This window comes from Panicum hallii, chromosome 3 (assembly GCF_002211085.1).
Source record: "Panicum hallii strain FIL2 chromosome 3, PHallii_v3.1, whole genome shotgun sequence".
Classification (NCBI taxonomy): Eukaryota; Viridiplantae; Streptophyta; class Magnoliopsida; order Poales; family Poaceae; genus Panicum; species Panicum hallii.
The window spans coordinates 16,753,649-16,814,596 of NC_038044.1; the positions used below are offsets into that span (position 1 = coordinate 16,753,649).

At 48.9% G+C, this 60,948-nt stretch overlaps 6 protein-coding genes across 10 annotated transcripts; 3 read left to right on the plus strand and 3 right to left on the minus strand.

The window, feature by feature from the left end:
* Positions 1-30,693: 30,693 nt before the first annotated feature.
* Positions 30,694-33,201, plus strand: LOC112887353. The gene is made up of 6 exons (XM_025953498.1): positions 30,694-30,935; positions 31,167-31,254; positions 31,407-31,567; positions 31,647-31,698; positions 31,778-31,828; positions 32,807-33,201. Exons 1-5 carry the CDS (start codon positions 30,831-30,833, stop codon positions 31,792-31,794), a joined length of 423 nt encoding a protein of 140 aa, XP_025809283.1. The 5' UTR covers positions 30,694-30,830; the 3' UTR covers positions 31,795-31,828; positions 32,807-33,201.
* A 1,192-nt stretch (positions 33,202-34,393) lies between these two features.
* On the minus strand, positions 34,394-37,953 carry LOC112886636 (rop guanine nucleotide exchange factor 7-like). Its single transcript, XM_025952591.1, has 7 exons — positions 37,406-37,953; positions 37,211-37,327; positions 36,895-37,049; positions 36,051-36,125; positions 35,669-35,959; positions 35,195-35,545; positions 34,394-35,076 (listed from the first exon to the last, which is right to left on the minus strand). Exons 1-7 carry the CDS (start codon positions 37,692-37,694, stop codon positions 34,642-34,644), a joined length of 1,713 nt encoding a protein of 570 aa, XP_025808376.1. The 5' UTR covers positions 37,695-37,953; the 3' UTR covers positions 34,394-34,641.
* A 4,149-nt stretch (positions 37,954-42,102) lies between these two features.
* On the minus strand, positions 42,103-45,376 carry LOC112886468 (DNA replication complex GINS protein PSF1-like). 3 transcript variants are annotated; one of them, XM_025952372.1, is made up of 7 exons: positions 44,956-45,376; positions 43,627-43,694; positions 43,398-43,511; positions 43,118-43,280; positions 42,842-42,988; positions 42,708-42,757; positions 42,103-42,390 (listed from the first exon to the last, which is right to left on the minus strand). In XM_025952372.1, exons 1-6 carry the CDS (start codon positions 45,028-45,030, stop codon positions 42,731-42,733), a joined length of 594 nt encoding a protein of 197 aa, XP_025808157.1. In that variant the 5' UTR covers positions 45,031-45,376; the 3' UTR covers positions 42,103-42,390; positions 42,708-42,730. The 3 variants fall into 3 exon arrangements, with proteins under 3 accessions (XP_025808157.1, XP_025808156.1, XP_025808158.1); XM_025952371.1 differs by having other exon boundaries at positions 42,103-42,432; XM_025952373.1 differs by having other exon boundaries at positions 42,103-42,432; positions 43,627-43,711.
* Positions 45,377-46,596: 1,220 nt separating this feature from the next.
* Positions 46,597-49,056, minus strand: LOC112884103 (universal stress protein PHOS32). The gene is made up of 4 exons (XM_025949432.1): positions 48,724-49,056; positions 48,473-48,582; positions 48,222-48,340; positions 46,597-46,907 (listed from the first exon to the last, which is right to left on the minus strand). The coding sequence occupies exons 1-4, from the start codon at positions 48,911-48,913 to the stop codon at positions 46,832-46,834; spliced, it is 495 nt and encodes a 164-aa protein (XP_025805217.1). The 5' UTR covers positions 48,914-49,056; the 3' UTR covers positions 46,597-46,831.
* A 1,888-nt stretch (positions 49,057-50,944) lies between these two features.
* Positions 50,945-54,255, plus strand: LOC112885935 (protein GUCD1). Of its 2 annotated transcripts, none has more exons than XM_025951644.1 (9): positions 50,945-51,597; positions 51,762-51,889; positions 52,258-52,369; positions 52,444-52,518; positions 52,612-52,700; positions 53,048-53,109; positions 53,312-53,384; positions 53,584-53,673; positions 53,796-54,255. In XM_025951644.1, exons 1-9 carry the CDS (start codon positions 51,469-51,471, stop codon positions 53,803-53,805), a joined length of 768 nt encoding a protein of 255 aa, XP_025807429.1. In that variant the 5' UTR covers positions 50,945-51,468; the 3' UTR covers positions 53,806-54,255. The 2 variants fall into 2 exon arrangements, with proteins under 2 accessions (XP_025807429.1, XP_025807428.1); XM_025951643.1 differs by having other exon boundaries at positions 50,956-51,597; positions 53,584-53,659; positions 53,796-54,228.
* Positions 54,256-55,424: 1,169 nt separating this feature from the next.
* LOC112884261 (disease resistance protein RPP13-like) lies at positions 55,425-59,360 on the plus strand. 2 transcript variants are annotated; one of them, XM_025949633.1, is made up of 3 exons: positions 55,425-56,368; positions 57,213-57,867; positions 57,950-58,084. In XM_025949633.1, exons 1-3 carry the CDS (start codon positions 55,494-55,496, stop codon positions 57,962-57,964), a joined length of 1,545 nt encoding a protein of 514 aa, XP_025805418.1. In that variant the 5' UTR covers positions 55,425-55,493; the 3' UTR covers positions 57,965-58,084. The 2 variants fall into 2 exon arrangements, with proteins under 2 accessions (XP_025805418.1, XP_025805417.1); XM_025949632.1 differs by adding an exon at positions 59,042-59,360 and having other exon boundaries at positions 55,432-56,368; positions 57,213-58,936.
* The last annotated feature ends 1,588 nt before the right edge of the window (positions 59,361-60,948 follow it).

The window sequence follows — 60,948 nt, forward strand, 5'->3', positions numbered from 1 at the left end:
CCATACTAAAAACTAAACATCTAAAGTTCTAAACCTACATCTACATTTCAAGTAAACTATACAAAAGGCACAACTCGAAAAATGATATAGAGATGTCTATATTCTAACTAATCTAAACGTCCAATCAAATATCTCATGAAAATTACTAGCTCATGCAAATGCACATGTTGATTGGTATTATACAGCGACCGAATACTAGATGAAATATGTAAAGTTTCCTCGAGCAGTCAAGTTACAATATGTTTTCACTTTCACCGCTAACGTAATCTCTTCGGTGGCGCCTGATTGACAGGCCAGCTTCAGTCTATATTGGAAACGTTTTGTCCGTCTAAAAAAGATTACACGGAGAAGAGAACGGCTCGGTGGCATGTCTCTGGCTCGCTCTCGCTGAGGCGGACTACTCTTTTGCCTTTGCCTGGGGCAAGAAACTGCCGAACGGGATGCTCGTGGCCGGCCTTTTCCTCGCTTTCGTATTCGACAGAAGATGCAGGTCCGGATCATGTCATACTGTCTAATCCAAGCAGCTACTACCAGTCGGCGACGTCCCGCCATCTTGGTTGCCCGGAGCTGCAGCGGCATAGCGCGAAGCGCTCCTCCCCGTAAACTCCGCACGGCACACGTACCAACACCACTGCCGCCCTCTGTGGTCTGGCCTGGGCGCAGGCAGCGAGCAACAAGGGCCTCCCTGTATTTGACATGGTGGCAGTGAGGGACTGACGGGGCAGTAGGAGGGTGCCGTGAAGTACAAGCGCAAAGATCTCCCTCCGCCCTCGTGCTTTTTCACGCCGTGACAGTGCTGATTTGACGCCATTTTCTTTTGTTCCCGAGCCCGCTCCGCTTGTCCCGTTCGTCGAGCGTTCCCAGGGGCGCGATCCGTCGATCCTGCCCCAGGGCTGGACGCCTGGTTGTCGTTGTAGTCCCGTACGGCAGCAGGTCCTCAGTCATCTGCTGGTGCAGTACCGGTAGCTAGGCCTTCACGTAATCACGCACTCCGGCGTGACTACTCATACGTACGCGTACTCCTGCGTCAGCTGATGCAGCCATGGATCGAACTTGACTTCCCCCGTATGCATGCTCCTACAGTCCTTGGTCACCCAATTACTCTTGCCGCTCTCGCATTCAGGTCAGGTAGGCGAGATGACCACGAGTTCGTGCCTTCGTGACAGTACATGGCCACGGCAACGATTCCCGTCCGGCACTGTTTCATCAGCCGCACCAGCATGATCGGAGGAGGCTCTCACTGTGCGGTGACTCGGACCGGGCGTGCGGCGAGGAACAGGGCCGTCTTTGTCGTCGGTTAGGCGCCGGTCCAGCGTGTGGATAGGTGATGGGTGCCACCGTCGTCGAATCTTTCGGCTGGGGTTTTATAGCATCATCCGCTGCGAGCAACCGAGCCCCGAGCATGCGCCAATGCAACAGAACACGGCAGCATCCATCCATCCACACCCTTGATGCAGGAATAAATCACGCGCCGGCCGCTGCTTTCGAGCCATCAACGCGCTGCCTCCTCCGGGCGAGGTGGGCCGGCCAATGCCCCGTCACTTGCCTGGGAGATTTGCCGATAACTACGAGGTCGTGGTGGCTCCGGCCCGCACGCGTGTTTGGTGTCGCGGAATGGGCGCACCGCCCCACGCCGCACCACCCTCCATTCCCCGCCGCCCCGCCCGCCGTCGGGCCGGTTGAGCTCGGCGCCGTCCGTGTGGTAACTCCCCGCCGCCTGCGGAGAGAATGGATGAACGGTTAGGCAGCAGGCAGGCATGCGATAAGATCATCTATAGGTGCTGGGCACTTGCACGTGTAGTAGCGCGGTGCTCATTCGTGCGCGTCTTCGCCACTCAATTCCTATTCCTAGGTAACGACCAACGGTGCGTGTCGTGGTCTTGAGGGGACGGCACCAGGTTTGCGGCGTGCACACGGCTTAAGGTGCGCGGTCATGGCGCTGGCACCTCCGCACCTGCACGCGTACGGCCGCGTCCGGGCGAAAGGCTCCGGTGGCCTTGCGCGCCCACCGCCGCGCCAAAGAGAAACCGCGCGCGCGCCTTGCTCGTGTCACCGGCCGGAAAAGGGGTTCTCGACAGGCCACGCCCAACCAGCTGCGGCGGCGAACACGCTGGGCCAACTTGCCTGACCATCGTGGGCAAACAAAAAGTACGCGACGATCTCCGCAGGCGTGGCTCCGTTTCCGCCGCAGAACGGACCTTAGTTTTTTCGTATGAGGCTCCGTCCGACGTGCACGGATCGGCGGATACCTGAAAGTCTTTGAGGACGCAGCCACCGCGCGCCGTCATCGGCAGATCGGCCGCCCCGCGGCTGCAGCATCTTGAAAATTCCCTATCGTTGCTCTCCTTCTCCGCGGGTCACGTCGCGGGCACTTCCGATGGCACCCGAGCGAGGGCCGAGGACGAGGTCGGCGTCACCGCGGGGGACGGTGGAAGGCAGCAGGCAGCGGACAGGGGGAGGTCTCACTTGGATGGCGGGTGGCGCGCGCCGGCCGGTGGGTGGGGTGGGGGCGGTGACGGGGTAGCGCCCTGCTCGTGTCGTGTCGTGTCGTGTCACCTCGCGCCGGGGTGGATGGGGACCCGGATCGCATCGCCGCCGTTCACACGCGCTGCGGGACAGGATCACGGAGAGGTCAGGTGCGTGCAACAGATGGGCAGCGGCGGTCGCCGGCCGCCGTCGCGATCGGAACGGACGCGATCACGCGGGGGAGGCGGGGCGCGCACGTCGAATGCTTGCGGGCGGACTTGACCGCAAGCAGGACATTTCTTCGTTTTGGTACCCGCTCGGATGGATTGGACTGTTCGAATTCGATGGCTTCTCCGTATTGTCTACTACACAGTCACTTGGGCTTAGTGTCCAACAAAAAAAAATGCCAAGAGAGGCTATAAGACCCATGCGAGATGGCCCAAGAATGGATGAGCAGGCCCTGGGATTTCAAGAGCTGTTGCTTTGAAAGGCCCATGCGATGCCCATTCTGCCCAATACTGACTTCGCTCCTCTCCGTTTTTCCTTTCCCCTTTGTCATTTTCAACGTTAGTTACGCTACTCCTTTTGGCTCCTGTACACTTGTCCGAAGTGGTCAACCTAGTATCCTGTACCCCTCCTACTCTCCTAGGGACCTCTCGCACGCTACAGCGCTTCGTAGCACACGATGCTATAGCCCGAACGCAGTCGTTTCTTTGTCTGCGCGCCACCCACGTCCTTTCCTCTAGGTATTAATTTGCTTTATCTCGTTTTCTTTTCTACTATTTTGTTTCCTATATGTTCCGTAATGGAAAGTGTTATCAATTTTTTTTCAGGTTTTTCCTTTCACCTCCTGTTATGTTTTCTCCGGAGAAGTTCTGTTGACAACTTCTTTATGGAAATTGTACTAAAAAAATACCCACCAGAATGTGATTAGAAGTTGTATGGTGAACTTGTGTGTAAAAGACTGTGGGAGAAGTCTTCCTGATAACATCTTCATATAAGTTATGCTAAAAGATTACCCTCTAAGTTTTTTTAAAAAACTTATGCATTAAAATTTTATGTATCGTAAAAGTTACAAAAAACTATCCATTAATAAGTGATAAGAAAGAGTTATACGTAAAAATTATATGTATCATAAAAGTTATGATGAGAATTTATCTTGTTAAAAGTTACGAGCAAAAATTATGTGTAAAATCATGTATGTAAGTTATAACTAACCAAATATAGAAAGTTCTGGAGAAAAATACTTTAAAGAAAGAAAATTATGTGCTGTCGGAGAGTTGCGCGCCGCGAGCGCTCCTGGCGCGTGCGCGGATTAGCAGCCCCCCAGATTATTCAACCAATGAATGCACTTGTTCTCTTGTTGAGCTATGTACTCGTACTACTACTAAATCCCTTGTTTAGTAGTAAATCAATGGAATCAGTAGTACTACACATCTCTCGCTTCATCTCTAGCTCTTGATTCTATTGATTTACTACTAAGTGGCCGATGGATCGGAGGCCAAAAACAAGAAGCAACCCGCGCGTGTTACAAAATTTTCACCCCGGAAAAGGAGAGGAGGAGAAATCTGAGAGCAAGAAATGAAGAGGAAAAAGGAAATCAAAACCCAAGCTTACGATGGCCGGCGTCGTCTCGTCGTCATCCGTCGAATCCCGTCCGGCTCCGCACAGCGTCGCGCACCCGCGACATGTCCCAGCCCTTGAGCGTCCGATCGGCGCCCTCCACCACCGACGCCCGCGCCTGCCGTCGCGCGGCGGCACAGCACCCACCCGCTGGCGCCCGCCTTGCCGTCGTTGTCCATCTCCATCTCGAACAGCAACGCCGGCTCCGGGTCCGGCACGACGAAGCGGCTCAGCCACGCGGGTACCTCGACAGGCGCCGACGCTCGTCCCAGGACGCGCGTCTTATCCCGCCCTGCACTCCGCGCCGCGGCATTTGTCCGCCAATGCCCGCCAATGCCCGCCCGTCGTCGCCGTGGCCGTCCTACCCTCCGCCTCCGCAGGGCAGGGGCTTCCCAGCTCGGTGGCCGAGTACCAGACTTCGGATGCCGGGATCGAGATGGGCGTTGTCGATCCTTCGCTGCCGCCGCGCCTCCTCCAACCGGGGATGGGGCCGCTGTCGCATCTGCTTCGGTGGAGGAGATGGGGCAGGGGAGGGCAGGGCGGTGGACGGATTATACGGTAATTCTCCGGCTACAGCGTCCGATGCGATTAAAAAAATCGAATGGGAGCGGTCTGCTCGTTTGCTTCCCCCGATGTATCGCAAATTTTTTTATATAGTTTTGCTGCGATAGATATGAGATAACGTTGCAGCAACTATTACGGTAGGACTTAACTTTTTATCGCAAATAACCGATGTTGCGATGGATTTTTTATATAATTTTTTATTATGGCAGGGATAGGATAATGTTGCAACAAGAGTTTAAGTTGTTATAGCGGAAGTTTTCAATTGATTATTGATGTTGCAATAGTTATTTTAATATTGTACGATGGGTCAATTTGTGATGTTGCGCTGATCATTTTCAGTATATTTGAGATGCGATGTAACGTTGCAACAACTATTTTATAATATTGCATAAATTTGAATATTTCAATAATTAATTTGTCACGTTGCACATTTTTAATCTAATCGACTAATTCTATTTGTTTTATTTTTTTGGAATGTTGCAATTATAATTCAAAAATATCGCAATTATATTTTTTAAATATTTCAAAAGGTATTGTCGATGTTACATAACTCTATTTCTGCTACTGTTATTCTCATTAGATGTTACGTGAAACCACTACCGGAAACACGGCCTTTGCTGAGTGTCCAGAGATTTGCCGAGTGTAAAATATCGGGTACTCGGCAAAGAAATTTTTGCCTAGTATCAAGCACTCGGTAAAGGTAGACACTCGACAAACGTGCGCCAGGACGTAACGGCAATTAACGGCGTTAGGCTTTGCTGAGTGCCTAGTCGAAGACACTCGGCAAAGAGGATTTTTGCCGAGAGCCTAGGCAAGACACTCGGTAAAATATACATATTTTTTCTTAATTTTGTCCAAAATTTTTTTTATTGTCATCCTACATTCTCCTCAACAAAATATGTAATTTAGGTTCATTTATCGAAGTGTTTGCTATATTTCGTCAATTTATTTTATTTTATTGAATTTTTTGAATAATTCAAATTTGAACTGCGTGGTCATTCGAATAGTGGAAAAAATGAATGAAAAATTGTTATTCATGTTAATGAGCATGCTTTGAGGTCTTATCGAAGAAAGGATCAGAAATTTCAAACCTACTATTCACGAAACATGGCGACTAAATTGTGTTCAAGTCGTGTTTAAATTGTATAAAAGGCAAATTTGGTCGGAAAATTATGAAACTTATCAAGATGTCATGCTATCATGTGAGGACACTGTGATAAAATTTTATAAGATTTCGTGAAAGTTTGACATCTACGATGCTTAACACCTAATCGGGCTTCACATAGAATCATACACCTCTTTAGAGAACTTTCAATTTGTAAGTATCGTATGTTGTAACTTTCACGAAACCTCATCAGATTTTTATCACAGCTCCCCCATGTGATATCATTACATCTCGACAAGTTTCATGATTTTCGGGCCATATTTGCTTTTTATACATTTTAAAAACAACTGAACAAGAAGTTTGTCGTCATGTTTCGTGGACAAAAGTTTGAAATTTCTGGTTTTTTTCTCGATAAGGTCTCAACGCATGCTTCAATAATGTGAATATCATTTTTTCATTCACTGTTTTCCATTATTCGTGTGACTTGTAGTTCAAATTTCAATAATTATAAGAAATTCAATAAAAGAAAATAAATTGATGAAATATAGCAAACACTTCGAGCAATGAGCACAAATTGCACATAATGTTGCATATAATGTAAGTATCACAACAAAAAAGTTCGGTGCCAAAAAGTGAAAAAATAAAAATTGTTTGCCGAGTGCAAGGACAAGCACTCGGCAAATAGGTCCTTTGCCGAGTGTAGGGCTCAAAGCACTCGGCAAAAAAATTTCAAAAGGAAGGAGTAGCTTGTTCCACAGAGGAATGCGAGATTCCGAAAGCTTTATTTTTTCATGTGGGTAGGGGCAGATGATTTACTTCTGTGTCCGTGATCAACCAGGTCTAACATAATGGCATTTTTGCTAAAATGAGAAATACATGAATTTACGTTTATTTATTACAACAAAGTGTACATAACAAGAATTCATGAAGTGCGGGGCTTCAGTAAGATTCTTGGCGACGTTCACTTGGTCTTCGGATATACCCTGCTCGGGTTCCAGGACCAATTCGCAAGTTCCGTCTTCAAGCGTCGTCGATTCTACATGATATGCAATGATTTGAATTAAGTGATTATTAAGTCAATATCTTTCCTTCACGATAAGATCGCAATCCTACAATTCACATTCAAAACACTAAAAAGCAAAGGAATTGAATTCTAAGAATTCAAATTTATTTACTATACATTAATCTAATTAAGTTAAACAGTGCTATAAAATTATGAAAAATTTACTATGAATTACTCTACATCAGAACAACACATGGTAAAAAAAAATCTAAGCATGATGGCATCAGTAACATGCTTGAATAAATTTACTTCATTTCAAGCTTACTTTGCACAAATTTAAATGAGTTCAAGTTAGAGTGCAGTACTTGTTCGCAATTTTTCAAAAGTTCAAGGGTTTACTGTAAAGTAAGATTTTCTTTCAAACCATATCTCAAATGAAAATATGCCTAAAAGCAAAAGTGTAGAGTGTAAAAAGACCTAAAACTTTGATTTAAGGGTCAACTTCAAAAGAGTGAGGGTTTTGAAACTGTTTCAAAATCTAACAAACTATCCAATTTCAAATAAAATCTATTTAAAATTCATATTCCAATTGAAACCTTAGGGTAAATCTACTTCATACAGCGGTCTAAAAGTAAATACTTTCTTTTCCGAAACTACCCTTCATACACTTTGAAATTACCTTTCATTCAAACATATTTAGGCAAAAGAACCCTAAATTTCCCATAAATAAAAAAACCCCGTTTACCGAGCGCCCGAATTTTGGCCCTCGGCAAAAAACTCTTTGCCCAGTGTCCGTGATCTGGCCCTCGGCAAAGACCTCTTTGCCGAGTGTCCGTGATCTAGCGCTCGGCGAAAACCTCTTTGCCAAGTGTCCTTGATCTGGCGCTCGGCAAAGACCTCTTTGCCGAGTGTCCGTGATCTGGCGCTCGGCAAAAGGTAAGCTATTCCTTGCACAGCCTATACGCATCACACTTGTGCACTTCCTTCATAGCCCTAACACTCGCAAGTTTGCCGCCGCGCCCCTGCCCCCGCCACCCGGCCGCCGCGCCCCTACCTCCGCCTTGCCGCCGCCCCGCCTTGCCGCCGCCCCTACCCCTGCCACCCGGCCACCGCCGCCGCCGCGCCCCTGCCCCCACCGCCGCCCGTGCCCCAGCCACGTCCCAGCCCCCGCCTTGCCGCCGCCCCCTGCCCCGCCGCGTCCGGCCCCCGCCACGCCCCTGCCCCCGCCGCCCGCCAGCCGCCGCCCCTGCCCCAGCGGCACCCCTGCCCCCGCCTTGCCGCCGCGCCCCTGCCCCCGCCGCGCCCGACCGCCCCACCCCTGCCCCCGCCGCCTGCCCGCCGCCGCCCCTACCCCAGCCGCGCCCCTGGCCCTGCCCTGCCCGCCGCGCCCCCGCCGCGCCCCTCCCGCCGCGCGCCGCCCCCACCGCGCCCCGCCGCGGCCTGGCCCCCGCCGCGCCCCCGCCGCCCTGCTGCCGCCGCCGCACAATGGACCCCACATGATCATGATACCTTGCAAGTAAGTAAAGATGAAACTAGTTTGTTCACAAAAAACTGACATAGAAGTATTAGAATTACCCGATGCTTTCTTCCTGTACGAGGAAATAGTTCTAACCAAGTGTAGCCTACAATTATAGCAAACTTTCAATATTATTGAACCACAGTTATAGTTACCTGTAAGTTAAGTTCACAAAACTTAAAGCAGTATCACCGCATCACATTTTGCTCCTTACCGATAATTTCACAAACGCGTCACAAAAAAGACAACAATTTTCAATAAAATGATGCATCATGCTTCAGTACCAATAGATTGCTGAATATCTGATTTGTTTGCTAAGCTTACAGTGGCTATCATCATCTAGGACAATATAAGATTAAAGCACTAGGAAATATAAAATTGGAACATCAATGATAGATCGATAATACCAGAGATGACAAATCTCTACAATTTCTAAAGCAAGCATTGATTCTCTGGTTTGTCAATTGGAGTTTTAATCAGAATTCGGATGATCGTATGTCGAGTTTAGGGTCTGAAACCATTTAGAATTAAGTTTGGCGAGTAAAATAGTAAAAGACTAAAGTTCTCGACCGATACGTACTATGTTATGATAAAATACATACCGTGTATAATATATACATTTTATAAACTAATCAATTCATTTATATGGATTCCCGTAGTAACGCACGGGTATATTTGCTAGTACGTCTTAATTACATTACAGTTTTACCTTGCTACCTATGCTTGGATTTTCTGTAACTGAAAATTCATTTTTGTTCACATATCATTTGATAACTATTTACTATCTTATCAGCAGCATCACCCTCCGCGACGAATCCTCCCATACCACCCCGCTCCTGGAGTGCACCGCCTTGAAGATCACGGCCGTCACCACCACCGGCACATCTGCGGCGCCTCCTCAGAGGCCGCCATCAGCGAGCTTCTCCCGAAGCGCGCCGACACGGGGACCAGAGCGCCCATCACCACCAACATCCCCCGCGCATCAGGATCGGGTACCCCCCATTGCTACATGCATTTGCTGGAATAATCGCATTCTTCCTGTATCTGCATCAGCAAACCAGGCGTATTCATGAGCGAAGTTTCTCTTTGTTTGCTTTAGTGGTAGGGTTGTATCGATTTCTTTTTTCTCACAAAACCCGAGCTGGTCAGCACAGATGAAGTGGCCGAGGTGGTCGAAGCTGTTTAGCTTCTTCGGCGGCTGCCTCCCCTGGAGCAACTGCTCAACTAGCGTAAGCTGCTGTGGCACGGCCACGATAAACAACAACTAGTGGGGCGGGGAGGAATCAGAAAGTCAAGCTACCCATGGTAATTCAGCTCCATTGCCTGATTTAATATCTATGTAATCATTAATGGCGATGTAATGTAATGTTTGTGAACTTTGTGAATTTGTCCGTTGAACTCTTGTAAAACTATTTTGCATTGCTTGTTAACTTCGTCGTTAAACTCTTGTAAAACTTGTGGTCGATCAGCTTGTTTGATGCATCTCTTTACATATATTACCTCCATTTTGAAATTATAAGGTGTATTTCGTTTTGTGAGGACAAGGCTTTGACCAAGAATTACTCTATTAATATTTCATTTATGTGATGCTAAAGTATATTTAAATATGAATCTAATGCATCAGCTTTGTGTCATAAAAATTATGAACTACAATAGGCTAATTGCTGGTCAAAGGCTTGTCCTCGACGAATTATAAATTAAAATTTTAAAAGGAAGGAGTAGCTTGTTCCACAGAGGAATGCGAGATCCCGAAAGCTTTATTTTTTCATATGGGCAGGGGCAGATGATTTACTTCTATCTCTGTGATCAACCAGGTGTAACATAATGGCATTTTTGTTAAAATGAGGAATACATGAATTTGCGTTTATTTATTACAACAAAGTGTACATGACAAGAATTCATGAAGTGCGGGGCTTCAGTAAGATTCTCGGCGACGTTCACTTGGTCTTCGAATATACCCTGCTCGGGTTCCGGGACCAATTCACAAGTTCCATCTTCAAGCGTCGTTGATTCTACATGATATGCAATGATTTGAATTAAGTGATTATTATGTCAATATCTTTCCTTCATGATAAGGTCGAAATCCTACAATTCACAATCAAAACACTAAAAAGCAAAAGAATTGAATGCTAAGAATTCAAATTTATTTACTATACATTAATCTAATTAAGTTAAACAGTGCTATAAAATTATAAAAAATTTACTATGAATTATTCTGCATCAGAACAACACATGGTAAAAAAAATCTAAGCATGATGGCATCAGTAACATGCTTGAATAAATTTACTTCATTTTAAGCTTACTTTGCACAAATTTAAATGAGTTCAAGTTAGAGTGCAGTACTTGTTCGCAATTTTTCAAAAGTTCAAGGGTTCACTGTAAAGTCTTTTACCAAGTGCTCGAATTTTGGCACTCGGCAAAGAACCTTTTGCCGAGCGCCATGTTTTGGCTCTCGGCAAAGATCAAAGACCTCTTTGCCGAGTGTCCGTGATCTGGCACTCGGCAAAAGGTAAGTTATTCCTTACACAGCCTATACGCATCACACTTGTGCACTTCCTTCACAGCCCTAACACTCGCGCCTTTGCCGCCGAGGCCCTGCCCCGCCGCCCGGCCCCCGCCGCCGCCCGCCCGCTATCGCCGCCCGGCCCTCGCGCCACTACCCCAGCCGCGTCCCTGCCCCCGCCCCCCGCCGCCCGGCCGCGCCTCCCCCCGCCGTGCCCCTGCCCTCGCCGCCTCCCGCCGGCCGCCGCGCCCCTGCCCCCGCCTCCCGCCGGCCGCCGCGCCCCTGCCCCCTCCGCTCGCTGCCGCCGCCCCTGCCCCCACCGCGCCCCTACGCCCAACTTGCCTCCGCGCCCCTACCCCCGCCGCCCGGCCGCGCCTCCCCCCGCCGTGCCCCATGCCCCCGCCTTGCCGCCACGCCCTTGCCCCCGCCGCGCCACTGCCCCCGCCTTGCCGCAGCGCCCCTGCCCCCGCCGCGCCCGGCCGCCGCCGCGCCAGGCCCCTGCCGCGCCCCCGGCGTGCCCCTGCCCCCGCCGCCCAGCCGCGCCTGCCCCCGCCGCGCCTGGCCCCTACCGCGCCCCCGCCGCCCCCGGCCGCTGCGCCGGCCAGATCACCTTGAACCTGCACAAATTTAAAGTAACTATTTCTCAGAGGTCTCAGTAATCATCAAGAAATATCCTGATTAATTTTATAGACATATGGACAATATAACCAACTACGATTTACCCGAACTAGCTGATACACCACAGGATTAGAACCGCATTTCTGATTTATGCTGTAGTTAATCCAAGGCCCCCGCCACCTCGGCCGCCGCCGCTGCCTGGGTGTATATGTTTAGAGTATGGAAGACCGTGAGTGGATGTACAGTGGCCGCTTAGGTCAGGGTCAGGTCACCGATAAATGGATCGACAAGACCGATGCTTTCTTGGAACGAGCGTTTGGCGAAGCTGCTAAAGGAGCGAGTAAATTAGTGTGTCCATGCAGCAATTGTGTAAACAGGAAGAGACAAGCAAAGAAGGTAATTGGGGAACATCTTTGGAGGAATGGATTTACGGCAGGCTATACCCGGTGGGTCTACCACGGTGAGGATGGTCGTATGAGAGAGGAGGTGGTGAACCACACGTGGAGGATTATGATGCCGATGCCGGGGTAGAGGACATGCTAAATGACTATCACGAGGCACAGTTCGCTGAAGGACGTACGGAGGAGGAGCCAGAGGCAACCGCAAAGGCGTTCTATGACATATTTGCCGCGGCACAGAAACCCCTTCACGGACAGACAAAGGTCTCTCAACTGGATGCCATTGGACGCAAAATGGTGTTAAAGTCGCAATATAGCTTGAGTCGAGACGCCTTCGATGGCATGTTGACAGTTATTGGCAGCCTGCTTTCGGAGGATCACATTCTGCCAAAGAGCATGTACGAGGTACAGAAACTCCTTCGTGCACTCAAGTATTCGGCGTTTGACAAACATCTCAATTCCTCCCTCGTGACCATGCATTCAGACGAGACCAAAAGAACTTCACGAAAGATGTTGCGGTGACAGACCTTGCACCTCCGATGAAGACTAGTGCCGCGGTCCGTCAGCAGATAGATGGTCTCGTGGTCAATCCAGAAGATGGCTTTGTGGGATATAGCCAGCACCATATGTGGACTCATAAGTCAGGCTTGACTTGGCTCCCCTATTATGATGTTCTCCTCCTTCCACGCAACATTGATGTGATGCACACTAAAAAGAATGCCGCTAAGGCACTTTGGGCAACAATCATGGACATTCCCGGTAAGACAAAGGACAACGTTAAGGCTAGAGTGGATCTGGCAACATTGTGTGATAGACCAAACATATAGATGAAGCCTCCTGGTCGCGGTAAGACATGGAGAAAGCCTAAGGCCGATTTTGTCTTGACCAAGCCCCAAAGGAGGGAAGTACTAGAATGGATCAAGACGTTGATGTTCCCTGATGGGTATGCAGCTAATCTGAGTAGGGGGGTCAACTTATCTACTATGCGAGTCTTAGGGATGAAGAGTCATGACTACCACATATGGATTGAGCGGCTTCTTCCGGCGATAGTTCGAGGGTATGTCCATGAGAATGTGTGGCTAGTGCTTGCAGAGTTGAGCTATTTCTTCCGCCAGCTTTGTACCAAGGAGTTATCTAGGACCGTGGTTGCAGACTTGGAAATAATGGCACCGGTGTTGCTCTGTAAGTTGGAGAAGATCTTTCCACCCGGCTTCTTCAATCCGATGGAGCATATGATTTTGCACCTTCCGTATGAGGCACGAATGGGGGGTCCCGTGCAGGGTCGTTGGTGCTATCCAATCGAGAGATGTCTAAAGGTTCTTCGGAAGAAATGTGGAAATAAATGCAAAATTGAGGCTTCCATTGCAGAGGCATATATTCTGGAAGAGGTGTAAACTTCACAACAACATACTACGGTGACAACCTCCCTAGCGCGCATAATCCACCCCCTCGTTATAATGCTAGCGAAAATGAATCAAACCTTAGCCTTTTTTGAGGGCAACTCGGAAGTGCAAGTGGTTCGACCACCAAGACATTGAGACATCAAGAGTGGCGCCAGATTATGCTATATGTGTTGACCAACCTTGAGAGGTGGGGCCGTACATGGAGCAATTTGTTCATGAATTCTGGTGTCGATCAAGGGATCCTACCCAGCAGGAATGTGATACCCTTCTTAGACAGGGTGCGGGAAATGGATTGCCTGATTTCATTTCTAGGTTCAAACAGCAGGGCCATAGGGTGAGTGCCAAGTTGAGACAGGTTGCCGATGGCTTTGCCTATAGGGTCAGGTCATATTCTGTTTATGACGTGAATGGATATCGTTTTTCTACAACAAGCTACGAGGCAAGTCGACCCAATCGAAAGACCACAAATACTGGAGTTTTTACTCCTGGCCTTGATGGGGTCGAGTATTATGGAAGAATTGAAGAAATATACGAACTCAGTTTTCATGGTTCCAAACCTCTTAATCCTGTCATATTCAAATGTCATTGGTTTGGTCCTGAAGTAACGAGACGGACATATTCTAATCTTGGGCTAGTCGAAATTCGACAGGATTCCGTCTTACCAGGAGACGATGTCTATATTGTGGCCCAACAGGCCATACAAGTTTATTATCTCCCATATGCGTGCCAAACCAAAGAGCATCTTAAGGGTTGGTATGTTGTGCACAAGGTGTTACCTCACGGTAAAGTACCTATCCCAAATGATGAAGATTATAACTTAGACCCCAGCACATATGACGGAGAGTTCTTTCAAGAAGAGGGGTTAGAAGGACGATTTGAGTAGATGTAACCGAAGCGGACGGAATGGAAGTTAAAACGGCTGTTGATGAGGAGGAGGAGGATGAGGAGGATGAGGTGCAGAATGCGAAGGACTTACAAATTCTACAACGATTACATTTAGGCAATTCCAATGACGACATTGATTCTTCAGATAGTGTTGATTATGACATGATTGATAGTGATGATGAGACTTATGATCCAGCTGCTCCCGATTATGAAGATTATTTTTAATCAATGTAATACTAAATTATTATGTAATTATATTTAATTTATGTTGCATCTCTTTCTAAGTACGTCTTGTTTATCTGTACTTATTGCTTTACTCTTCTTAATTGCAGGTGATTGAACAAAGATGGTGGGCAGTGGAATGAGGAGCGTTAGGTCGCTTAACCAGAGGGCTAGGTCCGCTGAAGCTGGGTCGTCTGAGAGGAGGAGGGAGAGGAGGAGGGGGACGATGCAGGTGCCTCTGCAGGAGGCCGCGCAGGAGGAGGCGCAGGTGGCCTCGCAGGACGACACAGAGGAGGAGGCGCATGTGGCGCAGGAGGAGGACGAGGAGGCGCAGGAGGAGCATGAGGCGCAGCAGACGGCCTCCGGTTCGTCTCGCATCTACTCGCAAGGTAAGTAACTTTATATGTTTTTATGGCTTCTTCATGTTATATGTTCAAATTCGAAGTATAAGCTAATAATTTTTCTTAATCACTTGTGCAGGTCTCGCGAGTCTACCTAATCGACCGATACCTAGTGAGAAACGACCGTTGATTCGACCCGATGGGGAAAAGTAAGTAAATTTTTATATTTTCGTTGCCTATGTTCAAATTCAAATTAGAAACTAAAAGTGATGGCTAATCATTTGTGCAGATCCTGGAGGATTGTGGAGAGTGAAGGTGCTGCTCACAGATGCTCCGTCAATGGTATCCTCGGTCTTCTGTGCAAGGATCACTTCCCTGGCCTAGTTGAGTATGCTGGAGTTGTGGGGCCGGCCTATACGTTCGACCAATACGCCACCGCCCCCGATACTGAAGATCGAGATGGCAGGGTATTCAACAATAAGGCGGAGCGGGTGAAGCAGGAGCTATGGGTAAGTGCTACATACATCGCAATCATTGCAAATTTTTGAAATAATGAATGGTATACATCGTGTTTGCATGCAGGATTTCTTCAAATGCCAGGATGAGTTTGAGGCCAAGGTTGATGTGGTGGCTACCAGATGTTGTAAGAAACTAGTCGTGGACATGCACTATGAGCCGCGTCTCCAGGCCATTATAAGTTTCCACGCCACCGTCCTTGGAGAGAAGGTCACCAAAACGGACGCAAGAACCATGTCGTTGACTGAGGAGCAGTATTTGCAGGTAAATATAGAATATTAATGTTTATTCCTTTTCCATTAAGTATTCATTCCTTTTTACATTACGTACGATTAATGTAATCTTCTAATATGCCATCTACTTATTGTCCTGTAGATGATTCCTTATTGGTGCGCTGCGCATGCCGAGTGCTGGCAACAGATGGTGCAAAAGTGGTACTCCAATGAGTGGGAGGAGTCGCACAACGCTTGCCGGGAGCGGCGTTTGATGATGCCTGGTGTACCACACCATCAAGGCAGCCGCAGCCTCAGCGGATACGCAGAAGCATGGGTACACGAATTTATTTATTTAATCCAACACTCAATTATGCATGATTTCTAATTGTCTTGCTGGTTTTCTTGCAGTCATCGTCACATGGTGGCCAGCCTTGCTCCCTCTTCAAGGCATTTGCTATGGCCCACAAGGGAAAGACGACGTCCGATGTCAACTACAACCCGGAGGATGGGCCAGAGGCATACAGCAACGCGACCGCCCACAGTCACCTCAATGAGTACACATCGATGGCAAGGGAGGTCCATGGTCCATATTATGATCCGACCACCGAAGACCTTGACGGTGAAGTCGTCATGAGGGTCGGAGGAGGAAAGAAGCATGGGCGGTACTGGATTGCCGACGGCGAAATCGACGCGTCCTCTACTCCTACTCTATCTCAGATTAGAGCAAGGAGCACCAGCGCGAGCCCAGCCATACGACCTCGGCAGGACACTTCACAATACCGGATACAGGAACTCCAGGTTATTATTTCTGTATATATCGTTTATCGATTATTATAGATCTTTTCTTCGCATTATTGTAACATTGGGGTGAAAATTTTGCAGGACCAGCTAGAAGAAGAGAGGAGGCTACGTATGGACTTGGAGGCGAGGATGAGCGCCGAGCGTGAGGCCTTGGAGGCGAGGATGAGCGCCGAGCATGAGGCCGAGCGGCTGAGGATGAGCGAGATTCTTGCTTACATGCAGAGCCTTGGCGCCGCAACGGGTGTTGCTCCGCCAGCTTCGTTGTTTTCTCCACCTCGACCAACACCTCCACCTCGTGATCCGTTTTCTACTCCTATGAGTATGGATAAGTTTTAGTCATGTATGGATGTTATTTTTCTTGTCTCACATGTAATCTCTTCTACTTTGCACAGAATCAATCGGCGGCCTCAAATGACCCTCATGTATCTCCAAATCAAAGTAATTAGCCAACTTGGTGATGGTTTCCGAAATTAGTCAAATGATCTTTCGCTGTGAACTTGTTGAGAACTTGTAATCAGTGGTTTTGAGAACTGTTTATGAACTTTGTGAATTTATCCGTTGAACTCTTCTAAAACTATTTTTCATTGCTTATTAATTTCATCATTAAACTCTTGTAAAACTTGTGGTCGATTAGATTGTTTGATGCATCTGTGTGGCTATTGTGAACTTGTAAAACTGTGTCAGGCTTTGGGGAGAAAGAAAACCGGCGTTTTTTTAAAAAAAACCTTTGCCGAGTGCCTCTTCTCCAGCACTCGGCAAAGAGCATAATATTCGCCGAGGGTCTCCGCTCCAGCACTCGGCAAAGTGCATAAGATTCGCCGAGAGTCTCTACATTAGCACTCGGCAAAGAGTGCTAGCTTTGCCGAGTGCTGGAACAGGAAACTCGGCAAAGAGAACGCTCTTTGCCGAGTGCTGGAACAGGACACTCGGCAAAGAGCGCTAGCTTTGCCGAGTGCTAGAACAGGACACTCAGCAAAGAGAATAATCTTTGCCGAGTGCTTTCCCCAGGCTCTCGGTAAATGTCCGTCACCGTTTCATCCGCCGTCACTTCTATTTTTTTGCCGAGTGCTGGATAAGGCGCTCGGCAACGTCTTTGCCGAGTGCCCGATAAAAAACTCTCGGCAAAGAGACCTTTGCCGACCCTTTCTTTGCCGTTTCCTCTTTGCCGAGTGTAACACTCGTCAAAGAGTTTGCCAAGAGCTTTTGTTGTTTTGCCCAGTGTCTGGGACACTCGGCAAAGTGGGCTTCTCCCGTAGAGAACATAATATCATGTTGCGGTAGGAATTTTCTATTATAGAATTGGATGATAGAGTTATTCTTATATATGTTTTCGTAATGTTGCAAATAGTGATATTGAATGTTGCAGTAGTTAATTTTCAATATTGCGACGGCGCGTCCAATGAAAAATTTTTCGTTGACGGATTGAGAGGGGAGGGAAGGACTGGAGAAGTATGGTAGAGAAGGGAAGGAAGGAAACAGACTAGGCGCGATTGACCAGAGTCGACGAGCAAAGAAGCGGTGAGAAAAAAATTGATTTTTAGTAGAAATATTCTCTAACTCATGATTTCTACTGGTCTACCTTTCATCCCACCTCACTCGATCCCCTACAGGTGGGTCCAACGTGAGAAGTACGGTAGACCTGATATCGATAAAAAATATTTTTGAAAGTTTTCATTTTCTATAGTATAGATATAGAAAGAGATATACGTGATGGGATCCCGTCATCCATCGTCTGCTACGGTAGGCTCTTGGGCTGGGCAAACTTGAAAAACCAGTTATGATTGATCGAGATCTATCTAATCTGATTTTATTTTATCTGTAGGATTTGCTTGCATTGCTTCGGTTTGAGTCTACTATTATATAAACCGCCCATCAAAATCATATTTTGTACGTTTTGCTCTTTTTCTCCGATCAGAAGAGGAGAGCAGAAGAGATGCACCTTGCTTGCTTGGGCTGCAAACTAAGAATGAGGATTACTAAGCCAAAGTTGAAAATCAACTAGAGAGAAAAGTTAAATGTCTAAGATCTGATCGCGGTGGCAAGTATTTCTTCAAAATATTTGATGAATTCTATGAGGAACATGGTGTTATTCATGAGAGTACGCCTCCCTATTCACCCGAATCAAACGGGATTGCTGAGAGGAAAAACCGCACCGTGGCTAACTTGGTTAATGCCATGTTAGACAATGTTGGTTTATCTAAGGTATGGTGGGGAGGCTCTGTTGACTTCATGTCATGTCCTGAATAGAGTTCCAAATAAGAATAAAGATCAAACACCATATGTCAGACCCGAGTACAGGGACTGTACACATGGTATACTTTTTTTCTAGGATAAGGGTTGGGATATGACCCACGCTATATATCTGTTGTAACTACTCGTAGACTAGTAGAACTACTCCTACAGCAGCGAAACTAGTCAAATACAGTAGGGAACTACCAGAAAAGTACTCGGGTAGGACTCTAAGGCATGTATTCGACTAGGACTTTCATGTAAATCTATCCCTCCAAGGGCGATCATCCAGGGAATCACCCAGAAGATCACCCAATCACCATCAAAGTTAATACAAACCACACAGGATGTAGGGTATTACGCACTCCGCGGTCCGAACCAGTCTAAAATCTTACGTTCATTTGCACCTTTGAGTTTCTAATCTCGGCGACACCCTACCTACAAAACTCACCACCTCGGTGGTATCCCTCGGTGGGCGTGGCAGTAAAATACCGACACCATATGAGATGTGGATGGCATGAAAACCATCACTTTCTTATTTGCGCATATGGGCATGTTTGGCGAAACTCAATATACCTATTCTGAAGAAAACAAAATTGGGACCGAAGACAGTAGATTGTTTCTTTCTGGAGTATGCTCAGCGGAGCATTGCTTATAGATTTTTAGTAGTTAAATCTAAGGTACCTGATATGCATGTTGATACTATTATGGAATTTTGTGATGCAATCTTTTTTAAATATATCTCCAATACAAGATATACATAGCATCTCTAGATTTTCTACTGAGATAACTGCTAAACCTACTGCACCTATTGAGTTTTCTGAACAACCTGTCGATAACAAGGAAATCCATGAGAAGGATGACAGTGAAGCTCCTAGGAGGAGTAAGAGACAGAGGGTTGCAAAATACTATGGTAATGATTTCACTGTGTACCTTGTGGATGACACTCCCACATCTATTGCAGAGGCATACGTATCTCCTGATCCTAATGATCGGAAAGAAGCTGTTCATAATGAGATGTACTCGATTCTATCCGGTGGGACCTAAGAATTAACTGAATGACCATATGGTTGCGAACTAGTTGGTTGTAAGTGGGTGTTCAAGAAGAAGCTTAGGTCTGATGGTACTATTGTGAAGTACAAAGCTCGACTTGTGGTCAAAGATTACACACAAAAGGAAGGAGAAGACTTTTTTGACACTTACTCACCCGTTGCTAGATTGACCACTATTCGAGCACTACTTTCCCTAGCTGCATCATATGGTCTTATCGTACATCAGATGGACGTTAAGACAGCTTTTCTAAATGGAGAGTTGGATCAGAAGATTTGCATGGATCAGCCAAATGGGTTTGTTGCTTAGGGTCAAAAAGTCAAGGTGTGCAAGTTGTTAAAATCCTTGTATGGTTTTAAACAAGCATCTAAACAATGGCATGAGAAGTTCGACAGAATCTTGACTTCTGCGGGCTTTGTCATTAAAGAGGCTGATAGATATGTGTACTATCGGTATGTTGGGGTTAAGGAGTTATATTATGCCTGTACGTGGATGACATACTGATTTTTGGCACAAATATTGAGGTGATTAATGATATCCAATCTTTCTTGTCAAAAAGTTTTGATATAAAAGATCTAGGAGAAGCTGATGTGATCCTCAACATCAAGCTTATTTAGAATGAGAATGGGATTACTTTGTCACAATCCCATTATGTGGAGAAAGTCTTTGAAGTATTTCGGTTACATGGGTAGCAATCCATCTCCAACATCTTATAATCCCAGTGTGATACTCCGCAAGAACAAGAAAATTGCTAAGGATCAATTGAGGTACCCACAGATTATTGGTTCACTCATGTACTTAGCTATCGCAACGAGGCTCGACATATCTTTTGCTGTGAGCAAATTGAGCAAGTTCATATCAAACGCGAGTTCTTATCATTGGCATGCACTTAATAGGGTTATGCGCTACTTGATACGCACTTCGAGTTACGGAATTTACTATTCTGAGCACCCCGTCGTGCTAAAGGATATAGTGATTCGAACTGGATTTCTGATGCATATGAGGTTTATGATACGAGTGGGTATATGTTTACCCTTGGAGGTGGTGCAATATTATGAAGGTCTTGCAAACAAACCATTTTGATAAGGTCGACCATTAAAGCAGAACTTACTGCTTTAGACACAGCCACTGTTGAAGCAGAGTGGTTGCGTGAGCTCTTGATGGATTTTCTGTGGTTGAAAAACCAGTGCCGGCTATCCCTATGAACTATGATAATTAAACAGTAATAGTCAAGATTAACAGTGCTAAGGATAATGCAAAGTCATCAAGATACGTCAAGAGACGATTGAAGTCTGTCTGAAATTTGAGAAACTCCGGAGTGATAAGTGTGACTTATATCTCAACAGAGAAAAACCTAGCAGATTCCTTTACAAAAGGGCTCTCATGGAATGTGATTGAAAATGCATTGAGGGAGATGGGTATGAGACCCATATAGATTGTCATAGTAGTAATCCAACTTATGTGATCGGAGATCCCGTGAATTAGGATTTAGGAAGAATAAGCTATTGGTTAACTGAGGTGAGTAATTTTTCTTTTTTTAACCCTCTCTAAGTGAAGATGCAATATTCCCAAATGTTGTAAGGTAGGTTGGCTATACGCCTTAATGTGTTTCTATTGGCTTTGATAAGCAAAGGTGCTATCCTACAAGCGTTTTTGAAAGAACACACCTATATGAGCTTGATTATTAAACATCGCAATCTATGAGACTTGGGTGAGCTCTAGCGACCTCATGAAGAGATCAGGGAGTACGACGTATATATTGTACCCACAGGGTAGGCTACTGTCAATCATGGCAATCTTCCAAAACTAGGCTTTGCCGAGACAGAACATGTCCACCGTCTTAGAGATCGTTATGACTTTGAGTGAAACTTGTTCACAGAAAACTAGTAATTCAAGGCATAGTCCATTGTCAAGTTGTGAATAAGTGTAACTTGAAGTTCTAAGCGGAAGTTCAACTTAACCATCTCTGCTGAAACACCAGTATATCAAACAGTGATAAAAACAGCCAAAACTCTAAATGGGCATTTGAAATCTAGTGGGGGATTGCTGGAATTTTGGTGGACTTGGCCCATTAATAAATTCAAAAATTCTAATAAATCTCAAAGGTCCATGTGTGCAAGAGAAAGTGGTACAAATCTAGTGCAGAAGTGGGATGACCAACATAAATATGAAAGTTGTCTCCACTCTTCCAAGCTATGTGATGGAGGAGGGAAGATAAAACACCACACGCGCGCGGACACCACGCCTCGCCGGGCCGGGGCGAAGGGTGCGGGCGCGGGCGCGAGGCACCTGCATGGATGGTCCGTCGAAATCCAGGCGTGCGCCTCGCCTCGCCTTGCGGGTGCGCGGCTTACTTTTGCAGTTTTAATTTTTGGTGATTTGATCACTAAATCTGCGAGATATGGAAGTCTAAACGCTAAATCTATTCGGTTTAGATCCCGATCAAGACACGAGATCGGTTCCCTATATTTATGACTCATCGGTCTCCACCAAAGACAACCAAAATTTAGAATTTTTGCCTCTTCTCGTTGCTGAGCCACCACCGTAGTTTTCTCCATCCCGAGCGCCGGCATGATCCGGCGAACGGGAGAGCAGGTCTCCGGAACTCTTCGCCTTTAGGATTCTGCACTGGAAGAGAGCGAATAAGATTTTTGGGAGCGTTTTTGCGCGAGTGCTCAAGATCTTCACCACGGCGCGTCTTCCATCCAATTTCATCGCCTCATGGGCCAATCGCCATCATCATCTCCAGCAGCGGCGGTTCGTCGTCGTTAATCCTCCAGCTAAGGCTCAGTGCATGTTACTTAAGCATGTATCCTGAGTTCTTAGCTATTCTGTTTATGCGAACTAGTACGTTAAACTTATGCATTATGCATGCTAGTTCCTGTGTTTATCATAATTCATTTCATATAAAATTTAATATTGCATCTGCACGTATTCTCAAGAGAATAATATAGATAGGCATGTTGTCTGTGAGTCAAGCGACCTCCTAGCTACTATGCGACATTGGCCAGGTCTAGTATCTTTTTTTCAAGAACATCGGGGGCGAGAGACGTACAAAGGGAAGCCGAGCGCATGCTAGACTAGCGTGCTAGCTTCGAGAGGTGGCAGCTTGCTGCCTTGACTCGGTCTCATTTACATAGGCACGCCATTGAGCGCATGTTTGAACACAGGATGTACAGATGCGACCGAAGGTTCAGGTCGCGGCAGATAGCGTGAAGTTTTGCACAGGTGTCGTTGTTCTCTAAGTGGAAGGCGACATCGTTGCGGTTGTTCCATATCCGCCATAGCACAATCAACAGAACCTGTATATTCTAGCGAAGCGTTGCACAATCAAGTATTCAAATGTATGAGGTCTCCTAGCCGGAATATCAGGCGGGGCGGGGGGACGGGAACCCGGATCGCATCGCCGCCGTTCACACGCGCGGTGCGGTGTCCGATCACGGAGAGGTCAGGTGCGTGCAACAGACGGGCAGCGGCGGCCGTCGCGATCGGAACGGAGGCGGGGGGCGCACGTCAAATGCGTGCGGCGCGGACTTGACCTTAAACAAGACGTTTCTTCGTTTTGGTACCCGCTCGGATGGATTGGGACTCTTCGAATGGATTCGATGGCTTCTCCGTAGTAGAAGCGTATTGTCTACTACACACAGTCACTTGTTCCTAGTTTTTCTTTTATTTTCGAGGGGTGTTACTTGTGCGGTTGTGCCTAGTGTCCAACAGAAAGAAAAAAAAAACATGCCAAGATAGGTTATAAGACCCATGCGAGATGGCCCAAGAATGGAGGCGTATTCAGACAATAGTAGACCCAATCGGATGAGCACAGGCCCAAGGGATTTCAGGAGCTGTTGTTCTGTCTGGCCCCTGTGATGCCATTCGGCCTAATACTGACTTCTCTCCTCTCCTCTTTTCCTTTCCATTTTGTCATTTTCAACGTTACCCTCTCATCTTGTCACATCTTGTCACTCCTTTTGGCTCCTGTACACTTGTCGGAAGTGGTCAACCTAGTATCCTGTACCCCTCCTACTCTCCTGAGCGTACCACACCTAGGGAGACCTCTCGGGACCACAGGAGCAACGCGAGCATCTCAAACCTTTCCAAAGTTCACCGACTCCTCATCCCGACTTGCCGCCCGCGCGCGGCGCGGAAGCCGACCCACGAACGACCGGCGCTCACTGCTGACCGGGAGCCCAGCCGGCCGAGCCCACTGCCACCAATAATCGCCGACGATCTTTTCCGAGGCCGCGCGCCCCCTCGCGCCGCCAAGGGGCGCGCCTCTCCCATCCCCGTCGCCATCGGCGACACGCCGCGCAGCGCAGCGCGCCGAGACGGGACGAGACGCGCGGCCACCTTTTTGGCGCGGCCGAGCCGATGCCGTGCCGCGCTTGCGCTCCGGCCCGATCGGCTTATCCTCCTCGCCCTCGGGGTAACGCCGACGGCGACGGCGCGCGCGCGCGTCAGCCGCCAACGGCCAACCACCCACCCACCCACCCACCCACCCAACCCCGGGGGGCGACGAGATGCGCCGCACCGGGCGCGTGATGGTGTCGCAGGATAGCGGCGGCGGCGGCGGCGGCGCAATAAACTAGTTTATCCTTAAACCAGCCGAGATAGACCTCTGTATCCGGTAAGATTTGCTCTTGCCATATCTATCGAGCCTTCCAAGTTCTTCCTCCCGATTTGCTCGTGGGGGCCCTGCGTGCCACGGTTGATTCCGGGCCGGATTTGAAGTCTCGTCTTCTCTCTCACTCAAGACTTTATTAGGATACTTTCTCACGATTTTATCCTTCGAAGAAACTATTGTAAAAAGTACTAGATTCTTTCCAAAATGAATTCTTCTTTCTTCACACATTATGTCCAGGGAAAGAAGCACAAAGAACAGCATGCCGCTCCAGAGCTAATGTGCTAGGACATGCCAAGTATATGTAGGCGTGGATCCTCAGTTTTTGTATAAGGATACATTTTTCTTAAGATAATTTCTTCAAAAGGAGCAAATAGTAAGAAAAATTATATCGCACTCTCGCTAGACTGTCCGTGTCAAACTGCCGCACGGGAGGATAGAGACGCATCCTTCTCTGCAGGCGCCTTTTCCTCCCGCCGGGCTCATCCATCCTGCTCCTGCAGCCGCCTTTGACGGCAAGCGGATAGAAAGGCGCCGCTGCCGGACGCATGCAGCATCACAACTCACATCCATCGCCCCGTGGGCTCTACCCTGCCTGCCTCTCCTCCTACTTGTCAAGCACCAGGAGGAGGAGGAGGAGGAGTCGAGGAGAGAAGAAGATCGACGTGGAAAAGGAAGCAGGCGATGACGAGATAAGGACGGCCTCCCCCTGCCGCGCTTAATTATTGACGCGCGCATCTCGTCCTCCCCGCAGGATCTCCGCTCCACCTCCTCCTCCACTTGGCATGGATCACGATAATATCTCGAGAAGTGGCCGAGTTTATCCGGTGAATGGTTCCGGTTCCGACCGGCCATGTTGCCGGCGGGGGGCCTCTTGGACCGGACCAAAGATGCCGGCCACGGCACTGCATCGATGCTGCCGGCCCGGAGCTCAGGCGCCCCGGATAGATCGCGGCCGGAGATACGCCCGGGGCCGTGGACTCGTGGCGAAGTGACGCTCTGCTGGCGGCCCCAACATGCAGGAGCAGGGCAGGAACTGCAGCAGGTCAAGCTCCGAGCTAGGGGTCAATGCGCGCAGCAGCTGAATGAATCCTGATTCCTGATAGAAAGGAACCGGCATCTTTTCCTCTAGTGGCGTGGACAGTGGCATGGCCGTGCTGATGCCTGATGCTTGTCGGCCGAAGCTTCTCTGCATCTCTTTCCTCTCGGATGGAAGCTTCTCCTTTCCTGGATACGTAGAAGTGCGTGAAAAGTTTAGAAGAGCGAGCCGGAACCACAAGAGATATGGCCCTATCCTGTGTTCATTACTTCATTATTCAATCAGCACGTGCTTTGTTCCTAATCTTCACGATGAATCCCTCCGACACAACGATAATGCCTGTCAACGTTACAAACTTATCTCCTAAAATAAGGCAAACTTTATGGCTTATCCTGTGCTTATAGTATACGAGCAAGTTAAGTTTAGTTATGAGCGTTTATACAACGTTTGCGTGTTTTGGGTTCCATACCTGATTCTTCTGTCACATAATTTAGAAATGGACTGCTTATGTTAGATCAACTTTGTACTATCCAAAGATATTAGGTATTTTTGAGCAGGTCTCTAAATTCTAAAATCCGAATTATACCATCATTTCTAAATGTTTTTCTAAGAGGGGCCAGAGGCTAGAGTAGCCTCCGCGTCACCTGAACGAGGCACTCATCATCCCCAGCCGAACCGCCCTCCACTCTAGCGAAAACGCGTATGACGGGGTTTGAACCCAGGTTGCTTACTTCAATGCTGAAGCAGCTAGCCACCCATGCCTCCTCCCTTTCCCATCATTTCTAAATGTTTGAAGAAGATAGATGCAATTTATGAGAAAGTACTAGTAATTCTAACATATAAGCTAACTCTACTAAGGTACAATAAAGAAAAGTGTTAGGATGCCTTGAAAAATATATATGAAATTTTATTATCTCATCGCAGTGATGACATAGCATATTATGCAAATACTTATATAAAGTAAGGTCGATCTTACTCTAACTTGCAGTGCATATGATACGAAGCCAATAGGCCTCCTACGTAATAGTCTTCCCTAATTATTGTAGTAATGTATAATTACGATTGGAATATGCCTAAAAAACTTAACCCCAAGGGGTACGACCTAGGGGTACGACCTCCCTCGAGGAATCTACTGAAAGGTAGACAGTTTTTCTCTTTTACAGGGTCGAGAAAATGCCACGAACTCTAACCTACAACGAATATGATACGAAGCTAATAGGCCTCCTACGTAATAGTCTTCCCTAATTATTGTAGTAATGTATAATTGTGATTGGAATATACCTAAAAAAACTCAACCTCTAGGGGTACGACCTCCCCTGAGGCATGTACCGAAAGGTAGACGATTTTTCTCTTTTACAGGTCAAGAAAATGCCACGAACCCGGCTATAGAAAAGAGCACAGCGAATGGCTTTTTTTGAGAACGAGGAGTCGAACTCCCGAGCAGGTTGCACAGCTGCATCCCTACCATAGCGCTACGCACACGTTCTCTGGAATATGTCTATTATCTACTCGAGGGCTGAAGCTTCTTCCAACGGCCTTGCGCAGGATGACAGGAACATCAACTTGTGTCCAGAATTATCAGGAGGATAATTTGCAGAACAAGTCAAGCTCGCACTGGTCAATGCAGGTGGATAATTTGCAGCTTCTGATGCCTTCTCGACTAACTTGATTCCAGATGAAAAGGGGGGCATCCTGTGCTCAAACGCTGGCGCAAATGGCACGGGTGCGGTGACGCTCGTAGAACGAGCACTTCTTTTTTGGATACGAATCGGAGCATGTGAAAAATTTTGGGTCAGAAGATATGGCACGATACGATCCTGGGTGGTCAACACCTGCATTGGGAAGTGCATCGGCTTTGGTTGGATACGTAGAGGAATGTGGAAAGCTTTTGTGTAGAGCTGGAAGATATGGGCGCTACTGTGCTATCCAGTCAACACGTGCACCAGCAAGTTCGGATGCCCGTGCTCACGGTGAAGCAGTGCCGTGCAAGAGAATTATGGAATCTACATTTGGTTGGCAAGAACTCCGAAAACCTTTGAGGATGTCACCGTTCGAGTTTCAGTAATCAAGGATAACTGTAGGCAAACCTTGAAGACATGAAAACATATAGTGTCTAGAATGTATGCAATCGGAGCTTGGAAACACACGATGGTTGGAGGGAGACGCCGCTAATTCAGTAGTTCTGCGTCAAGAAGAAAATTGGTACGGATCCACTGATGTTGTTACCTCGATTGGTTGTACTAGCATTGCTCATTTTGACCTTTCTTTTTTGTTCTCTTGGTCACTTTCAGATTCCCTGTTACCTCTTCTTCTTTCTTGTTGTATTTACCCTTTCTTTTTCACTTCTTCCTCTTGCTTCTCCTGTCCTCCCAAGTTCTTCTCTTGTCTCTTGTTTATGCATTTCTGCAGCACTTCCATTCATCAATGAATTTAGGTAGGGGCCTCCCATTCCTTTCTCTCTCAACCCCCCCCCCCCCCCCCCCCTCCAAAAGAAAGAAAGAAAGAATAATAATCTTGTCAGGCTTTGAAGAAGCTCTCAAAGATTCAACTCAGTGAACCTCTCCAATGGAGGTTGGATTGATAAAACAAGATATCAAAAACATGCTTCCCAGTTCCCAAAATTCATAACCATAAAATTTATCAAAGCCCCTGCATGCTTTTTTCCTACAGAACCTATAAAAATGTAAATTCCGAAATACAAAAAAAACTCATATAAACTTCCTGAATCATGCTAATAGCGAAATAAAAACTATCGAAATAGCTCTCCTTTCAATACTATTCAAACTACTGTTGCCATTCACATTTTCTAAATATAGCACGAACGATATACCATATCTTCATTGTGAATCAATTTTTTTTAACCAAAAACACTCGACGAACACTCGACGAGTGCGTTTCTATCGATATAGCAGAAAAAAATATAAGGATATAGCCTTGAGAGATCATAACCAGGAAAAAAGAAAGAAGGCACGACAACAACACCGACGGGTTGGATTGGAGCATCAACACGCGTCGAACTCAACTCCACTTAAATAAATAGCTCATGATGGTCGGATTGGAACGTCGACACAATCCACACAGCGTGTCTCCATGAGACAACACTGCCCAGTCAGATTGAAACATCGACACGGATGAGACCACTCCGCTAGGCAACGAAGGCAGACCGAAGCCCAGCCGCCGCGGCTAACAACCTTCTCCACCTCATGTAGCTGCCGCTGAGTATGGCCCCGCGCTGATAGGGAAACGAGAGAAACATACTGCACCGCACCGAAGAAGGCCACCGCCATGCGGAATCCACCGCCGTAGTGCCCCTGCAACACCACACACCATCCAACAGGGTGAATCCACTGGATCCGGACCAACACAAGCTGTCTCGCAATCGCCACCGCGAAACACAACGCGCAGGGGCCTCGCCACATCCGCCATTGGACTCCACCTCACTTGTCGCCTCGCCTCACGTGGAGCCTCGCCACGCCTGCCTCAGCACTCCGAGTCGCAAATCCGTTTACTAAGTCACTGTCATGATGAAGAACAGTGTTATCCTGTTTCCAAGAACCCCATCAAAACAGACGAGCCGCGCCCACCGGACAACAGCATCTCGTTGCATCATCCACGCACACAGCCTCCGCCGTCATGCTAGCAAGCTAAGTTGTCTTCTGCGCCGTCTTCCGATGATGTACCACACTTGAGTTGTCGAGCGAGGCTGAGCAATCCGCCACAATCCGCTACAAACCTAGTCTTCCCATGGTGTCGTTGATGCGAGCGCCATCCTCCGATGCAGTCCCACGCCGCGCTGGAAATTGCCAAGCAACGCCAGCCGCCATGGTCCGCTGCAAGCAGCCCAAGCCGACACCCATGCGACGACCCCTGGCTGCCGGTATAATTTTGGCCGCTGCCACGTGGGCTTGGCAACCCCCTTCCAGCCAACCACCCGCACCAGCCACCTTGTCGCGCCACTAGCAGAAGCCACCCATGACCAACGGTAACATCGGCAATGCCACAGGCCGAGATGGGTCTCCGCAAATGACGCCTCCAAGGAGGTGATGATGCTGAAGGTGCCGCCGTCGCTCGTCCATAAGCGGACAGGGTTTTCACCCAGAGAATCCCGTGCAACAGGGATGGGGCTCCAAAATGACGCCCCCAACGAGGAGAACGACGCCCTTGGATGGCATCGCCACCAGCAAGAATGCCGGCAAGGCTTTCGCCCAGAGAATCCCATCCCTAGCTACACGCACTCAGCCTGGCATTCCGGATCCGCAGCCATGGAAGCCCTCCCGGGTGCAGCGCCACCGCCGTGCCCTCTCTAGTTGCGGCCAACTCCTTCACGTAGTCTCCAAACAGCCGCACCTCAACACTGCCAAGGCCGCAGACCCGCCGTCACTCCTCAGCCCCACAGCCGCTCCGTCGTCACTCGAAACCGGCCGCCGGAGGGCCGGATCCAGGTCATGGCTGGCCCCGCGTACCGCATCTCTTCCCTCTCATGGCCCCACGCCGCCTCCTCAACGCCTGCGTGCAGCCTCCACCAAGCCTGCGCCATCGCCGGTCACCCCACGCGCCCAAGCCGCCTGGCCGCCGGATTCGGCAGGTGCCCACGCGGACGCCGCGTCGCCGGCCTGCTACCGCGCAGACACCGCGTCGGGCCGCAGCCCTATGAGCGCCGCGCCGCTGGCCCGCAGACGTGCGGACATCACGCCACCGGCCCGCAGGCGCGCGGACGAGGCGACACCAGCCCGCCCTCACGTCGCTGGCCACCAACAACGCCGGTCGACACTCCCACCATGTCGCACGCGCATAGGCAACATAGCCATCGGATCCGGCCGGCGCCGTGGCGGATCCGTGGCCCTGACGACTCCAACGCCGCCCGCGCCGGCAAGCTTCCTCATGTAGGTTCGGCGACCACGCTCGCCCAAATCCACCGAAGGATTCGGAAAGGGGCCCGCCGCCGCCGTCCTCGCGAGCCGCACGGGCTTCCGGCAGCCGCTCAGGCGGTGGCGCGGCGGGCGGAGTCGTTAGGGGAGGGCGGCGGCTAGGGTTCCATTAGGACGCTCGAGTCGCCCTCGCAGGGACAACGCGCGCGGAGTATATGGTATGCACCAAAGTTGTTGATTCATTACGAATCAATGAATCAAACATATGCACCTGCGCCACGACAAGTGTCCTACCATCTTGTGGTTGTTACTTGTATCTACAAGTTGCATTTTTTTTATGAGCTCTTTCATAGGCTTCACATGCTACGTTCATGGACGGATGTAAAAATTTTGTATGGATGGCATCTATATCTAACCAAAGATATTATCTGGAGAAATATCGAATTCAGTTTTGCAACTATCATATTAGGATGGTATTTAAAATTCAGGACATCCTTTCTGTAATTAATGAACAATTGATTCTCATTTCAAGGAGGGTCTTGAATTCGGATCCTCTATGGCGCCTGTTCCTGCAAATTCTCCGGCGGGCAGGGGGCCTGGAGCAAAAGTACAAAACACATCTTCCTCGTCCAGCACCCCAGGGATCATGGAAATCGCGAAACCGGGACGCTCCTTCGAGGCCTTTAAATGCCGGCACAGATGTTGGCCGGAGCAGGACGCCACGAGGCGAACCACCAACTGCCTCCTTCCGCGCCGCCGCCTATAACGACCACTTCACGTGCCCTATCTTTCTCCGCCTGTGTTCACGGCTCCCATCCCCCGAAGCCGCCGACGCAGGAAACGAGTCGACATGGAGGCCAAGAAGAAGTCGGCCCCCTCCACCGCCGCCGGTGCCGGAGCCGCGGCGCCGCCGCCCAACGGATATTTCAGCTCCGTCTTCTCCTCGTCGCCTGCGGTACCGTCTCTATCACGCCGTCTTCCGGACCCATTTGATGTCAGTTTTAGGGATTGTTTCGATGTCGCCGTTTGTGGTGATTGGTGAACTGGTGGCGCGATTTGATTAATCTGTTATTTTGTCAGTTTTTTCTCATATAAGTTTTGATTTTGATGATGGAGGAGTTGTAGGGTTATGCAAAATCCTATTTGGGCTTGCCGTTTACATTGTTGTTCTTGTTTTGCCTTCTAGGGGAACGCAAAAGACGCAAAGCTAACGGACTTGTACGCGATGCTGAACAAGCAGAGTTCCAGAGGGCAGAATGGCAATAGCATCACAGGTAGTTCTGGGTATTACTGTCAATTTGATATTGCTACTCGATTTAGGTTCAGTTCGTATGTAAAACAATCTTTAAATCTGTTTGTTAAACATCTTAGCTTACAAATGATCTTTGGCATCGATGTAACTGTGGAAGTTTAATTCGTGCTCCAGATAGCAAATCTAACGGTCGCACTACGTACAAGGATGGAAAAAATGTCTATCCAAATGAGTCATCAGAATCTCCTTATTTTGGCTCATCCGTGCATTATGGTGGTCGGGAGTTCTACAATAGCTCTCCACAGAAGCAACCTGCCAATGAACCACCAAGAAATGTACGTAGTTATTTTTATATAATTATACTGATATCTTAGGTCACTTATGATTAATGCTTATTTTGCATATTGAATCCAGTATAAAGAGGACAATCCAGATGGCTCTGCTACTAGAGGTGATTGGTGGCAAGGTAAGGCATCTTTGCACTCTAATTTGTACATTATCTTGAGTAGATGAATGTGTATGCACTGACTAGACTGCACTTTCAGGTTCACTTTATTACTGAATAATCTCCTGTGGACTCTCCTTTTGTGAACGAGGTATACCCAGAAGCACACTAAATATTTTTCCAGATTGTGCTTTCCATCACTGAGTGTTAAGCTTAGACTATATGCTTCGAACTCAACAGTTGTTTATGAATTGTCTGAAAACGATAGATTGTTAGTATTTAACATCAAGCTGAACCTAATCTTGAGACATGCAAGGTGTGATGTGGCAACTAAGTTTCGTTGTCTTTTTTTTGGTGTCTCTAGGGAAGTGTCAATATCCTATACAAGTCTTAATAACTTCAAAGCATATCTTTCTTTTATGTTTGTGTCGCCATTCCAGTTCCATTATAAGAAAGAATAATCACCAAAGTCTGTACAAGAATTACTTGTTAGTTGTTGAATCCTACATATGATTGCATAATAGTGGGGGCTGACAATGATGGCTGTCAGACACAACTGTTAGCTGTCATGAAGTGTAAACTTAATTAACTAGAACTAAAACAGATTACATCACCACCAATCTTTTCTTTAAGCCTAGTATACCATCATGATAGGTCGCAATTCATAAGGAGTATTGCTCCCGTTGAGAGTGTTATCTTATAATTAAGATGCTTGGAAGTGTTATCAATCTATCCAAAATTAGGGAGTACTTTCCTAAGAAGTCCATAATTGGCATAATGTGATGTTTTGGCATTTTTACCTCATCCTTACCATGATATGAGCCTGCGACAAAGGCTACTCCCCAAAAATTTCAAAGGTTTTATGAACTTGGATAGTTTGTCAGATGCTTCATTTTTAAAACATAGAAAAACGATATGTATTAATGATACTTTTAAGGTATCTAAAAGTTACATATATCAATGATAAAATATATAATGCTGACAGTGACACATAGGAGCCTAAGCTATTTGGAACAGCGAACTATATGGTGACCAGTACTAGCTATGATCACTAGAAACCTGCTACATCTATTGCACACAATACCTTTTCATCCTTCTATTCATATCATGTTCCCCCTTTTTCTTTCAGGAATAAAAGGAGTAGCGCTTGTTGTAGTGTTGGAACTGTTGATACTGAGCCGTCAGGCATCGAAAAACCATAGCTGGGAGTTGGCGTCGGGACTACACCCGTCCTGTCGGTGGAGGCAGTATTTAGATGCATCATCTCACCTGGACAGATGAGGGTGTAGGCCATGTCCTTTTTTTCTGTTGGTCACTTTTCCCTGTGTTTCTTGTGGTTTAGGTGCAGTACTGAACTACTAATGGACTGGTAGGTCAGCAGGGAGTAGCTTCATAAGCAGCTGCCAAAGAGTCGCAGCTCGCAGGATCACCTGCTACTTGTACCGTGTGTGTCCTTGTTCCTGCTATGTTTCGAAAAGAATTGGATTGCACATACCCCTGTTGCCATTAAAACTCTTTCTCCAAGTTGGCGAGGGTTTTCTCCTGCAACTGCAAATTTCATCTCATGGGCGAGGGGAGTTTATGCGCTGCATACTTTCTCGTGGGCCGCGGCAGAAGGCACTGGACCAGCAGCCCACGTGGGAGTTGGTGGATCGGGATACCTGGGACTGGGCCGGTGTGGCGGTGTGTAACAGGTTTTTTCTATTTCAGTTATGTTTTGTCTTCTGTTTCGTTGGCCCGTCGTCCTCTATCCCATTTCCCGGCCGCCGGACCAGGAGCGCCATTGCCCTGCGACGCTACAACGATTTGACCTGATCAACAACATTCGGTAAAACTTCTGTTGATATTTGTGGAAGTCTTCTGAGATGCACCGTATCAGGCATTAAAATTTAGAAACCTATGCTGACTAGATTAGCCACGGTCTCCAAAACTAGCCCTTGACTCTTAAGTCCTTGTATATTTCAATATTTATAGCAACAAAATTATAGCGATAGGGAAATAATTTTGAATGTCACTTCAATTGTATTACTTTTGCAAAACAATGTTTACATTACACGTGGCTAAAAGGTCGAAGATACAATATTTGAATCCCGAAATGCGTGCCCTTGTTATATTTAGGGTGGAGGGAGTACGAGCTTAGCTATGCAAATATGGTACAACTAGATTCAACAATCATTATTACGGTGGGTCAGATTCTAATTTAAAAGGCTATACCAAATCAACAATAAATAACAAAAATGACGTCGACATGAGGTAATTATGCAAGCATAGGCGCTTCATATGATTTCGCCTAAAATTACAATATGGCCTAGATCTCACAATTTTTAGCTGACAGGGCATCGAAAGCGACCCTATTGACCACGTTCCCTCAATGGTATCGATGATTCTTGCATACTAGTCTTAGTTTCTCGTTTTAATCGATTTTATTTTCTTATGATTTCTGTAAATAGAAAACTGCCGTGGAGCACGAACACCGTGTTGTAAACCCAATCCTTGTGTGGCCACAAATAAGTCGGTGCCCTTTGGCTGCCTTGGTTTATTTTAGTTCCTAAATGTTTCTTAAAATCAAGGCCAAGGTGCCAAATCTTTTGTTTGGCTACTTATTAGTAGCAATTTTTGTTGCACTAAGCTGTCCCCATCCCCGATCTCCGGAGTCCCGAGCACCCATTTTGCCTTGCCACGGCGCCGTGTGCGCCGTGCTTTGATCCGATGAACATGGAAAGGAAGCTCCCTTAGCATACCAAGACTCGCAGAACTAACATGACACCGTGCCAAAGCATTACAAACGGAGGGCGGCAAACGGCAACATGAGAAATCGCCCTCGGATGCCTAAAAACTAGGACGCAACAACAAATCTGCCCCGCGGACACGCCTGACGCCGACACGAGGTAAGTATACACAGAGAGGCCTCCGCAGGCGGCGACCTCATCAGCTCATCTGAACCCAGCGTGTGCCCTCGGATCTTCACAGCTCTGCCGTGACGGCCGTCGGGATGTCGAACACCGCGCTGCCGAGCAGCATGCCCTTGACGACCTCCACGCCGGCGCGGTCAACCGCGGGCGTCGCCGTTGTCCTGGCTCCGGCCCCCTTGGCGTGGTGCGACCGGCGGTCGACCAGCAGGGCCCTGCCGATCTTGGACGGGCTCGACAGCTGCGCCGGCGAGAAGCTCGGCGTGGCGTAGGCCGTCGCGTACGGCGTGCCCGAGGCGGGCACCGCCGTGGCCTTGCCGGTGGTAGTGTTCTTGCAGGCGATGTTCCCGTCCGCGCCGCCGGCGGGGAGGTGGTCTGACTGCTTGCTCAGTTCGTCGACGTGGAGGAGGTCGTCGATACGCGCGATGATGTTGGAGGCCAGGCTCTCCAGGACCCTCGAGTAGCTCTCGAGGATCGATTTCCCCACGTCCTGAAGAACACGAGACAGCAAAAAAAGTTCAGTCAGACATCAGCTGAATTACCATTGCTGAAAATTAGCAATGCTCCGGGAATGCGGATTTCAAGGGATTCCGAATGACACGGCGAACCTTGTTGTACTGGATCTTGCTCATGTCCAAGCTCGTCTGTGTGAGCCCGGGGAACCTCTGCTTCAGGGATATGAGGAGGCCCTCGGCGCGCTCAGCGAGCAGGTCTCGCTTCTCCGTGTCCATGATCATGTCCTTCACGATGCCCCACGACGACTTGGCGCCCGCGCGGCTCGCCGGTTTCGCGGCGCCGCCCCTCCGGCGCCACACGTAGACGGAGGCCTCGACGCGGTTGGCGATCTCCAGCGCCTGGTACTCCGACGACAGGTCCAGGCAGTCGAGGAGGCAGTCCGGGGAGAACTGGTCCGAGGTGATGTACCGGTAGATGACGTCGCCCAGCGTCGCGCGCCCATTCTGACACGTCCAGCGTTGATCAGAGAAAGCATCGTGCGTTAGAATCGATTAAGATACACACCAGTAGATGTGTACGAGAGAATGTTCAGAGGCTGTGGCATTTCTGAGCTCTGAAGTCTGAACCTTTGGCAGCGAGTCGAGGTAGGAGTCGGGCACGTCCATCTCGGCCAAGGCGTTGCTGTTGATGGCCATGGCGGCCTTCAGGATCTGGTTGGCGCAGTCGCGGCGGTGCTCGACCCGCCTCCGCGTGGCCTCGCAGAGGCCGCCGTGGGGCACGCGGGGCACCGGGAGCCACCACTTGTCGTCGCGGCGGTGGAACGTCCTCCGGAACGACGCGGAGCCGTCGCAGTCCGGCGCGCAGATGCCCTGGTCCACGTACCAGAATTCGGCGTCCCTGAATCCCTCCAGGATTTCCTGGAAGCAGAGGCATGTCAGCCAGCCAGGAAGTGTTCCCCATTCTTTCAGAAGAATTGGGAGGACAGACTCGAGAGGATGTTGAACTCACGAGGAGCATGTTGTCTAGCTTCCGAAGCGCCGGCAGGTTGATGTACAGATCAGACCGTGGCCTGCTTGTCATGATCTGAAAAAATAGCAGCCCACAACTAGTAATCAGTTTACACTGCTCGCGTCAAAATTATTGTTTTTGTCTTCAGACTCTCAGAGTTTCCTTCTGTTTGTGAAAAAGCTGTCTTCAGATGCAGAACTGCTTATTGCAATGTTCAAGTGGCCAGTTACACTACATAACAAACCCAGATATTTACTTAGCAGAATGCAGCTATTCAAGTGTCCAGATAAGTATACAATTAGTGCAGCAAGAAAGGGAACATCAGTAGGGTTAGTAGCATTCTGGACACTAGTTCTGATCTCGTGGTTCATTACTTAGCAGATGCAGCTAGCCAGCTAGGAATGTAGAATGCATTCGAATCGGGCAGGTTTGATGAAACACGCCGAGGTGACCAACCAAACGGACATCACATTGATGCGCCCTTTACTCTTGGGACCTCGGAACATCACACGCTTAACTGCCCCTTTCAATACATTAGGTTAGGTATTACTCCTAAACGGCTAAGTAGGCCGGACGTCGCATTGCGGTTGCGGTCCTGTAGAATTTAAATTCAAATCACCCAAGATTTTGCGCTCATTGCACTTGGACAGGACGCAGCATTTGATCATGGAAATTAAAACGACGCGGTTACTGCCGGGTTCGGAGATCTTACGATCACTTAGTTCATGAGCTCGATTGATTGTGGACAAGATTTTTGTCATTGATGCAGAAGTTAATTTTGGGAGTGTGCTCATTTTAATTATATATTAGCACTACTAGTTCATAGGACTTAGGAGTAGCTTACCTCCAGCCTAGTCCCGTCCGGGAACGTCTGCCATGTGGGCACGAGCTCGACGATGTGGTCGCTGACGCAGAGCAGCCAGTCCATCTCCCGCCGCCACATGGCCTTCTTCTCCGGCAGCAGCGGCTCCAGTCTCCAGAGCTGCCCGAATATGGTCGCTGCAGTCGCAAAGACGGCGCGCCGCGCGCGCACAACCGCAAGAGCTAGCTAATTAAGACCCCGTCGCGATTCTCGTCCGGGAAGAAAGGGAAAGCAACTGGGCAGCCGCCAACCAACCGAAGCTAGCTAGCCGAGCGGATCGCTCGGGTCACACACGTACCGCAGAGGTTGGTGATGGCGTTGGAGATGGCGAGCGCGGTGCCGACGCCCTTGCCGCTCCCGGACATGTCCTCGCCCAGCAGCAGCTTCGAGAACCTCTCCTTCATCATCTCCATCTCTGCCAAATTTCGCTGTACGGTCGGCCCAGATTGTTGCAGGTTTGAAGCGGCAGGAGATTCGCTTGCGGCGTACGTACCTGAGGCCCTGCGCCTGTCGTCCGCCGCGTCCCCGCCGCCGCCAGCCCCGGGCGCGGCGGCGGCGGCGACGACGACGTCGGCCGACACGCAGGTCTTGATGGCCACCTTCTGCCACTCGTCGGGCGGGGTGTAGGTGTAGGACACGCTGGAGGCGGCCTCGGAGCTGGCGCTGGAGCTGCTCCCGCGGCGGCCCTCCTCGTCGGCCGAGTCCGCCATCAGCGCCTCCTCGCTCGTCGCCCCCCGCTCCTCCTCCTCCTCCTCCTCGCCCGCGCCGCCACCTCGCGCCATCCCCGGTCGACGAGTGCTTGCTGGCCTGGCCTCCTCTCTCACTACGCTGTCTCCGCAAAATCTAGCGCGCCTTGGTAGCCACCTCCCTCGCGGTGTCTCTCTCACTAGAACACGGCGCCGGCCGGTGACTACGACCAGCGACTACGCTTGTGGGTTGTGGCGTGCGGCGAGAGGGGAGGAGCACGGAAAGACTGGACCCTCGTGGCCGTGGGGTGCATGCGATGAGAGAGACGGCGAGCGAGCGAGCGAGCGAGCGAGGGAGAGGGAGTAAAGGCTTAAAGAAGCGAAAGGCGGGGGGTGGGAGGAGTGACCGTTGGGTTTTGAGTCGCCTTGGTGGGCTTCCCGTCCGCTTGGCGCTTCTCCTACCAGGCTACCACCCCACCCCGTCTTGGCGTCTTTCCTTTCGGACGGCATCGTCGGGACGGGGCCGCAGGTCAGGACCGCAGGCGCAGGAGGCTGCGCGGCCAGCGGTTAGAGGCTGCAGGGGTTGGTCGGCGCCGGCGTGGCAGCTACGCCGCGCCGGGGCCGTCTGGTAGGTAGCGTGGCGTGGCGCGTCGTCTCTACGTATGGACTGGCTCCGATTCTCACCGTGCGTCTTTTCCGTTGGGCGCTGTCGCTAGCTGCAGGTGGCGGTCATGTGCAGAGGGCTGCAGACCAGGAGGTGGGGTTGCTGGGTCTGCAAGCTATGGAAATTCCGAGGAGGCAAAAGGGGCCGTTTGACGCATGATTCCTCGTTGCAGGTTTCTGGGTTTGTTTAATGGCGTTGAACGTGATCTAACGGTCAATTCGAGTATCATAATCCGAGGTGACTTGCTTATAGTCTCGTTTCGACATGCTACGCGCAAACACTTGAGGAAAATTTAAGCGTAGCCGTGCAACTAAAGCATTAATGATTAAGGATACAAGTGGGTATTTAATAGTATTTTTTTATCAGCTAATTAATTATAATTTACATATAATGTCATTCTAATTTATTTTATCAACTTTTTGATCGACCTAATAACATCAAAATATATATAACTTGTATCTCTACATCTGATACATTTATACAATTTCCATCCTAGATGGTTTTAACCGGTGGATAATGCGGCTATATATGTTGTCATGTGCCAAGAACACCCTGTTGGAATGGGAATGAGTTGAGCCTTGTATGGAAAAAAATATGCTGGGAACAACCATGGCACGCCCTATGTCTTTTCCAGTCAACAAATAGGTCATTCTCCCTCATAAAAAAATTAAACAAATTGATAGAATAGCTGGCTCCTCATACACAAATGGGTTTGGTCACTGACACGTGAACCTTGCGGGTCTTTCAATTACGGTGATCACTAAGTACGTTGCGACAATGCTAACTTCACACGATATTTTAATTCACCTAAAAAAGTTCTCAAACTCTACTATTTGGTAGGCTAAGCAATTTTGAGCGCGCATTTTTCATCTTTGGCCTCACGCAAGCCCCTTGAGGCAAAGCATGAGCCAGAGGTTTTCAAAATCTGGGTTTGAAAACACTGACCGAGACAAAGACGAAAGCCGGAGAAAGGCTGCGATGGATAGGCCTACTAGGACGCGTCCTGCAGCCACGTCGTCCGGCAAAGCGGCCTGCGGTTTGACTCGGTAACCGCAGCAGGAGCAGGATCTCCTTTTGCCGGCGCGTGGGAAATCCACCCCGTGTCGCTCCCTGTCCGTCGCCCACACGCTGTCCCCCAACCCATGCGCCCCGGTCCCAGGCTCCCTCCGCACAAGGCCACCGGAGCAGCAGCTAACTAACCACTGCTACTACTACCACCTGTCCACCTCATCAGGGTCCCTCGCACCAACCTTCTTCAAAATCGCCGGGCTCGATCGCTTCGGCCGGATTGCCGCACTGATCGCGGCTCACGTGTGGCGGAAGCAAAGAGTGAGGAGTGCCGGGGCAAGATCGCAAGCAACGGGCAGAAATGATGCCCGCTTTGGCCCACCCGCCGGAAGCGTCACAGCTTTGATCGCCAGATTAGCAGCAGCTTTAACTGATACGCGTTGGCTTCTCGAGCTGCCATGTACTCCTGTACGAGCGAGAGGATGGGTGTCCTTTGTGCGAACAGTATCGACCAGGATCAAATTCCTGCTGGTACAGTACTGCAGATGCTCTTGCACGGCCAACCCAGAGCACGTCCAGACCAATTTTTTTTTTTTTTTTTTGCAGAACTAGTCCTGACCAATTTGAACGACGGATTTGTTTTTTCATATTCCTAGGCAGGCTGCAGACACCGCGCTTTGCCACGGCCTGTCTCGAACTCTCGATTGCCGATCGCTTGTCAGGTGCACTCATCGTGGCCAAAAGAGGAGAAATCAGGAAGTCAAAAGTCTGCGATTGACGAGAGAATCACACATGCTCCATACGAGAACTCCAAGCCAGGTACCCGGATGTCAAAGCGGAGGAGACCCCCTCGGCGTTAAAGAATGTTCCATGAGAGAACAGCGTGCGGACGCAGGAGCACCGCACCGCACCGCGAGGAGCCACGGGGTGCGTGCGAGCCCGAGGGCAGCGCGTACGCGCGCGGCCACCACCGGTCACCGGCGGCCCGTCACCTCTCGCCTGTCGCGGCTCCGGCGCCCCGCCCGGGGTTTGGAGATGCGCCGCCGGCAGGCGCCCGTCGAGAGCCGCCACCGGCTGCCGCTGGCTCCGGAATCCGGCTCGTCCGCTTCGGTGGCGCTGGGGAAGATTTGCCAAGGAAAAGCTGACGAGAACCTCGGGATGGTGTTCCCAGCTGCAGCTCCGCTCGTTTGGTTACGGTAACATATGCCACAGATCATAGTATTTTGAAAGCCCAGACCACTTGGGTTGTAGAGATCTCATGTTTCTTTTGGTGGCTTGTTGGGCCTAATAAGTGCCAGAGAAAAGACATTCTTCACTTGGAAGGCTTGGATACAGGATTGCATGCATAGGCTATCATCTACTCCTTGTCACTAGGTTATTAGCACTGGGAAGAAGCATTCCATGGGAAGCATGAAGCCATCATCGAATTCGCGTGCTGCAAGAGCGGCGGGCGCGCACGTCGCACGTTAGGACCATGGCCTACTAGTAGGTAACGCAGGAGAAGAACGCCGCCAAATCAGAGGGAAAACATTATGAAATAAAGCGGCGCGCTGCCTCCACATTGTAAGTTCAAATTGCAGCATATGGACCACCACATTTTGGCCGTAGCTTCTCAGAATACTGAGAAAACCTAGCGCATCACAGTGCAGGAACTGGTACTGAAAAGAAAAATGTTTCAGGAGCTGCTACGCATGCCAGCAATACTGAAGTGCAAGGCACTGCAGCGAGTTTCTCATCTTCCTTGTATTGTATCGACCAAGTTTTTTTTTTTGTTTTGAAAATACTATCGACCAAGTTCGTTCAGCTGTGTTTTATACAGAACAAAGGCCCGCAAAAGCGAGGGCAGGTGTATGAATATAAAGCTTCGTTTTCGGATTGTTCGGAGTAGGCTAAGGAAAGATGGATGACACATGCGAATCTCGGAAACGATAAAGCAGATGGAGGCAGCTTTATCTGCTCACCATTTTTCTTTTACCGCGACACAAATACACAGCATGGCGGGACTCGAAAGAGTAAAGCATTATAGAGGATAAAGCAATACACGGACAAGCTAACTAAGCATGTGCAGCTCGTGTATTTCGGTTAAAAATGCAGCTCGCGTAAACGTAGCAAAAAGACATTTCAGTCCGATGTTTATCGTACCTCCGAACCTGCAATTTCATCTTTTTAACTTTACCAATTTGGGCACCGGAAGAAAAGTTCTGCATGGGTATTGTAATAATCATGTGACGCCTAAAGTACTGGGGATTGGGAAGATGTTTCAGCTAGCACAGAACAAGGATCTAGAACTAAGAGGTTAGGCCAGGAATTAAGGCATGGTACTGCATTCTCAGACAAGCATGCAATCAATAAGCATCTCGCATTGATGATGCGATTCAAATTTGGAAGTTTGCGGATATTACAAGCTGCACAGTTACCATTGTTGTATGATTTTAACCTAATGAAAATTACCAATCTTCAAGCTAGAGTCTCCAACTATCAATTAGTGTTGAGACCGCCATGCGGGTTTGCAAGTTCCCAAGCCAAGAATAAAAGCATCTCAAGAAACTTGCAGTGGTTAAAAGAAGATACCAACCTTAGCTTAGTGATGTTCAATATAACTTTACATAAATCCAGTAAGCAGGAACTTTCCTGCAAGAACTGCACTAATCTTGCTTCCTGGCGAAGATGGAAAGGCCACTTGTGATGTGATATGAAGGTGGAATGAGCCTGTGTCGAACTGACAGAACTCTGATTGTAGGACATTGAGTGCAAGAAGTAAATCATACTGGTGCACAGAAAAATTATAGGTTCTAAGCCCAGCAACACTAAATGTTAATGCACACGTTAAAATGTTATCAGCATCAGCTTTCTTAGATGTCACACTGGTACAACATCCAAATGTAAACGGAGGCAACCAATTTTATTAAGATTCCTTATACAATCTACAAAGTGGTAAATTTTACAATGTAAAAATACATCACAAAGAAAATTGACACTGCAACAGAGCTGTTACTTTGACTCATCCATCTAAACCAAAAAAATCATAGCTACAACTAGTTAGAAGCTCTATGGTACAGAAAATATCACGTGTACCTTGTACCTTCACACCCAAGATAACACCATCGTTGCACATAGTCTCTGCAAGCATCACAAGAGTGCTTGTTCCATCAGGCAGCAGCACTGAAGAAAAAGAGGCAGCACACATCCCCGCAAGATAATCAGTTCTAACATTTACAGCTTAACAAGCAGGTCCAAATAAAGAAATGCTCAAGGTTGGTAGCTATCACAACCTAAACTGAATAGCTATGCACTTAGTAGTAACAGCTGAACTAGACATATGTGCAGAGTGAAAAATATTCAGCAGCCATCATGTCTCCACTGATCTAAGACAAGCTTTGGGCAACTATGAAACATTACAGCACTTAAGTAACAAGATAAAAAGGCAAGGAGTATACCTATTATACATCATGTGTTATCCCTACTCCAGAAATTCTTCCATAAGACCCTATAGTAAGTTCAGCATCGTATTATTACCAGAAAATATAGCGAGTAGCGATAGAAGGATATCACAAAGAAACAGATAGAAAACCTGTGATATGAATTGCTCAGCATCTGTGCGCCTTAGGAAATGCAGTGAGTTCTTGGTCAATGATACGGAATGGTCGCCAAGAGATACTTCGCCAATGTCCTCCAGCACCCGAACCTGAATGTAAGGATCCTTGGGAGGGACCATGTCCTGTAAAAAAGGTATAGAAAGCTGTATTAATCTATCTTATTCCTAAGGAAGCATAATTTTTCAAGAACTTCCCCGAACTAGTATTTCATTAAGCCTAAGAAAGCATAAGATATAGAGAAAGAACCATACCACTGTCAAATCTATATCCATCTCCGATATGTATGACTTAATGGCTGCAGAGTGATTCTTGAAGTACTCTTTCTCTGAGAAATGGAGCTTTTCTTGGATATCATGAGGAAGCACAGGGCCAACTTTCCATCTAAAACTCTGAATAACTTCTGCTCGGTTGTACCTGGTTCGATATAATGTTTTCAGATAAAAATACAATCAAAATCAATTTTATGCATGTGGTCAGTATAAAACAGAGAAACAGAAATTCTGCTCATCTGTGACTCTTTTAGGTTTGTACATGTAGGCCATGAGGCATCTTTTGTTACGGAGCAGGGAAAGATGGTGGATAGCTGCGCCATAGTGGTCCTCATTTCTAGTTGTCTCAATGTCTAAGTTTTGCTCCACCATTTTCCTGTAATAAGCCAGAACAAATCAGTAGATTGTACATCAGAAATGCGGGTGCCTAACAAACAGGTTACTGTTGGATGAAGATGGTCAACATCCTAGTAGGATACCAATTACCTTACCTGATCAGTGATTGAAACTGTGAATTGTGCTCATTACACTCTCTAATGACCTGATCAAACATGTCACTCTGCACATTTTGAAAGACTGAAAGTAAGGTATTAAAGAAACTAAAAGGAACTGTGGCTACCAAAATCATATTGCTTATGATAATGGAAGAGTACTTTAAAAAATAATGGAATACTACTATAAATACGTTTCTGTGCACTATATATTATATAACAGCAAATACAATGCTGATTCTTTCAAAAAATACAATGCTGCAGCTGCTACCCTTAAGACATAATTATTTACATCCATATCAAATGCACATAGTAAAACAAAGGCAAAATAGGCATTTTGGTCCATCAACTTTATCCTAAGGGTCAAATTCGTCCCTCAACTTTCAAATTGGCCAATATAGTTCCTCAACTTTCGTTTTGGGGTCAAACTCGTCCTTATGCTGATATTATACTTCATAATAACATGAGATAAATGCAAAAAGTCCTTTGTACCCTTGGCTCCTTCTTCCCCTCCTCAATTTCCACTATTTGTGTCACTGTTCGCTCAACTTTCCGCAACATTTTATATGGTGGTGTGTAGTTATGCAACAAGTAGCTTTAATTTTACTCTTCATGCATCCGCAATACAAATAGCTTTAATTTTATATTTTTTAGTAATAATAAAGTGTTGCGAAATTTAGAAGGGGAAGGAGCCAAGGGTAAAGTGGAATTTTTGCATAAATCTCATGTTATTATGGAGTATAATATCAGCACAAGGATGAGTTTGATCCAAAAATGAAAGTTAAGGGACTATGTTGGCCAATCTGAAAATTAAGGGATGAATTTGACCCTCAGATCAAAGTTGAGGGACCAAATATGATAACGAGTACAATGATACATGTAGTGATCTTATGGAAATCGATAGTTATCCTAATATCCTATGGGTCCTGGTATGGACAGGGTCTAACTTGATTGAGAATTAAACCATGTGCCGAAGATTTTCCACCAAATTTGGGTAGCACATGCTAACAAACACGTTTAGAAGGGACAAGGACAAGAGGCTAAAAATATACCGACTCAGTGGCTCGCAAATTTGATATAACATTGCAGGCACATCAGTCAGCTGTCAGAAGAAACCGTCAATATTTGAGCTGATGATTTATGAGTTTTAGTGCTACCACACAAGTAAATTAATACTTTCGGTTGAGAATAAAAACACAGTTCCTAAACGCCATTTCACCCATCGGACACCTAAAACAACCAGATCAAACAAAATTACCGGGATAGAAGCAGCAATCGCTCTGATTCGAACCAGTAACTGCAGGCGAGTTCAGGGAAGCGGGAAATTACGTTGAACGGTGCGAGCTGGCCAGCCTCAGAGGAGTCGATCTCCTTCAGCAGCTGCGACGCGCGCCTCCCGTACATCCTCCTCCTCGCCCGACGCTGGCACCTGGGGTAACCCTGGGCGCTCGGGCAGCGTGGTCTGTTGGTCGCGCCTGCGTTCCAGCCGGCGCCCGACTGCTGCTTCCCTAGCCTCTAGGGTTTGGGCGGGCTGGGGATCGGGGAGAGCAGAGGAGTAGAAAGGCGGGAGGCGTCAGCGACGGGCTATCGGGCCGCCGGGGAGCCGGATTAGGCGAGGGGGCGCTGGCGGGGTCGGGAGCGTGGCGGCGGGGCGGTGGAAGGGGAATTTTGGTGCGGCCGCGCGGGAAGAAAATTGAGGCTTCGTTGGTGGCGGGAGGATACAGATTGGCTTTGACCTCCGGCGCGCGGCTCGTTTGGCCGATTGCGACATCCAACGGACAGCGCAGCTTTGGCCACCCTCCGTTTAGCCCTCGGTTCATCGTAGCCATCCATCCAATAAGCCAATATACAAGGAACGTTGTACAGCACAGCTGATGGTGGTGGGGATGGGACCCCACACGTCAGCCTATTAATTTTTTTCCCCTAGCCTCGGAAATTGTAACTTCCCGTTTTACAACCAAATCTTAACCGGGTACATCTGTTTTTTTAAAAAAAATAAAGAGACGTTTTCGCGCACCATTTTCTCGTCCCACCTTTCCCTGATTGTTTGTCTGAACCATTTGTAATTGTTTCATTTAGCGTTCGTGCATGCTGCGTGCTAGCCGTGAAGACCGCAGCAGCTATAGCTAGTGCAAGAGCCTGTTCTTATCGCGCCTGAAACAGAGGGGTTAATGCCTTTTCATGCAACGAGGATGCAAATGGGGTCCGTTGCCATAGCGGCACTGCGACTTTGCGAGGTGGTTCACGGGTTTCCAGACTAGCGTCGCCACTGTGCAGGCCCAACCAAGTAGTAGTAGTAGCGGCCATTGCTGGTGTGAGCAGCAGGCAGCACAGCAGGGACGCAATCCATTATCCATGGTTGGCACTTGGCAAGTTGGCAGTGGCGGGAGTCGGGGAAAATGAGTACAGGCAGCTAGTCTCGAATGCACCCTGTTTGAGTTCTGGTTTGGTTGAACACGAGCGGCTCGTGTGTTTGATCGAGCTTGGCGGCCACAAGGCAGTGGTAAAGCTGCAGCAAATTGGAGAAGGATGCTTTTACCTTGTAGGTACACGAAGTTGAGCCGTGAGATGCATATACGGTGAAAAATTAGAGCTAATCATTATTTTTATAATTTTATCATCGGCACCCTCTAATCACCATGGAGCTTGGCCCCTGCCACTAGGGGAAAACGAGTTCAAGATGAACCATGAGTATCAGGTCCGTTTGGATAAGGAAAAGTTAGGTGCTAAATTTTACCATCTATTCTTATTCACACCCCGTGATGAAGTTTTTGAGCTTTTGAGTCTTAGCTAAAATTTAGCCTACCCCATTAGCACTTCTATTTGGAGAAGGCAGTGGTAAAATTTAGCACTTTTAGACATTAGCACTTGAATCCAAACACTACTACAATCATCGCAATAAAAAAAACTGACTACACTGAACAAATAACCTGCAGCCAGATCAAAACGAACGACCATAAAAAAAAGGTATGAAACCTCAAATTCGATCTGAATAATTAAGAAGGGATGCACGCAGGTGAGCACATTAGCATCTATCGTTCACAGACTAGAGACACGGTCAGGAGGGTTTCTGAAAGCTGCAGCATCACAAATAATAAAAGACACACTTTATTCAAATGCAGTAACAACACCGATCACAGTGCTTAACCCACACAAACTGCATGCTAGTATCCTCAATCATATCGCTGGTAGGCTGGCCTGGTCATTACTTCCCCTTGACGACTGTCACTGGGCACGGTGCGTGCGACAGCACGTAGTTTGTCACACTTCCCATGAGGATCCTGCAGTAATTGCCAGATTAGAGAGTCGGGAAAAATGAAACAAGCTAACGATTTTTTGGCACAGAAAGATCACCTTCCAATACAATTTTTAGGGCTATAGTGTTTGCATGCATCAAGTTCTGAGTGCAATGAGCATTTATAAGTTTGCATGAAAAGGGATGCAAAAAATGCACAAATGCTGGAAGTGCCAGATGTCAAGAGTCTTGAATTGAACAGCAAATGCAGTAGAAGTGTGGAGAGAAATATGGCTATGGTATTTTATTTTATTTTAAAAAAGGGGGAATGATCATGTAAACCAGTTCTAATTTGTAGCATCTAAATAATTGTGCTGTGCATATTGAATTGGACAATTGGGTAACATGATGTGCCTTCAACGAGTATTTAGATACTGGAAAGTCAAATTTGTGCAGGTAATACAAACTGCATAGGCCCCCATTTCAGTTCAAGCAACAATCAGTAGCAAGGCAGGAATGGTCAGTTTTCTTCAAAATAAGAAACAAATCAGAAATTATTTTAGTGATTTTGCTATCTATCTATAAACTCGGGTAAAGCACTTTGTTTTACTGATTGTAAAATGCAAAAACATTTGCTACGTTTAATGCTCAGTTCAGATCATCTTTGGACTTAAGCACCCACTTGTGAAGATATTGAGCTAAAGTCGTAGCTCCAGAACATATCTATAGAATAATTCCCCACTTGTGATAATCATGTTGTAGTCGAAGTTTCGAACAGCAGTGGTTGACCCGATCATGAGTGTGTTCTTCCAATGCTCAAACTATTGTAGAAACATTTAAAATTTCAAAAGTACCAATTGCAGTTTCACATGGCCGCATAAAAAATTTGCCAAGCAATCACGCTGAGGATGTCTCAAGGACAGGCTAGTACTGTACAATGCCTCTTCCATGTTTAAAAGGTCGCAAGTCAACGTTCGGACAAAAAAAAAAGGCCACAAGGATACGGCTTGTTCCCTCCCTAATTAAGAAAAGCGCTAACAGCTCAGTATCACTGGATTCAACGATACAAGACAGAATCTGAGATCTAGATAAGCATTATCGTTGAAATGGCATCCCGGAACGGTAGAACGGCGTAACGAACTAGGAGTGCTGTGAATTTAAGTACTGTAACTTATCACGTGGCCTGTCCCTATCAATTGAGCGATGCAACATATAGTATGACAATTTAATTCCGGACACTCCATTGACGCCCATATCTAAACGAGATTACTGAGAAACTAGGAACTCCATGACAGGACAGCACATTCGGTTCTCGATTAGGCAGCATTTCAACAGAGTTAGTAGTGTATCAGGATTGTACCTCTGGATCGGGCCGAGGCCGCGGCTGCCCATGACAAGGGAGTCGATCTTGAGCTCCTCGACGCCGTCGCAGAGCTTCTCCCTGGCGTCGCCCCAGTACAGCTTGGCCACCACCTTAAGCTGATTATCAGCACGGAAATGGACAGGCGTCAGCTAGTTATCCCCATCCGCTTGACCAAGAACGCAGCGCTGAATAACACGGCCAGGAAGGCGCAGGAACGAGCAGCACTGCAGCAGGAACGTCGCCCTCACCTGCTTCTGGCGCGCCGCCGTGTCGATCATGTCGAGCACCTCGGCGTCGGCCTTGACGCCGTAGTTCTTCATCACCTCGGGCTCCCGGAACTCGGAGAGCGGGATCAGCGCTGCAAGGGGGATCGAAGCACACGGGGGAGATCGCATCAGCTCATCAAGCTATCCAGCCGGGCCAGGAGGAGAACCGCACCGCGGATTCAAGATCTTGGCGAAGGGGAGAGTGGCGTGGGATCGAGCTGCGGGGTGCTTACGGGATCCGGACTTGGCCCAGAGCGTGTGCTTGGCCTCCTCCCCGCCGTGGTGCAGGACGTGGACGACGACGAGGGTGTCCCCGTGGCGGAGCAGGTTGTCGACGGTCCACTCCAGCGCCTTCTTGGCGCTGTCCGAGTAGTCCATCGCCACCCCGATCCTGCGCTCCCCGTCCGCCCCGGCGCCGGCCATCGGATCAAAACCCTCGTTCGCGCGGCCGGGCTGTGGCTTCTCACTCGCTAGTAGGCTCGCTTCCTACCTAATCTCCGAAACGCAACGGGGGCGGTGGGGGGCAGACAGAATGAGCTCGATCGGAAAGCGCTGCGGCGATGCGAGCGAGAGAGGAGCATAAAAAGGAGCGAGCAGGTCCGGGTGGGTGGGACCGCGTCGGCGTCCGGGCCGAAGCAACCGCGACGAGAGCGAGCGGTGCGGGTGCGGCTCGCGCGCCTGGGACACCTGGTTCGGGGCCCGGGCACGGGCAGGCACAGCGGCTTTGCGGCGCGTTCCGGCCGGGACCGGCGGCGTCCGTGGCGGGGCGCTACGCGTCGTTGTTGTGGGCTGGGGGGGGGTGGGGGGGAGCGTGCACTCCAGCGTTTGGTGCGACGTGCGCGCGGAATCTTCGCACGGTGCCGTGCCGGCTTCCGACCTCCGGGTGGCACGGCTGGGAGCGCCTCGCGGCCTGTGATGCCCTGATCGGTGTCCGGGCGCCGGCCCGGCGCACGCGTGATCGGCTGGCGGGCCGCGGCGGACCGGTGGTGGTGGGTCGGATGGGAATCCCGTCAGGTCGTTTGGCCTGCGCGCACGGCTGGGATTCCAGGGTTGGGTTTCATTTGGATGCAAGCAGCGAGCACGGACGTGTCATTCTAGAATCGCGGCGGCTTTCCACGCGGTTTCTTTTCGGCGTCGTGAAACGGTTGGGACCTGGGATTGCTTCAGGCGGAAAGAGCGCGGTGTCGCCTTGCGAAACTCGGTCGGTTTTGCGTGAACGGAAGCATTTTGACGGGGGCCTGCGGAATGTAATGTTCAGGTTAACGGTCTTTGTGTAACCGAGGTTTTTTTTATTTTTGCTCTTGAACAAGATAAACATTTCTGACCGTCGCGAGACCAATTACGCAACAGTGTAGTTCCGAACAAGTCTGGCTTGTGAGCTTGTCTACGGCTACTGTTAGTAGCAGCATTTTACAATTTTTTTTTTCTAGAAACAAGGGGACGGAAATAGTTTGATAGGCATGTGAGCTTCAGCTAGTCACGTGCCGGAAGGTGAAGGTGTCAGCTGGATAGCTACAGGCCTACAGCACTGCACGCAGCCACATGGCCGGGAGCAGAAGAGAACGTTGGACTTGCTCGTTGCTGCATCGGCGCGTGCGAACAGCAGACTTGCAAGGCCGCGGGGCTTTTGCTCGTCGTCAGCGCGAATGCTGAACATGCGCTGCGGGTTCATTTCACAGAACCATGTACTTTCTGTTTGTGGGCTTGGTGTGGTCGGACATGTGCTGTGGTTCACTGTCAGCCCAATACGTGCGTTCTTGAGCGGTATTAGCCCCATTCCTAACGCCGCATATTGGGCTGACACCGAGCCAATTTTTCAATGAAGCAGGCCACCGGCCCACCAAATACGGCCCAACGCTTGCCTATCCCGTAGGCCGAGGGGAAAAAAAAGCTGTGTCCAGTTGGCGTCGTCTTCTCCACGAGGACCACCGCCACCACAATCCTAAGATGCGAAGCAGAAATCGACATGCCGATATACGAGATATTTTCCACGGTGCCGTGCGCCCAGCGCTTTTTGGAGATTTTTTTTGATGCGTAGAAGGCTGCAAGGAGCACAGGACCATGCGACACCCACCCACCCGGCCGGCGGCGGCCTGCCCAGCACATTGATGGGTGATCGACGACGAATCCGCGGCCCGGCACGCCCGGCCCACCGGCGCCAGCAGCCACGGCACCAACCAAACTCGGCGGCGGCTTTCGATTCGGTCGATGGAGCCCGTCCCCCACTCCCGCCCCGCACGTCGCGGCGCGCGCGCGCCATGGATGCAGCAACCCAATGGGGGTGGGTCGCGCATGATTGCCATGCCGAGCCGAGCCACGCACGTACAGATCTGTACGCGCACGGACCTACTCCCTGTACACGTCACCGGGTCGCGGTGCCGAAAGCGAATTCCCCGTCGGCATCCTCCTCCGCCTCCCCCCACCGAGCCGCCAATCCCTATCCATCCCCATCCTCCTCGATCGCCCCCCGCTCCGCTTCCCTCCAACTCCAGCCCGCCCGCCCCTTCTTCTCCTCCTTTCTACGCAGCAGAGCGGAGCGCGAGGCGCGTAAAAAATAGCACCGCCACCACCACGCAGCAGTTTCTGGAAGCCGCCCGCCCCGCCGCCCGCGCGCGTGCCCTTAAAGGCGCCGCGCGCGCCGGTCGCCTCCCCACCCGCTGGCGCTGGCGCCCGCCCGTTTTAATCACCGTCCAGCCCGGCCGCAGCAAGGCCGGCCGCGCCCAATCACCCGTTCCGCCACCGCGGCTCCGCTCCCGTCCAGGCGCCCTGCTCGTGGTGCTCACCCTCACCTGCTGCTCTCCCGCTTTCTTATTCCCTCCACCCCCCCCCCTCCGGCCTCGGCCCTCGGACAGGGAGGGCTCTACCTCTGCCAGGTTTAGTTGCCGGCCCTCTTCGTCGCCCGGTTCTGGGAGCCGGGCGCAGCCGGAGCGGGAGCCCCCCGCTCGATCGAGCTCCTCGCGCGGGCGTTTGACGATGTCATGTGGCCCCTCTGCGTCATCTCCGAGAAGCTCTTCAAGATGGCCGGCGACGACGCCGGCCAGGGCCCGGGCTCGCCGTCCGCCGACTACGCCCAGATTTCCCTAGCGCGCCGATCGTACTACGTCGATGTGAGCTCCTCTCCTCTTTCTCTCCCCCTCTCGCCTCGCCCGATACCAACAGTCGTCTCACTGTGCGTTTCCCTGCACATGTGCTCTCCTCATTATTGGCGTACATACTTGCTGTTGGCTGACACATTTGGCTTCCTGTTCTGGGTTTCTTCTGGCGATGGTAGGTTCCACATGTGCAGCAGGCCTTCACCTGGGACTGCGGCCTCGCCTGCGTGCTCATGGTGCTCAGGACGCTGGGGATTCATTGCTGCGACGGCATTGCCGATCTCGAGAGGCTCTGCCGCACCACAAGGTTCCCCTTCTCTCTCTCTCTCTCTCTCTCTGACTACTGGAATATTTACAGCTTTAAGTACGATGAGCTGTACAGCAGTACTAAACAAATGCCTATCTGTTTAATTATAATGACGTTGCATATTGTTTGATTTGGTTATACGCACTTTCATTCAAAAACGGATTAGCATAAAGCTAAACCATGGTTGTTGGATGATTGTAAGGGGATGTATGGTCCAGGGTAGTCATGAAGGCCGACATACATAATGGTTTCTTCATTAAATTGAATGTAGTACCATACTTAAAAAACATGAAATTAATATTTTAAGTTATTAAAAATATCTGTAACGGCTTTATGAACTAACGCTGCTAATGCCTTTTTGTTTTCAGCATTTGGACAGTCGACTTGGCGTATCTCTTAAACAAGTTTTCAGTTAGTTTTTCTTTCTTTACTGTGACTCTTGGAGCAAACCCACAATATTCTGCTGAAAGCTTTTATAGGGTACGTGTTCTAACCAACTTCTAGTGCACATTCTTCTGAAGTCCACATTAGTAATGTTTTCAAAATGTTGATAGGAGCAATTGCAAGAAGACATTGATCGAGTCGATGAGCTATTTGGGAAGGCACTTGAAGCTGGAATTAGTATTCAAGTATGCTCACAAACAGCTAACAGCATGAAAATTCTGCATTATGTGTACTTCTCACAGAACTTAATCCCCCCCCCCATTTGTGGCTTTTTGCAGTGCAGATCCATCAGCGCATATGATATTGCTTTTCTACTGTTATCTGGGCACTGCATTGCCATTGCATTAGTGGACAAATCAAAGCTAAAGTAAGTATTTCTATTTGCTGTAGTACTGAGATGATATGTAGCTCCTTTTTATTTACTCTTTTCCTGCATTTTTTTCAACTTCATAACTCACAAACAAAGTTTTGGTCATAAAATTTTTGGTAAATTTCTTGTATGCCACTTGGATAAACTCAAATCCTAGATTTGCTGCTGCTAAAACCATATCCCTTCAATGCCATTTCAGTGGCATATAGGGGATTAGAGCAAAGATTTATTGTTTAATTTTCATTTTCAAGCGCCAAATCTTTTGGAGTTCAACTGAGAATCCTAGATTGATTTGAAAGTTGAGGCTCCGACAGATATAATAATAACTGGAGTTTTGAATGCAGTTCCTCTTGGATGAATGATGTACATGATGTACAGCAGCTCAATGAGGATTCAGATTACATGGGTAAGTTGCATTATGCTCCTCTTGGAACATTTACTCTCTTTCAAAAATTAGCAATTTCCAGGTTTATGTGAGGTAAAGGACATGTATTTCAAGTTCATGGTTTTGATTGTTTGTTCATCTGGATTAGAAGCACCATGTTCTCTCTTTTCATCATATTGTAAATTTCTTAGTATGGTTATATCATTTTATTTACACTTTGCAGGGCATTATGTCATAATATGCGGGTATGATGCTGATGATTGTGAATTTGAGATAAGGGATCCTGCCAGTTCCAGGTGTGTAATATTCTCGTTACAACTAGAAGTAGATCATGCTGTTCTGGGATACAGAAGTACAAGAGTCAAGGATCATTAGCTGTTTTGAAATGACAACTTCGTGTCAATTGAGAATTTTCCCCTTCTGCTTGAGTTTCATCTCTGCCTCTATCAGCTCTGTTTCTGTCGGGAACATAAGGCTGTTTGTTGATTCTTTCAGGAAGCGCGAAAGGGTGACAATGAAGAGCCTAGATGAGGCCCGCAAATCATTTGGAACCGATGAGGATATTCTCTTGGTAGGAGAAACAGTGTAATTTGTTCTTCACATTCATTCCTGCCATGCTCCATGCTCCGAGTCTTCTCTCCAATTGAAGTGTGCTGGTAAAATTTTCATGCTTGCAACACTTACTGATAGTGCACTGGGTGCTGCAGGTCTCCTTAACCGGAAAGAGCGGAATGAAGGTCACTCGTAAATTCCTCGCCGGCTCCATGTAAATAGCTCACCAAGCCTCCAGCCACTTTGTGTATACGTTGTACATGTCCCTGTAGTTATGATTGTCGGTTGCCATCCTTGTAATTTTACTGCCGATAGGAACAGTGTGCCAGGAAAGTTAGTTAGCATCTTTATGGTCTGTTGGCTCATGGCATCACCAAACCGTAGCTGCTAAGGGTTTAGCAGCAGCAGCAGCAGCAGCAGCAAAAATTGCTGCTCCTATGTAGTTGCAAATGGTGCAGCAGCAGCAAGAAATGCTGCTCTTGTGTAGTTTACAAATGGCAGCAGCAGGTGCAAACAGTTCTGCTGCTCTTGTAACGAGCAAAAGCTATATGATCATATCTGAACGTGTACAGATCTTCCTTGAAGAAATTGTGTGATCCTTTGCACCGTAATCCATCAATTCTGCTGCTGAATGTTCCGTTGTCTGAATCTCGCCGATCATTCGAGCTCGTCGCCGCCGGATCCAACCGGCGTCAGTGTTAGGTCGCAGGGAGCGAACTCGCACCAAACCCACTTGCCTGCCCGTTGTTGCTTTCAGAAGTGCAAGAGCTAAGCGATTAGGGAAACATGCATCTCCTTGTCAATGAGCAGCGTGCACCGTGCGTGCGCGTGTCGTCCTTGTTAAGAATAGGTACAATTTTATTTCAAAACAAGAAGGTAGCTACAGTTACTTGAGACAAGCGGAGTTCTGTTAGTATTTCTATTCCTGCTCTACTACAGCCGTGTATGAAGCCCCATCCGCTCAACGATGCTGCAAACACCAACACCTGGCCAAGAAATTTTGAGAAGGCAGCAGAGAATCAGAGCGGCCTAAAATTAGACAGTTCAAGGCAGACAAGTAAGCTCACGGGTTCAGCATGACACTAAGATTGTATTCAGTTTCAGTCACTGCCAAAAACATTGCGTAACGAGTCGGTTTCCATTGCTGCCTCCTAGTAGCTGATCCATTCAGTAAGCGAGGTGGTTACGGAAAACGTCGCTGCTGAATGGAATGGCTCCCGTGAACCGCCCGCCTTCACCAAACGCAAACACGACAGGCAAGCCGCCCGCCGCCGCCGCCAGATTTCCCCGGAGTTGCAACTGCGGAGGAAACCGACGCGACGGGGCACCCTCGAGCCGCTGGTGCGGGGTGACGCCGGCGACAGGGACGCGGCGCTCGCGTGACAGCGACGGGCCTCCTCCGCCACCCGGTCGCTCTCGCCGGAGTGGAGATCGCGGTTTGAATTGCACCCCCGACACGGGCGTCTTTACTGCTGCTTTCTGGAATGTTTTCCGTCGAGAAGCAGGAATCGGGTGGTGCCCGGAGGAGTATCGATCAAGGCAGCTCGCTCAACTTGCCGTAGCAGGAAAAAGAGTTGTACCCGTACCGGTACGATCGTATGATTCACAAACGGATCAGCTGATCAGGTAGTGGCACTGCCACAGAGCATCCAGTGCGATGAAGACGAGTCAAAACGCCCAGAGCATTCCACGACGTGGCGCACGGACATGGCACCAGCGAGCTACTCCAGAATTCATTGCACGGAATTAATCGTTTCAAGTCAGCATAGCTCTAGAAAGATCGGGAGCACCCACTCATCGACCTGCACGCATCCGTCCACGCAGAAACAAACAGAGCAAGGTCTGACCGTCTGATGGAGAGCTGGCTAGCTCGCAGCATGGAGGGAGCTGCCGTGAGCGCGGCAGCGGGAGCCCTGCAACCCGTCTTGGAGAAGCTGGCCGCTCTGCTGCTCGGCGAGGACTACAAGCGCTTCGAGCGGACGCGCGGCGAGATCGAGTCTCTCACTCATGAGCTCAACGCCATCATGGCGTTCCTCATCGAGAGATCCAAGGTTGAGGATCCTGACGGGCAAGACAGGCTCTGGATGAAGGATGTGCGGGAGCTATCCTACGACATCGAAGACAGCCTCGACGAGTTCTTGCTGCACGCCGCCGCCAAGTCTGCCGAGCCGGACGGCTTCATGGCGAAGGTCAGGAGCTTGGTGGAGAGGACCAAGAGTCGCCATCGGATAGCCAGGGAGGTTGAGGTTCTGAAGAAGGAAGCCATCGAGGTGGCCGAAACGAACCAAAGCAGCTACAGGGCCGCTGACCACCAGCCCGTGGTCAGTGCCACCAATGCGTCGATTGATCCAAGGGCGCTTGCCGTATTTGAGGATGCGACGAAGCTTGCTGGCGTCGACGGGCCGAATGGCGAGCTCATCAGATTGCTGGAGACTGGACATGGCTCGGTCCAGCAGCAGACTAGAGTGGTCTCAATTGTTGGACCTGGAGGGATTGGAAAAACAGCTCTGGCGCACCAGGTGTACCAAGAGCGTAATGGTGGATTCCTGCATCGGGCGTTCTTATCGGTATCAAGGAATCCGGACATCAAGGGAATTTTGAGAAGTATCCTGAATCAAGTGGTGAGCCCAAAAGATTACGAGGCCGTGATTAAGGGGGATCATGTTATCAGAGTGGCTGGGGAGGATCAACTTATCACAAAGATCAGGGAATACCTCACAGACAAAAGGTACTAATCAACATTTCTTTTCGGAAACAATAATTTAAATCTTTTTTTCAGAAGAGATAGATATGCATAAAAATATTGAAATATCCATTTCTATAGTAAAATAGTAATTTTGTGGAAATAAATACTTGCACACATTTATATATAAATGCTAATCAAATCCTTATGTGTGTAGATTTTTTACTAGAAATTTAAATTTTGATTGGATTCTTCTTGCAGTACACTTAACAGTATGGCCTACTGTGCAATACACTTGTTATGATCCCGTGGCACTTTGCTAATGTACAGATATACTCCTATGCTTAAACAGTATATAGAGATAATGGCCAAACGTGTATAGCAAAGACCAGTGTTGTTGTCTAAAATGAAGTAGAAGAAAAGAAGATATCATAGGTCCTTTGTGTTCATAAAAGCATCTCCATACAGGATATTACTAATAATGGCATGTGCACGGCAATCGTCTAAGTTTTAACTATGTTACAGAAAGACAACAGTAAGGCAGCTCATGCTAAGGATTATTTATTAAATTGTTTCTCAATAACCTATAATAACTAATGATTAGTTGATTACTATATACGACACATACAATGGTAACCTGCCCCCCATACATTTCATTTTACTTTTATTTCTCTTACCATGTGCATCCACACTCTATTTTAACACCGTTTTCTCATTAGAATAATATAAACATTTATGTTTAATAAGTAGCATAGATGTATAAACATGTAGGTAAAAAATAGATGAATAAACATGAATCAAGTCTGTAATTCCATTTCAGCAATTGTGTTGGCTTATTTTTAACCTTCCTGGTCAATGAGCAAAACATTCTTCCGTGTTTGTTCTGCAGATACTTTATTGTGCTCGATGATATATGGGATGTGAAAACATGGAATGCCATTAAGGATATCTTCCCCATGACCAGCTGCGGTAGTAAAGTCATCACCACTACTCGTATAAACGATGTGGCTCAGGAATGTTGTCGATCACCCACTAATGGACATATATACAATATAAGGCCTCTTAGTATGGAGCACTCAACACAATTATTTTACAGAAGATTATTCAGCCCTGAAGAGAAATGCCCTTCTCACCTTGTAGAAATTTCTAGCCAAATCTTGGAGAAATGTGCCGGCTTACCATTAGCGATCATGGCTATATCTGGCTTACTGTCCAGCAAGGAAAAAACAACGGAGCAATGGAATCAAGTGAAAAATTCTATTGGCCGCAGACTTGAAAGAAATTCTAGTGTTGAACTAATGTCAGAGATACTATTGCTCAGTTACTTTGATCTTCCTCTCCATCTTAAAATTTGCCTACTGTACCTCAGTATATTTCCAAAAGATTATACCATTGGGAAGGAGGATTTGATAAGGAGATGGATTGCTGAGGGGTTCATCCATGAACGGAATGGAATTGCAGCATACGATTCAGGCGAGAGGTGTTTTAACGATCTCATCAATAGGAGCTTGATCCAACCAGGAGGGAAAGACAAATTTGATGAGGTGAATAGCTGCCGAGTTCAAGACACAATTTTTTATTTCATTGTATCCATGGCTGCTGAAGAGAACTTTGTTACTTTAATAGGAGTACCCGGTGTAAATCCAATTGCTGGAAACAAGGTCCGTCGGTTGTCTATGCAGAGTGATGTTCAAATCCCATCAGGGCTAGTTTTATCTAGCGTCAGGTCACTTAATGTTTTCGGCGGTGACGTGGAAATCCCATTTTTACCGGAGCTTAGACCCTTGCGTGTTTTAGCATTTGAAGACTGTGGGCAGTTAGAAGATGATCGTCTTTCAGATGTAGGCAATTTGTTGCACCTCAGATATCTGAGGCTCAACCATGCACATGCTGTTACAAAGCTTCCAGAAGAAACAGCAGAGCTACTACACTTGAGGACACTTGAAGTACATGGGCACAACAAAATAATGGAAATTCCAGCCGCCATTTGTCAGGTTGAGCGATTGGAATGTCTGGTAACTCTAGTTACAGACGATTATACTATACTGCCTGATGAAATTGCAGACATGAAAGCACTGAGGGTGTTGGAAGGCGTTAATGTGTATATTCACTCGGCCGGCTTCATTAAGCGGCTTGGTGAGCTAACAAATCTGAGGAAGCTGGGCATGCTATTCGTCAACAGCGATGCTGATGAAGAATGGGAGGAGAAATATGGAGAGATCGTCTCTTCGATCTATAAGCTTACCCAAGCAAACCTTGATTCTCTGCATATTCGTACCGTAAATGAGCCACCAGAGTTGCTGGACAATCTAAGCAAAGAACACCCTGAACCACTTGGCCTTCGGGAACTTGTCATCGAGGGGGATGACGTCTCAGGCCTTGCAGCGTGGTGGGGTTTACTCGTGAACCTCCAGAAGTTACTCTTCTGTGCCTATGAAAGAGTTAGCGAGGAAGATGTGGAGACCCTTAGAAGCCTACCCGATCTGAAGTACCTCTGCATCCATCTCTGGGATGCACCCGACGATCCTGAAGTGAAGGCTCCCCTGGAGAGAGCAATGAAGGCCCATCCCAACCGTCCCAAATTGGTATGGATAGACGAGTACTAGACCTCAGGTACCAATTCTTCCTTGCACACAGTTCTTGGTTCAGAATACCTGTCACTTCTTTCTTCCCTTTGCTCACAAAGATACCTGTTCAATCGTTGTTTCCCTGCACCAGGATCAGGTGCAGCGGTAACTTGTACTGCAGGTCTGCAACTTAAGCAGTTGGTCCATCTGAGCCACTCAAGGGGCTGGCAGCGTCTTGCATGAGAGTTCATATTTCCTACCCTTTTTCTCTTTATTTTTGCAACCAGCTGTTAATCTGGAGGGGAAAAAAACACGAAGAGCAGAGTAGGCTTGGCGTAGCAAAGGCAACTCTGGCCCAACAGGATGTACAGATCCGCGGAACAGTTTTCAGAGCCTTGTCCTGTTGAGCTCATCGTGCAAGATAGTACTCAGTTGCTGTCAGAACATTGCGTAACGACCTCCATTGCAAATGAGAATGATTGCGAGAGCGCGATGGAACACTCTTCAGCTTCCGCTGCCTCCTAGTAGCTGAAACATTCGGTAAGCGTGGTAGTTACGGAAATGTCACCGCGGAATGGCTTCCGTTTCCGTGACCCGCCCGATTCACCCGCCGGGCGAGCCGCCCGCCAGTTTTCTCCCCGGAGTTGCGACCGCAGCGGAAACCGACGCGACGGGGCACCCCCCTAGAGTGGCCTGGTCGCTGCCGCTGGTGCGGGATGACGCCGGCGGCGACAGGGACAGGGACGCGAGTTCGCGCGACCGCGACGGGCCTCTTTCGTCGCCCAGTCGCCCTCACGGCCTCACCGGATCGGAGATGGTGACTTGCATTGCACACTTCAGAAGTTCAGAGGTAGAGTAAAATCGAGCAATGAGCTACATAGGCACTCAACCTTTCGCAACCGTCCTCTCTGATCTTCCTTTCGAGAAGCACGAAACTGATGCTACACGAAGGAGCATCGATCAAGGCAGTCCGCGGATTTGACGCGACGCTAGGAGCTTTCGTGTCAGGCACCGGTACGACAACCAGAACTGCACCTGCTTTCGAGTCACGAACCGATCAGCCGGTCAGTCAGTCGGGCACAAAAGCGAAGGAACGAAAGGACCTTTCGGCCGAGGCCTTTTACCTCGCCGTCGACAGGTCAGGCGAGCTGCTAGTCCTCCGATCCTACCACCACGATCCGAGTCACGGCGTACCGCCGGCCTTGCCTTTGATCTGGTGGTCGCGAGCGAAAGTTCCCCCCTAAGTTTCCCGAAAAGGAGAGCTCGACCTCGACCTCGACCGATGGCACGCATCCGTGTTTGCCTGGGGTTACGTCGAGGACCGTGAGAGCCATACGAATCCCCTTTTCCTGGCCTCCTCCTCCGTTGCCTTCGCCGGAGCCATGATTTCGGTGCGCGCCCGATCGGGCCTTTCCGCCGTGACGCGACGCGATGTGGACGTCCGGCACGCACGAGCGCTCGTTTCGGCGTGGCGCCGGGCGGGGCACGCGGCCACGCACGTAGGGCGCCCAATGGCGACGAGCCGAGGTGCGCGGCGCGTCCCCCTGGCGGTCCCCATCGCGCGATCACGGCACCCGAGCAAGCACGGCCACGAGATCCGCTGAGCGTCACGCGACCCGAATCAAATCCTGCTTCGTCTTTCGGCTCGCCGCCGACCCGCCGTCGAGCGAGCGCGCACGCTCCTTCCTGATCAGGGCGCGTGCGCTGGCTTCTTTCGAGCGGAGCCACGCGCCGCACGCACGCACGGATGCGTCGAGGTGATGGCGCCAGGCGATAGCCGGAGCAGCGTTAAGGATAGCGAAAGCGCGATCGCCATGCGGGGCTCGCGACCGGGGGCGCGAGAGCGCCGCCGCCATTCATCGTGCCTGCCTTCAGCGAGTGCCACTAGTGGTCTAGTGGAGTGGATGCGTGGGGCTGTACCGAACAGGAGGCATTCAAATTGAACCGTGCTCCTCCATCAGCGCCGGCCGCCCGACACCGATCATCAGCGGCAGTGGGTCTACGAAGATGGCAAGGGCACAGGAACGCCAGCCGCCGTAAAGGGAGCTGATCGAAAGC

Excerpts from the sequence above, each read along its gene's own strand:
- LOC112887353 (XM_025953498.1), top strand. The coding sequence starts at position 30,831 with ATGGAGGCCAAGAAGAAGTCGGCCCCCTCCACCGCCGCCGGTGCCGGA. Across the intron at positions 30,936-31,166 it reads TCTTCTCCTCGTCGCCTGCG|GGGAACGCAAAAGACGCAAA; the intron begins GTACCGTCTCTA and ends TTTGCCTTCTAG. Across the intron at positions 31,255-31,406 it reads GAATGGCAATAGCATCACAG|ATAGCAAATCTAACGGTCGC; the intron begins GTAGTTCTGGGT and ends TTCGTGCTCCAG.
- LOC112886636 (XM_025952591.1), bottom strand. The coding sequence starts at position 37,694 with ATGGCGCGAGGTGGCGGCGCGGGCGAGGAGGAGGAGGAGGAGGAGCGG. Across the intron at positions 37,050-37,210 it reads CGCCATCACCAACCTCTGCG|CGACCATATTCGGGCAGCTC; the intron begins GTACGTGTGTGA and ends TTGCGACTGCAG. Across the intron at positions 35,960-36,050 it reads AGCTAGACAACATGCTCCTC|GAAATCCTGGAGGGATTCAG; the intron begins GTGAGTTCAACA and ends CTCTGCTTCCAG.
- LOC112886468 (XM_025952372.1), bottom strand. The coding sequence starts at position 45,030 with ATGTACGGGAGGCGCGCGTCGCAGCTGCTGAAGGAGATCGACTCCTCT. Across the intron at positions 42,989-43,117 it reads TGGATATAGATTTGACAGTG|GACATGGTCCCTCCCAAGGA; the intron begins GTATGGTTCTTT and ends CCTTTTTTACAG. Across the intron at positions 42,758-42,841 it reads CTGAGCAATTCATATCACAG|GGTCTTATGGAAGAATTTCT; the intron begins GTTTTCTATCTG and ends AACTTACTATAG.
- LOC112884103 (XM_025949432.1), bottom strand. The coding sequence starts at position 48,913 with ATGGCCGGCGCCGGGGCGGACGGGGAGCGCAGGATCGGGGTGGCGATG. Across the intron at positions 48,341-48,472 it reads CGGCGGCGCGCCAGAAGCAG|CTTAAGGTGGTGGCCAAGCT; the intron begins GTGAGGGCGACG and ends GCTGATAATCAG. Across the intron at positions 46,908-48,221 it reads GGCCTCGGCCCGATCCAGAG|GATCCTCATGGGAAGTGTGA; the intron begins GTACAATCCTGA and ends CAATTACTGCAG.
- LOC112885935 (XM_025951643.1), top strand. The coding sequence starts at position 51,469 with ATGTGGCCCCTCTGCGTCATCTCCGAGAAGCTCTTCAAGATGGCCGGC. Across the intron at positions 52,519-52,611 it reads AAGCTGGAATTAGTATTCAA|TGCAGATCCATCAGCGCATA; the intron begins GTATGCTCACAA and ends GGCTTTTTGCAG. Across the intron at positions 53,385-53,583 it reads AGGGATCCTGCCAGTTCCAG|GAAGCGCGAAAGGGTGACAA; the intron begins GTGTGTAATATT and ends TGATTCTTTCAG.
- LOC112884261 (XM_025949632.1), top strand. The coding sequence starts at position 55,494 with ATGGAGAGCTGGCTAGCTCGCAGCATGGAGGGAGCTGCCGTGAGCGCG. Across the intron at positions 56,369-57,212 it reads GAATACCTCACAGACAAAAG|ATACTTTATTGTGCTCGATG; the intron begins GTACTAATCAAC and ends TTTGTTCTGCAG.